Genomic DNA, 72,089 nt, shown 5'->3' with positions numbered 1-72,089 from the left:
AATAACGTTGTTGTTGGGTGCTAATGATCACTGATTATTATATTCTGATTTAAAGAGTAAGTTAACACTACATCCACCTTTTTAGTGTTTATTGCAGCTGAAGATATTTTTCTCTTCCCAGAGAAAATCAACAAGAACTTGGCACGGGAAGGTCGTCTTCTTAAGTCTCCATAAGAAGGACTGCTGGCACTCTGCAAAATTATCTATGTCCTCCATATGAAGTCTCATCGTTGTTTGAATATGATTGATAAAAGGTTTTTATCCAAATGCTCTGCAGCCTTTTCCAGAGGGTCAGAGGTCAAACGAGTCCAGTAGAGCGTTGTTCCTGATGCACTGAAGAGCTAAACAGACAAAGCAAATGTCCTTCTGGAGGAGGATTACCCCAGTGTGCCAGTGTATGTTCTAATTAACACCTCATAAAAACAGGATTTATTAAATACTCATTAAACCACAAATGGGGCTCATGTATTGTATGTCACCAGAAAATATACAGCTTACATTGAAAAAATAAAAATGACAACATAGGCTAAGTCAAAACATGTCTAATCTGCTCCTTGTGTTTCAGTATTTTATATGGTGTAAAACATTAACTTTGTTCAAGGTGCAGCACAGATAAACAGAATCAAACAGAAGAAAGACAATGCTGAGGAAAGGCTGCAGCTTTAAGCCGCAGCTACAGGTTTGCAGTAAAGAGGGGCAGATCGGCTGTCAGGAGGCCCAGGCCGGGCTGAGACTGAACAAAGCTGCCATTGATAGCAGCCAGGTCGCACCGAGCTCCCTGCTGCAGGACACAGGACACTGCTGATGCTTCAGGATAAAGCTCGGGCAGAATCCGCACAGCACCTTCACGTTTTAGTTCCTTCACGTCCGTTGACGTGCAGAAAGTGCGCAAATTAAGATGTTTTTATTTAATTATAGCCTACTCAATTTGAAACCAGTCTTAGCCTATAATGTAACATTTCCTTGATGTGTCTGTTCACGGCTGCGCTTATGAAACCTGGCAGACATCAGTCATTGTTCGTCTTCATGACTGAATCAGTACGTTGACTTTGTAAAGACTCAGCTGCACCTTTGTGTCTTGAGCCAATCACATAAAGACCAATCATCATCACCCAGCCCCCGATCGCGTTCCTTAATTAAATGCTGACTGGTCCTTGGATGCAAGCCAAACACCCCGTCTCACCATAACCCCGTGTAGGCTACGTAGAGTAAAACTGATTATTCTTTATCTGTCACGGCGTCCAAACGGCATAAAACTATTAACAGAATAGATTTGAATCTCAGTAATGGGCATGCAAACAAACGGATGTGAAACTTGGTCTCTTGCAGCCCGCATTCATTCATGCAGACTGAGAAAAAATGCTGCTTACTGGCAAACACGTGAATGGTAGACTTGGCTACATGTAGCCTAATAGTAGTTTTAACACATTACAGTCTGCTGATACATTCATTATATAAATAACACACCAAAGCAACATTTTAGAAAAATAAATATCTTAATTTATGATAGGTCTACATGTGATCGATTAACTAAATAAGAGGCTGAACAAAATTAAAAGTTATGACAATGCCGATTTTAGGGGTTCATTCTATCATGACGTTAAATGTTACACTCGGGATCTTACAACACGGTGCCTGGCAATACACACACGGAAACAACAAATTAGCAGTTTTCACATGGGAGTTTGGTTTGCACACAAATACGTTGAAGAAGTTTGAGTCACCGTGGGGGAAGGGAAGGGGCGTGCCCGCGGCGGGACAGGTGTTTAAATAGGGAAAGGTGAGAGTGGAGGTACAGCAGATCCCGGAGCTGCGGTCCACCTACATCCTCACCTGACCAAGTCGGAAACAGGTAAGATACTGGGCCTGTCACCACAGACATTTCAACTGCAGGGAAATCATTGTTTAGATATTTGACTTTTATTTCAATCAGCACATGATAACTACAGAAGTCTACAGTCTTTCAGTGTCAGGGCTGGAAAAAGTACTCAATTACTCAGTTGATTCGATTCAGGATAGTAGAAGCAACATTTGATGATTTAAAGTTATGTGTAGTTTTCATTTGCAAGAAACAAAGATGGGCAGACTAATAATCATTTAGCTGAAATATGAAACAAAATGGGAATGGTGAAGCATGAAGTTTTTCTATAATTTAGTTTAGTCACCCTCTGGTGGTTCTTCATATTCACATTGTATTTTAAAAATATCTCTCAGGTTACATTGCACTGATTAGAGTCAATCTTTACAGCCAATGATCTCCTTTCTTTTTTGTTCCTTTCCTGTATATAACCAGAAAGTCTAACTATACTATAATTTTCAAATAACTTTGAGCAACATAGAAATAACTTGTTGGCATAAATGCAGTTCCTGGTGTCCCAAAATGCAAATGGATGTAGTGCATACCAAATAACTGTAACGTCCACTGTTAGATTCCTGTGGCGCGTGTCGCTTGTTTCCTGTCTGTCAGTGAACATGTCAACAAAATAAACTCAAAATATGCCCAGCAGGTTCTTCTGTGCTCTGAACCACTAGAGGACGTAGATCAGAGCGTTTCCTTCTCAAAGGGAGGGGAAATGTGATGTAAATGTGACACTGCTCCTTCTTTGAACACGCAATCTGAACATTTCTACAAGGTAAAGCTTGGTCATTACTTTACTCCTGCCTTTGTCTGCCCCTGATGTTCCAGTAAACCTCTAAAGATGATCAAAGCAGTGTTGTCAGCTCTCTTGGTCCTGGTGGCCGTGTCCTCCACCTTTGGGAAATACATCCCGAAGACTGGCAAGAGGATCCCTCAGACTCTGTCCAGAGGTCTGTGAGCATCATCCGCATGACTGAGACTGTAGTATAGTGTGATAAATACTGAAGCAGACTGTCATTGATCTTTAATGGTGCCCATGTCTGTCCAGGTTGGGGTGATCAGCTGATCTGGGCTCAGACTTATGAGGAGGCTCTCTACTGGTCCAGGTCAAAGTAAGAAGTTGTTCTAATGCTGACATCAAAATGTTGCTTTAATTCTGACGTTGACTGAACTTAATGATTACATGTTGGCCTGAGTGAAGCTGATTTGTGTTTTAGAAACAAGCCTCTGATGGTCATCTTTCACCTTGAGAACTGCCCACACAGCCAGGGTGAGTCTAACTCCTGGAAAAAAAAACTTGCTTCTACTGTTTGAGTTATTAAGTTACTCATGTTCTGTTGAATTAAGAGCCCAGCCTGTTTGAAGAGTAAGCAGTCATTTGTTTGCTCATGTGTGACGTCACACATCCTGGTGCAGTTCTGTGCCAGACTCGTGTGCCGTAAACGCTGGACTGTGTGAATTTAAAAAAATTTTCTCCCACAGCACTGAAGAAGGTTTTGGCTGATGACAATGAAATCCAGAAAGTTCTCGATGAGGACTTCATCGTCCTCAATCTAGTGGTGAGTTATGGGACTTTTCAGATCTGACTACCTTGGTAAAAGTGTTTTAAAGCTGTGTACAGCTGAATCTGTAATCTGTTATCCATTCATTTTACTGTTCAGCATTAAATCCTCTGCAAATCTGTCTATAATATTAAATATTCATGACTAGACAAGTAACAATTTTAGTTAAAGTTTTGAAAAAAAAAAGTCATCATAAGCAAACACCCTCCAACTGTCACATTCACATTGTCATTCAGATGTTGCTAAACTGTGATTAGTGTGCCTAAATGTATGGCGACATCCTGGAGAATAGGCTTGTAGGGCCTTTAAAAACACCCGTGCTCTATGATGTTACGGTTCAGAATTTGATATGTTTGATGATAAAGTCTTCTTTCTCACCTGCAGTATGAAACAACAGACAAACATCTCTCTCCTGACGGACAGTATGTTCCCAGAATCATTTTTGTCGGTAAGAGCTATTGCTTGTAACACAACTTTTCCTGTAAACAGTTTCCTGTTTGTTTTATGCAAATAAAAGGCCTACTTTGTTTTGTTCGAGGGTGAAAGTTTCAGTTTTCACACAGTGCCTCTCAGTCGCAAATGTGAGCGTGGATGACATTTTGACCGTTGACCTTTTTAACGACATTATGAGTTCCGCTATGTGTTCACGTTCATACCAGAGATAATGTATCAACTGTGTCTACACTACTGCTACTATTTTATTTTCCTCCTGGGGATCAACAAAATGATATCTTAACTGTAAAGTATTTTATGGTGTGCTAATAGAGTATGACATTCAATAAACCTATGATGTTGGTTGTGAGATGCTTTAGACAATTATAGCATCCAGCAGAGGATTGAGTATTCAGACCAGTTACTTAAATCAAGATAGTAATACTGCAGTATTAAGTTACTACATTACAAGTAAAAGTCCTGCTTTGTAAAAAAAAAAAAAAAAAAGAAAAAAAAAGTACAAGTATTATTAGCAAAATGTACTTAAAGTATCAAAAGAAAACGTACATACAGCACAGAAAAACACTGCACCTTTGTGAGTGTTATACTACTACTATACTATGTGTAAGTGACATTTCCTTTTGTAGCTGGTCAAAGTGGAAGTAATTTTAACTGTACTGTTGGGTATGTTTATCATCATCACATATTTTGTATGATGATAATCATATATGTAGTGCAGTAAAAATGTTTCCCTCTGAATTGCAATGGATTAGAAGTAGCATGAAAATACTTAAGTAAGGGTACTTATTTAGCAAAGCAAATATTTGGCCAATCATACATATATATTATATGTACATGGCTTCATAAAATAACTAATTGTATCTAAATGTATCTAAAACAAGGATTGAAATATAAAACCTTTAGCAATAGGTACTTATAATTGCTACAATAGCTATAAGTAGCAACAAGAAAAGACGTTAAATTAACATTTTAAGAGGACAATTGTGTTATTTCTTCTTTCAAAACATACATTTTATCATTATTTAAAAAATACCTCTTGGCCCACAAATAGTGACGAATGGAATTTTAAAATTAATGTCTTTGCAGCTTTAAAAATAAAAATGTAAACATATACAACTGGAAATATTTGGCTACTTAAAATATCCAGAAACACTTGAACACACCATTTATAGGGAAGCTGATTGGTTGACACTGGTGCGAAGAAGATGCTTACAATTTAAGTTTGTCAACATGCACAACTCCTGTCTGCTCTAAGGTGGCACCTGAGTCTTTTACTCACACATTACCAATAATGTCTCTACAGACCCCACAATGACCGTGAGGGCCGATATCACAGGTCGCTATGCCAACCGCATGTATGCCTATGAACCAAGTGACATCAAACTCTGTAAGTACTGCAGTTAACACACTGTGAGGTTTCCCCAAATCTATGCTCTGTCAGCAGTGTGTTGGTCCGTGGAACAGACTAATGAAATGTAAATGTTTCCTGCCTGTCCCCCAGTGAAAACCAACATGCAGACGGCTAAGAAGCTCCTGAAGTCTGAGCTGTGAGCACGAGGACGAGACACACGCTTGACTTGTGACCCTCATCCAGAGTTTATTGTCACCACAGATGCCAATAACATGTTGTTACTACAGTTTACACATGGAAAACCAAGCACTGGAAAGTTTCTTCTCTTCACCTTCATTTGAAAGGCTTTCTCCTTGAATTCCCTTCCTGATTCTTATCTTATTATTATTGCTGTACATCCAAACTGTCTTTTGAATAAATATGGTACTGTTCATACATACAAGACAGATTGTCTGCCTTTTTATTTGCCAACAGATTGCACGGAAGTATAAACTCAATAGAAGACTGGAATATTTACATTTACTCATTAGCTGACGCTTTTGTCCAAAGCAACTTACAATTGCTATTATTTCTTCTAAATAATGAGAAATTGCTTTTACGATGTGCACAAGTGACGACATGATGTGAGGGTTGAACATGTAGTTTTGAGAATTTCAATTCTGATCTGAGAAATGTACTAAAACGACTACAACTGTAATACTAACTAGTAACTAGATGCTAGCCATTGCTTAAGGTGTAGTTCACTCATTGCTGCTGTTTCTTTCTATCTGAGGGGAGAGGAGCTGTCTAAGAGCGGGTTCCATATACTGTTAAAATCACCCAGATAAAAGGGATCCTTCTATATGCTTACATATTTCTGCACTTAACGGGTTATTTCAGTATTTTTAAACCTGGACCATATTTCTTTTTACATATTTCGGTGTCAAAATGACTAGTAGGTACATAAAGTTTTGGAATCCGTGCAGTAGATCTTTTTGCCACCAACAGGCTCAGATTACACCAGGTGTCTAACACAAGGATCCCTACGAGTAACACCCTGCAACACCCTTTTTAACAAGAAACAGAAGTCTGTTCAAGTCGAGTCAGTTCAAGTCTGTTCAAGCGCAAGAAATGCAGGTTTGCAGCAGTCCAAAACTTTCACGGCAAGCAGCTCTACATAGTCCCTGATGAACCTGTCATAAAAATTGGCAAAGCTGAGGAACATTTGTAGCTGTTTAAGGGAGGTAGGTCTTGGCTATTCCATCACAGCATTGTATCTCTTTCCAGGTTTGCCTTCACCTGCCTGCTCTGACATATAAGCCAGAAAAGAAACACAGTTAACATTAAATTCACACTTCTTGGCTTTGACAGTTTGTTGTCTAACAATCTCTGGAGAACCTGCCTAACATGGAGAACATGTTCCTCCACACTCTTGATAAAAATTAGGATATCAGCTACATACACAAACAGAACAAGTCAGAAAATCAGACCATGAAAATCAATACAATCTTTTGCAGGGCAAGCTCTCCCAACTGAGCTTGTCTTACACCACTTTCAGGTGGATCCCTCTGTTCCTGTTGGACTCCCTGTATACCAACAGCTGCACCTTCAGTCACCAGTCCATGAAGTTCCTGAAGTTTGCGGATGACACCACCCTCATTGGGCTCATCTCTGGTGGGGATGAGTCGGCCTACAGGTGGGAGATTGACCATCTGGGGCGGCTGTGGCCCAGGAGGTAGAGCGGGTGGGCCGTTAATCGGAAGGTCGGGGTTCAAATCCCTGGCTCCCCCTGGTTGCGTGTTGAAGTGTCCTTGGGCAAGATACTGAACCCCGATTTGCCCCTGGTGGCTGTTCCGCCAGTGTATGAATGAGTGTGAATGTTAGTTTCCATTTGAGCACTTAGGCTCAGTGTATGAATGTGTATGACTGGTGAATGCAGATGTACTGTAAAAGCGCTTTGAGTGGTCGAAAAGACTAGAAAGGCGCTATACAAGTGCGGAGCATTTACATTTACATCTGGTGAGCTACTGCAGCCAGAACAATCTGGAGTTCAACGCTCTGGAGACAGTAGCCCGCAAAATCACACAAATAGTAATTTATAGTTTGAATGGAAACGTTTCAATACAACAAAACTCAACACTGAAGTCCTTCCACTTCCTGGGCAGCATCATTTCCCAGGACCTCAAGTGGGAGGTGAATACCACCTCCATCACCAAAAACAGTCCAGCAGAGGTAGCTGAAGAAGTTCAGCTTGCCAAAGTCAATGATGGTGCACTTTTCCACTGCCATCACTGAGTCCATCCTCACCTCCTCCATCGCCATCTGGTAAGCTGCTGCCACCGCCAGGGACAAGGGAGCTGCTGCCACCGCCAGCTCATTCGCTCTACTGAGAAGGTGATTGGCTGCAATCTTCCATCAATTAAGGACCTGTGCGCCTCCAGGACTCAGGGGTGAGCAAAAAAGATTGTGTGGCTGTGGCCTCCTACCTTAGACACAAACGGACACAAACTGTTTCAGACAATCCCCTCATGTCCATCTGCCTCATGCCACAAGAACACTTTCTTTCTGTCCTTAATGCTACCAGCTTACCTCAGGCATGAGTGAAACCGCAAATACAAGAGCCATACTGGCTCGGACGTCGCCCGAGTCAACAAGGGAGGCGTCAGGTGTTAGGGAACCAGGGCAACCTGATGACAAATGGGCTACTGGAACAAGACATTCAAGGACTAGAGCAGAAAATATGGATCTGATGCAAAGCTACTATATAAGCAATCCCGTTGAGAGAGGTTATATGCAGAGACTGTGGGATATATGGATGCTTCAAAACCCATCATCAACACTGACAAAGAAGCAACTCCTAGCTAAGTGTTTTAACATCCGCAAACGGCAACTGCTATCACAACTAGGTATTGACAAAGTACAACAAATATGCTACGGCAAGGGGGAGCCAGGACGACAGGTCAGCGGGGAGATGTCATCATCATCCCCACAGTCAGAGATTGGGTCCCAAGCCCCAATAACAACAAGCCCTTACGGCACAGAATCACTCAACATAAGTACGACTGACCTACCATTGAAGCTGGACCCCCAAGTGACAAGGTACCCTCTGGAAAGTCTGCTAGAAGATGTGAATGCAGCACTATATACTATACTAAAGCCATAACCGAAACCAATGAGCTGATGTACGCCACAGCGATCCTAGAGATGCTTGGCTATAAGATGCACAACACACCACAAGCCACAAAGAGCATTCCCCCCATGGAGGAGAAGGCTAGAGGCCAAGATCAAGGCAACACGGAGAGAGGTTAGTCAGCTCTCAGAGCTACAGAAAGGTGCAAGGAAAGCTGTCGATACCAGAGGCTCTGGAGACTGCCAAACAAAGACTTACCGCTCTGGCTACCCGCCTAAAGAGATACAATGGAGAAGCAGAAGCCTGGAGAATAAATCGGATGTTTTCCATCAAACCATCCAAAGTGTACTCTCAGTGGCAGGGTAATAACACAAGATCAGATCCACCCAGGGCTGAGACTGAACAGTACAGGAAGAACATATGGGATAAAGAGGCATCCCACAACACCAATGCTCAGTGGCTAGTGAATCTAAGAACAGATCACAGCAATCTCCCTGAACCAGATCCAGTAACCATTAGCTGGACAGCACCAAGCCCTGACATGATCCACACCTACTGGCTGAAGAAACTAACTGCGCTCCATGAACGCCTGGCAGCACAAATGAACCAACTGCTGATGGATGGGACCCACCCAGAATGGTTAACGGACAGTCCTGATCATGAAGGGTCCCCAGAAGGGAACAATCCCATCCAACTACCGGCCACTAACCTGCCTCTGCACAACATGGAATCTCCTGTCAGGCATCATAGCGGCTAAGATGAGTAGGCACATGGCTCAATACATGGACAGGGCTCAGAAGAGGATGGGTAGTAATACCAGGGGAGCAAAGCACCAGCTACTGGTTGATAGAGCAGTCACTTGAGACTGCAAGAGCAGGCATACCAATCTGTGCACCACCTGTATTAACTACAAGAAAGCCTATGACTCACATGGATATTGGAATTCTTGTGTAACAAGACATGGGTGTGATTCTGTATTTAAATTGCCAACAACGCCACCTGGGGAATTTCACCCCAGGAAATATTATTAAAAAATATGTCACACAGGGACACCTGAAATAAGGCCAGGGCAGAGAGAGTGTTTCACATTTAAACAAATTATTTTATTGATTAACAAAATACTAATTGAAGACAAACAGACCTAAATTAATTTGACTAAAATAACAAATACTATGTATCCAATTTAATTAAAAGGCATGCCATTACTGAATAAATAGAAGTATGGGTGTAATAATTTATTGGGGCGGCTGTGGCTCAGGAGGTAGAGCGGGTTGGCCGTTAATCGATCCCTGGCTCCCCCTGGTTGCGTGTCGAAGTGTCCTTGGGCAAGATACTGAACCCTGATTTGCCCCTGGCGGCTGTTCCGCCAGTGTATGAGTGAGTGTGAATGTTAGTTTCCGTTTGAGCACTTAGGCTCAGTGTATGAATGTGTGTGAATGGTGAATGCAGATGTAGTGTAAAAGCGCTTTGAGTGGTCGAAAAGACTAGAAAGGCGCTATACAAGTACGGAGCATTTACATTTACATTTACATTTACAATAATTTAAAGTACAATATACTATATAAAATACACAGTGGCAAAATGGATAAATCAAAACACACCAAAATGAATAAAAACATGCAAATCAAATAACTCAGACCAAACAAACTGAAAACAGACGATTGAAAATAACACACAGACCCAAAACAAAATGCCAACTGTATGAACTAAATGTAATATATTTAGACCCAATAACAAAGAAATACTAAAACCGGCAAGCCTGCTTAGAGCCAAGACAGAGCCGGAAATGGGCCAACCAGGCAGAGGGCAATCCCACAGGGACGGACCAAGCCGCCGTTCAACCTCCCGCCGAGGCAGCAGTGCAGCAGATCACTGGAGGGAGGGGGAATTTAGCACCATTAATGTTTAGCATGGTATATATTCAATTAAATGGCCTGCAGTACGAGAGAAATGCGTACATACCTCCACGGTTCCACAGTGCACACACATAGTCAGCCCACAGGCAAGAGCGAGACAGCCAGCACGGCAAACGGTTCGCTCCAAAACAATCAAGGAAGCAGTGTGTTTAACCGCGATGCACTGAGCGCACACAGCAGACAGTTAAATTGGTATGCAAGCAGACAGCACACTTATAGCTCTCAGTAGTTACGACTTCATGAGCTCCTTTAATGATAAAATTCTAACTATTAGAAACAGAATTCACCAAGACCTGCCCTCAACTGGCACCGACTTATCTCTAAACTCAGGAACCTTAGAAACAGCTGTAGAACCAGATATATGTTTAATTCAATTCAATTCAATTCAATTTTATTTATGTAGCGCCAAATCACAACAACAGTTATCTCACAGCGCAGGTCTAGACCGTACTCTGTGATGCTATTTACAGAAGTCCATGATATGATTTGAGATAATTGTTGTTCTGATATGGCGCTATATAAATAATGGAAAATAGTGGAATTTGAATTGAATTGAATTGAACTTACCGCAAGGACTGAGAGCAATGTCGCATGCACATACACAACGCTGACCAGGCGACTCCACAGATTTAGGGCCGCTACCACCTGCTAAACTGTTCAGCTACAGGCCACGACAGCCATGACAGCCATGACAGCCATGACAGCGTTCGCGAACAGCACTCAACAACACCGGACCACCGTCGTCAATTGTCGAGACTCCCAACCAAGGTGAGAGAGAGACAGACATCATCACCTGTACTTATAGGCCATGGCAGCGGCATCAGGTTGTCAGGGTGCCAGGGCAGTGCGTATAGTGGCGGGAGGGTGAAAAACCCTCAACCTGCCACACTTGTAAATGTACATTATCAACAGGACACTAATAGCTTTCATCAAGAACTTAATGTGGCTGTGGAAAACAAGTCTGGAAGCCAACTCAAAGCTAATTCCACAAGTCACCATCAAGTGCGGCATATACCAAGGCGATGCACTATCCCCGCTGCTGTTCTGCATAGGCCTGAACCCCCTCAGCCAAATCATCACAAAGACTGGCTACGGGTACCGGTTCTGAAGTGGAACAACCATCAGTCACCTCCTCTACATGGATGACATCAAGGTGTATGCAAGAAATAAGCGAGACATCGACTCACTGATCCACAGTACCAGGATCTACAGCAATGACATTGGAATGCCGTTTGGACTGGACTATTATGGTCGCATGGTATCAAAAAGAGGGAAGATAATCAGAACCGAGGGGACTGAACTACCAGAAGGCCACATTGCAGATGTTCAGGACAGCTACAAATACCTTGGGGTGCCACAGGCTAACGGAAACCATGAGGAGGCAGCAAGGAAGTCCGCCACAGCTAAATACCTACAGAGAGTAAGGCAGGTCCTGACAAGTCAGCTGAATGGGAAAAACAAGAGCCATCAACACATACGCCCTGCCAGTCATCAGATTTCCCGCTGGTATAATAAACTGGCCAAAGGAGGAGATAGAGGCCACTGACATCAAGACGAGAAAGCTTCTTACAATGCATGGAGGGTTTCACCCCAAATCCAGCACCCTGAGACTGTACACCAAGCGTAGCGAGTGAGGCCGAGGGCTAGTGAGTGTCAAGACCACTGTCCGGGATGAAACGACAAAGATCCAAGAGTACATCAGGAAGATGGCCCCCAAAGATGGGCTTGGTGAATACCTCAGGCAGCATAAACCCAAGGGTGAGGACAAGGAAGATGAAGAACCTTCATGGAGAGACAAACCGCTGCACGGCATGTACCACAGACAAATAGAAGAAGTGGCTGATATCAAGAAATCCTACCAGTGGCTGGAAAAGCTGGACTGGAGGACAGCACAGAAGAACTAATCATGGCGGCACAAGAACAGGCACTCAGTACAAGATCAATAGAGGCTGGGGTCTACCACACCAGCCAGGACCCCAGGTGCAGACTGTGCAAGGATGCCCCTGAGACAGTACAGCAGGGTGTAAGATGCAGGCAGGCACTGCGTACATGGAAAAGAATAACCAGGTAGCTGGCATAGTATGGGCTGGAAGTCCCAAGGTCAAAATGGAAGACACCTCCTAAGGTAGTTGAGAATGACCGAGCTAAGATCCTTTGGGACTTCAAGATCCAGACTGACAAACTGGTGATGGCTAACCAACCAGACATCGTGCTGATCGACAAACAGCAGAAGAAGGCTGCAGTGATGTGGCAATCCCAAGCGACAGCAACATCAAGAAGAAGGAACACGAGAAGCTTGAGAAATACCAAGGGCTGAAAGAGGAGCTAGAAAAGATGCGGAAAGTAAGAGCAACAGTGGTTCCAGTGGTAATCGGAGCACTGGGGGCTGTGACCCCCAAACTGGGAGAGTGGCTACAGCAGATACTAGGTAAAACATCAGAGGTCTCTGTACAGAAGAGTGCAGTCCTAGTAACAGCTAAGATACTGCGCAGAACCCTCAAACTCCCAGGCCTCTGGTAGAGGACCCGAGCTTGAGGATGACACATACCACCCTGCAAGGGGTGAGAGGGGGATTTTTTAAATTTGTTTTTTTATAATTTTTATATAATTTTAGAAAACATTTGTGTACATAAACACATTTATTTATGGCACTGACCTTAACCTTTCAGTCACTGTTTGTTAGAATATAAATGATGCCAGGGAAAAACAGCAGAGTGAAAGGTGTGCCAACCAACACCTTCCTTACAAAAATTAACTATAATATTAGTATAATAAAAAAACAACAACTATAATGTAGTACCCGCAACCCTGTACGCAGGATAAGTGGTTGACGATGGATGGATAGATATAATGTAGTGTCCTTTACTAAGAACTGGTTTACAGGACACTAATTGATTCTATAATCCCCTTTGATATTTTACACTCACAAACACATAGCAAAACTCTCTATCTATCTAAAGTGTACACCTGGTCATAATCAGGAAAGACCTCTCTCCACCAATCCTTCCAGTCCCACTGGTCTGGAAAAACATCTACTATCATCTATTTAATATGTTTTTTAATGTGTTTTTTTTTCAAATGTGTTTTTAAATGTGATTTTTTTGTTGTTGTTGAACATTGTCAAAGTAAAATGTCTGTTATGGTGTTACATAGAATAGAGTGTTCTTATCTTCCCTGACTAAAGAGAGCAGTTAATAAATTCTAATACCTCAGGCGCAAAGCAGTTCAAAACAGTTTTTAAAAATGTGGTAGAGAGGGGGTCCAAGCAGCAGGTCATGTTATGCTGTTTTGTCTTGCTCAGGTCTGGAGGGTCAAAGTGAAGCATGACACCAGGATAATTCATGGAGATCTGGAAGGTAGATTTATTCCTGGACCTTGAGGCACTAACGATTCAAATCAGCCATTTTTTACTCAACAGTCGATGTTTTCGAACAATGTCCTTCAGCATGATATTACCAAATGAGAAGACATTTCCTGTTGCTGTGGTTTATCACCAACACTGGTGATGGTAACATACATAGTTTTTCTGGATTAAATTACCACATTCCACTCTACTTATGTTCTGCCTGCTGACACTCTCTCTTTCAGCTTTCCACATCCATTTCTCCAGAGAGAGAGCTTTTGTTTTTCTCTGTTTTTAAGGTAAAAGGTGTAATTCTTGGCCACATGCTCCAAATAAACAGGGGGCGTAATAAACCTTGCAATGTCCTCAAAAATCTATAGACAACATTCCAAGCTTCTAATCAAACCTCAACTCATAAAAGTGATGCCAAGTAGTTACAATTCAGTGAATGATTCACATTTGATGAGTCGGTATACTACTGGGTCCATACAATCTCATCAGATATAAAAAAAAAAAGACTAAACTATTACTTACTAACAACAGAGCAAGAATATGCACAATTCAACCAAACTGCTGAAACTCTGAAAGCCGGTCAGAATAACGCTGCTTTCTTCAAATCTGCACTTGTGGCATCATCTTTAGTTTCAGTCATAGCCCAGCTCCAGTTTAGCAAGACCACAGTAGCAAGAAAACAGCCACATCAAACCATATATGGCCTATATAGTACGTCTTTTGGAATGTTTTTTTCGGTGCAGTTTGTGTTGTCATTAATTACAATAAAATGCGTTTCTCTAAATAGATGTTACTCACCAGTCTAAAATAGAAGAAGCGACATAAAAAGAAGCAAAACAAGATTATTCAATACAATGTTCATTTTTCTTTTAGCTCTCATTTGTTTGGAAGTAAGTGTGCAAGGGAAAAGCAGAAGGCAGAAACCCGACAGACCTTAAAGAGGGCACACAAGGTCTCTTGAGCATGCTTTGCATTCTGGGAAGTACGCCAAACAGCAAAAACAATATGTTTTTTGTTCATTGGTGATATGATCAGTTTAGTAAATGCTTGACAGGAATGAATTGTCACAAGTTTCTTCAAAATTATATGGACCAAGCTGTGTGAAGTAGTGAAAATGAGTTTCATTTAAATGGGCTGGTGAGGAATCTATTCATGGAGCACATTGTGGGATCAGTACTGTGTGTGTGCGCGTGTGTGTTTAACATCCTGGATGGGCGGGTTCACGCTGCGAGCACTGACAGCTTTTTCCTGTTGCTGGGTTACTGAGGCTCAACTCTTGTCCTGTGTAATAAGCTCCTTGAAGCAACAACAGCGTGGTGAAAGTTATTGGTCAGGACTTTATCAGCCTTATCCATGTGGGAATCAAATGAGACTGTAGAGATGTACAAAATGCAGAAATTAATTTTGCTTTCATTATGTCAGAGGGGAAGGAAACTGGTGCCAGGTCAGCTTTTCTTTGTAGTATGTAGCTGTAGTTTACACCTTTTCAGGAAACACATTTAAGTTTGGTGTATTAGTAAGGAGGTGGAAATTGTGAATCACTTTGTTCAGTTCAGTTCAAAGACTTACAGTCACGATGTCCTTCGCTCACTTTATTCCTAAGCTAAGCACACAGTCGCATCACAGTTCAGCTGAACTTCAGTATGTACAAATCTAAGTGAGCTTGTTCAATGACTGAGTTAGCAGATTAGTTTCTGTGGCATTCATGATCTTTCATTGTGCTTTCTACAAGGTACCGTACTGTGACTCACAGCTGAGCTCTCAGTCACCAATGACGAGCTCCACTGCTAAACGCTACTGATTCCATCAGTGACAATAGTTTTTCAGTGTAGTCAGTTAAGTTCAGTTCAGTTTAAAGATCATACATGTGCGGAACACCTCTAAACAGTTGGTAGACCACATGACTCTCCATACGTTCCCTCATACATTAAATCAGGGGGCCCCTTCGATCTGATAATGCCGTGCACCACTTGGTCATAGTTTCCAGTTTGAACTTAATCAATGATCTATGAGTAAATAGTAACAATAATATTGTAATGTGATAGTGTAATGGTACTAAGTTTATTTACTGAAGAACTTTTACTTGGATTCTGAATGCAGGACTCGTTCTTGTAGTGGAGTATGTTTAAATACACACACACAAGGTACTGGCCTGACCATCAGGAGCAATATGGGGTTCAGTGTCTTGCCCAAAGACACTTCAGCATAAACACTGTAGGAGATAGGGATCAAACCGCTAACCCTCTGCACATCTGAAGTCTCTAATTTTATCCACGGTTCCTACGCTTGCTTCCTCCCCCTGGGGTTGCACAGAGAGACACAAGTAAACCATGCAAGGAGAGAAGAAAGGAGGAAATAGGTTTTTAGAGAAACAAGACGTCCTTTCTTCTGACTTTAACTGTCTCCATAATAAACATTAATGAAGGAGAATAACAGATCATGAGAATAAAAACATTTCTAAGAAATAAATTTTTCTTGATTTTAATATTGCTAAAATTTGTTTTCTTTTGTCAACATACTGAAGCTCAACATCAGGAATCTTATGAAGCAGGCTGATTTGTATCAGAAAGAGGAAGTTGATGTAATCTAAAAGAAACAAGAATAAAAGACATGAAAGCCAAAAAAACAGAGGACAGATTTCTGTTTTTTCTTATTAGTGTTTTATTGTGGTTTACAGTACAAAGGCTCAGACAGGTGCTTTACAGAATCATCACTGCAGGTCTCAATCTGTAGCTTATATTTGCAGTAGAGTCATGCAAAAGGCCAAATACACAGCACGCAGCCAGGAGCAAGACTAGTGACACACACACACACACACACACATATATATACATAGATCCTCATCACACAATATTCATACTTTCACACATGGTGAAAATATCTGAGTCCTATCAATATGCAGACTAGTGGCTGACATTATTGCATTCAGTGGGACCCACAGTTTTATAGAACAAACAAGCAACAAAAGGAAAATCAGTGTTCAGGGTCAACATCAGGCAGGCTGCATACATACTTTTGGAATATACAGCAGACTGCTGTAGACAATATTACCTCTTCACCCACAAGTGCTCAGAGTACTGGCTGCATATGTCCAGTGTGTTCAGTGTCACGCTGGAGGCAACATGTGCGCTGTTCCTTCACACACAACTTGTTTTCAGACCACATTTCATTCTTGAAAACCAAACACATCACATTATAACAGCATCTCTGCAGCCATCAGTGGAAACACACAGGTCAGTGTTGTATTTACAGTGAAAGCCCAGAAGAGGTCCATAGAGGTGGCGAGGTGACGGTGCAAGGGGCTGAAGCTGCTGAAAGCACCATCACAGGAAAGCACTGGGGTTTGCTCGGGGATCCTTCTGGTTCCTGTAGCGATACGTGAGCCACACTCCCAGAATCTGATACAAGGACACAGACAGTCAGATACTGAGAGCACAGACAGCAGTAACATCTGATTATCCATGGTTTTCTTTTAGTCAGAAATCCTCTAAGAGATTCTGTCTAATCTAAATAGTCCTGTATTTATGACTTCAAGGTTCAGTTTGTAACTCGTCTAATGCTCCTTTTTGAGTATCTATTATCTGTGGAAAACCGTCCTAATTCTGCCCTACACGCTTTGAAGGACATTTCCTTTGAATGTGTAGGATGTTTCAGCAGATTCTGCATGTGTTTCTGTTGTAGTTCTGATGACTGAGTAAATGCAAATGTAAATGCTCTGTATTTGTATAGAATCAGAATCAGAATCAGAATCAGAAGGAGCTTTATTGCCAAGTAGTGTTTTACACATACGAGGAATTTGCTGTGGTGATAAGGTGCTACACGCAGACAAACATACAGTCAACATAAATAAATGTAGAAATATATAAATATGGAATGGAAGAGCACCATTGCAGATATATACATGTGCATTATTCTGGGTCTGTTCCGTGCAGAAGTAACGCAACGTAAGAGAATATTGTGTACATATAAATATATAAACTGATAACATAAAAATATACAAGATCAACAATAAACAAATATGTGCAACGTGCCAGGTCTGAGCCCGACATGAGATGAAACAGTATTTACATGTGCAGAGACATTTGTGTCATTTGCAAGGGGGGAGTGTCAGTAGGGGACCCGGGCCTTGTTAATGAGGCTAGCTGCAGACGGGAAGAAGCTGTTTTTGTGGCGAGAGGTTTTGGTCCTGATGGACGGCAGCCTCCTGCCAGAGGGGAGAGTCTGAAACAATTTGTGTCCGGGGTGGGAGGGGTCAGCTGCAATCTTTCCTGCTCGCCTCAGAGTCCTCGAGGAGTATAGGTCCAGAAGAGAAGGAAGATTGCAGCCAATCACCTTCTCTAGCGCCTTTCTAGTCTCAAAGCACTTTTACACAACATCACATTTACCCATTCACACACATTCATCCATTGAGCCTACGTGCTCAAACAGAAACTAACATTTACACACATCCAAACACATCCATGGAACACTATCAGGGGCAATTCGGGCACTTTTCAAAAACAAGTTACAAAGTGCTTTAACAAGTGTAAAGACAATAAAACCCAAAAGACAATAATACAAAAACAATACAAGATAAAAGCATGAAAACATTGAAAAGACTAAAATACACGTTTAAGATAAATATAAAATTAGTAAAATAGAATAAAATAAAAGGGGTAAAATAAAGTCAAATAAGATCGGGAAAGGCTCTCCTATAAAAGTATGTTTTAAGAAGGGACTTAAAAGAGTTCACTGACTCAGCTGACCTGATTTCCTCGGGCAGGCTGTTCCAGAGCCTCAGGGCCCTGACAGCAAACGCTCTGTCCCCTTTAGTTTTCAGTCGAGACTCTGGAACAGACAGCAGACCTCTGCCCGAGGATCTCAAGGTACGTGCTGGTGTGTATGGGACTAAAAGGTCAGAAATATAACAAGGCGAGAGGCCATGAAGAGCTTTAAAAGTGATCAATAGAATTTTAAAGTCAATTCTAAAACATACTGGGAGCCAGTGTAATGAAGCTAAAATAGGAGTAATGTGATCATATTTCTTTGTTCTGGTTAAAAGCCTGGCAGCTGAGTTCTGGACAGTCTGGAGTCGATCAATAGATTTTTGGGTTAAACAGGTGAAAAGGCTGTTGCAATAATCCAGGCGTGATGAGATGAAGGCGTGTAAAATGGTCTCGGTGTCCTTAAAAGTTAACATAGATCGAATTTTATATTTCTAAGTTGATAAAAACATGATTGAACAAGCTTTGTGGTGTGCTGCTCGAAATTTAAATTACTATCAAACCAAACATCAAGGTTCTTTGCCACAGGCTTAATGTGATTTACTAGGAAACCAGCATATGGCAGTATTTGTTTTACCATCTGCTGGGACCCAATGACCAGGATTTCTGTTTTGTCTGAGTTCAGCTGGAGGAAATTATTTGACATCCATTTTTTAACTTCACAAAGGCAGTCGGTAAGTGAACTCAGCATTCCAGGGTCTGTGGATCTGACGGGCAAGTATATTTGTGTGTCATCAGCATAAATATGAAGGAAGAAATACCATGTTTATGGATAATATGTCCAAGGGGAAGCAGATACAAGGAAAACAAAATGGGTCCTAAGACCGACCCCTGAGGCACACCATATTTAACTGGACAGAACGAAGAGACATAGTTGTTTACAGACACGCAAAACTTCCTATTTGACCGGTAGGATGAAAACCATCCTAGGGCAGTACCAGAGATCCCCACCCAGTGCCTCAGTGTGTCTAACATGATGTTGTGATCAATGGTGTCAAAAGCAGCACTAAGGTCCAGGAGTACCAGGACTGAGCACATGCCTTCATCAGCAGACATTAAAAGGTCATTGGTGACTTTAAGCAGGGCAGTCTCAGTGCTGTGGTACTTCCTAAAACCAGACTGAAACTTTTCAAATAATTTGTTATTTTCCAGTACAATGAGCAGCTGTTTGGACACAATTCTTTCTAGAATCTTTGCAATAAAAGGCAGTTTTGAAATTGGTCAAAAATTATGTGGTAGGGAGGGATCTAAACCAGGTTTCTTTAAAAGTGGGTTCACGCAAGCCGTTTTAAAATAATCAGGGACACAACCAGTAGATAGGGAGCTGTTGAAAACAGAGATCAAATGGGGCCCAACAGAATCCATTACTTTCAGTAAAAACTTTGTAGGTATTACATCAAGTGGGCTGGAGGACACTCTCATTTGTGATACTGTTAAAAGCTCGATGTGATAAAACTGGTTAAAACTCTCTTGTTGCTGGTGAGGAACCTCTGAGTAAGAGGCCGCGGGGGTAATAGAGGCTCTGATTGACACCACCTTATTGGTAAAATAAGATAAAAACAGTTCACAGTCATCATTACTTCCAGCTGAGGCACAAGGAGGAGTTGGGTTTACCAGCTGATCCACAGTCTTAAACAGATACCTGGGATTGTGTTTATGTGTAGTAATGAGTTATGAGAAAATTGTGTGTTCTCGCATCCTTAACCATGTTATTGTAGTTAATTAATAAATCCTTCAGACTGAGGTAATGGATTTTTTCCATCTGCGCTCTGCTTTCCTGCATTCCCTTTTTAGGCTGTGAATGCTGTCATTTATTCAGGGTTGCTTACTAGCTTTAGACGTAGGCCTAACCTTTAGAGGAGCAGTAATATTTAGTGACAACAAGCAGATATGATTGAAGTGATCGACCAGATTGTTGGTGTTGGAATCAGACAGGTGTTGGCTTTGGCTCTGAAAGAATGCGCAAAACTTTGAAACACCTTGTTCATTAAAGAAGCGAGAACACACGGAGCTTAGTGAGGCGGCATGAGTAACAGGCGAATCGCAGCTAAAAACAATACATCTGTGGTCAGATATGGTCATGTCCACTAATTCCACAGAGGAAATGCTGACACCCAGGGTAAAAACCAAGTCCAGTGTATGACCACGGTTATGGGTTTGCCCTTTGACATGTTGTTTGAAGTTAAAAGAAGTGGCCATATTTAAAAAGTCAGTTGCATTAACATTGGTGGGGTCATCAACATCAATATTAAAATCGCAAAAAAGAACAATTCTGTCATAATTTAAAACCAGAGTAAATAGAAATTCAGGAAGTTCTGATAAAAATCCTACATAAATCCTCCTTTTGGGGTGATAGCAGCACCAGGTCATCAGCATATAACAGAGACTTGACTACTCCATTTTGGAGCTGGAGTCCTGGCGCTGTACATTGGTCCAACTGTACTGCTAACTGGTTTATGGAGATGTTAAGTGGGACTCAAATTACAGCCTTGGCGAACGCCTCTCCACTGGGTAAAAAATTGGTGTGTTTGTCACTGATTTTAATGCTGCACTTGCTGCTATAGGCCTAGACTACCAGGGGACTTCCCATGATGCACTGAGCTCCTCTCTCCTCTACTTTCTCTCCCTCTGTATGCAACCTCATCCCATTATTGCATGTTACTAACACAACTTCTCCCCTTTCTGGTAGTCTTGTGCTTTCTCGTCTCTCTCCTCTCTCCTCCTATCACTTCCTGCAGGTGTTTCTGGCTCTGGAGCTGTGGAGTCTGGATCTGTGGTTGCCTCTGCGACAGCAACTATTGTTACTAGTCCTATTATTATTATTATTATTATTATTATTGTTATTATAATCATTAACATTACGACTGTTACCATTAACACTACTATAAATATCGGTACCATTTAGTCATTTAGTCTATAGCAACATCACCCTTACTGTCTGTACCTCTGTGTGTATATTGTTTAGGCTGCCTCCCTCCCCTCTCTCTCTCCTTCCATCCCCCTCCCTCTTTCTCTCTGTTCCTCTCTCTCTCTCTCTCACTCTCTCCTTCACCCCCTACCGGTGGAGGCAGATGGCTGCCCACCCTGAGCCATGGTTCTGCTCGAGGTTTCTGCCTCTTAAAAGGAAGTTGCCTCTGTCGCCTAGTGCTTGCTCTTGGTGGGAACTGTTGGACTTCTGTAAATATCATCACAGAGTACAGTCTAGACCTGCTCTTTTATGAAAAGCGCTCAGAGATAACTGTTGTTGTGATTTAGAGCTATATAAATAAAACTGAATTGAATTGAACTTGTTTTCCGTGTTCATGGATTTGATCGATCGTATACCTTTCCTCCTATACCACTTTGGAGGATTCTACAATAGAGTCCATCTGGCCAAATAGAATCAAATGCCTTTTTAAAGTCAACAAAACAGGCAACTATTTTTCCATTTTTTGTTTGATGTACACGTTTGGGTGAAAACTGTGGTAGGCAGTGCGATGCTTTGGAAGGAAGCTGATTTGGTTTTTACTCAAGATGCTGGGTTCATTTAGGAAGTTTAATATTCTGATGTTAAAATGCAACAGAATAACCTCCCCAGCTTACTGCTCACACAGATCCTTCTGTATAAGTGTCAGGAAAAAAGCCAGATATTAAAACAGTGTTAAATAATTTGTGCTCTACCATCTGCAGTTCAGGAGTGCTGTTTTTAATAATTTCATTTGAAATGTTGTCAGCACCACATGCAGATTTTATTTTCAAGATTAATTCTTCACTTGAGATTGGAAAATCGAGTGAGTTTTGGTTTTCTTTAATAGTGGTTTCCAATATGGTGGGTTTTTCTCTGATCAGCTTGTGATTTTAATTTGTTTGGATGGGGGCTGCATGTGGTTTGCTTGTGCTTAATATGTTCCACATGTACCAGAATTGATTTTCGTCAATGGAGTTTCCAAAATCTTTGTTTTGTAAGTGTAGTTTTGTTTTTTACTTCTGAAAGTGTTTTTGTATTGTTTGAGGGTTTCACAATATCTCATATGCAAACCTGGGTCCTCAGGTTGACCATGTTTCAGATTGGACATCGTTCTGAGTTCCTTTCGATGGTTTTGCACTCAAGGTCAAACCATTTCTCATTTTGTTTCTGTTTCTTTGGTTTTCTATTATTATTATTATTATCATTTTTAGGTCAGCCTCAAAAGCTGCATAAAGGATGAGGTTCACATCTCTCACAGCCTTATCCACACCTTCTTTATTGGTGTCGTCTTGGTTTTGGATAAAGGTTGTTATTTTATTGACCAGTTTTGTTGAATTTAGAGCTTTCAAAATTTGTCATCAATATTTGGGGCCCATCTGTACACCTCACTGAGTTTGTACAGCTTAGAGGGCTCTGTTGGTTTGTTCTTCTAGGGTTTTCAGGAATTTTCAGAAACACATTTATTTGGTTGTGGTCTGAGAGTGGGGTTTGCTGCCTGACAGTGACTGCTTTGAAAGCGGAGGAGTCAGTCTCCACTGTGAGATGTACAACGGGGTCTGGCCAAACATGTGATTATTACCTTGTGGGTCTTCAATATCGTGTTCAGTACCGGTTCTTTCATTTAGGTCTCCATGTAGTAACACATTTCCCTGGGCTTGAAAGTGGGTGATTTCTGTGAGGAGAATGCTAAATATTTCCTCATAATAGTATGGAGATTCTACAGGTGGAATATAAATTGCACAAAGATAAATGTCTTTTTCCATGCTGATACTTGAATTTAGTTTTAGCCAGATGTGTGACTTCCCTTGTTTGACTGTGGAGGCGTCCCCTTTGACCCACACCATGATTCCCCCGTTTCTACTCCGGCCAACAGTTTTCACTGTCAATGTAGGCACTAAAATTGGGTTGTATCCTGAGAGACAGTGAGAAATCTTGTACAAGTAATACCATGTTTTTCTCCCTCTCTCTCTCTCTTGCTGTACTTCTACCACCACCACCACCAACAACAACATCTACATTTACTGTGGCTGCCATACCTGTCACCACTCTTCTTACTATTATTACTGCAATTACAGCTACTACTATTACTAATACTTTTACAAATAATGTGACTACCAATACTACTAATGCTAATACTTGTGCATAGCATCTGACCATCCTCAGCAGTGTTGTGGTTGTGATGGCTCACCTCAGTGAAGCTGAAAAAGAGGCCGATCCCTCCTACAAAGCGGAGAGCCTCGCCAGCATTTTCCTGGATCTTCTCTGCACAGGGCAAACACGAGTGGTTGGGGAAACACGCCTGCAGGAGAACAACAGACACAACAGAAAAATCATGCAAATGCTTCTGACAGCAGGGTTAGAGGCTTTTATGATTTAAAAATGAATTATTCTCCAAATGATTCAATCCCAACAACTGACAATCCATCGGTTTATTTTAACATACTTAAATGTAATGGGGGGCAGGAAACATTTTGTGATGCAAACTCACAGCTTCACAGGTGAGGTTGGGGTCCACCTGTTTGAAGCCACAGCAGTTGAGGCTTTTCTCCACATCCCTCTGAGTGCTCTGAGAGTTATTCCAACCCACTTCCAGCAGGTGGTCCTGCAGCACACAGACCAGAGCAACATGAAGCATTACTGAATCAGTTACTGCATTTTGAGGTGTTTATTTCACAATGTCTTACTGTAAGTGTTTAAATAACAATAACACTGTTTTCTTGCCAAAACGTTAGGGAAAAAGCAGAATCTGAGTTGTGTCGGTCATGCAGCCCTGTGCAAAGTGTTCAATTGCTATTTTCAACCGTTGACTTTCAACTATAAAACCTAAATGTACCTTCCAGTAGCAGAGGGGGTCAGTATCAAGTTTATGTCTATTTGTCATTCCATCTGTACAAAATAGATTGAGAGGACAAAACATTTGCAAAGTGTATGGATGCATTAAAACCTGAGCCCAATCAAAGCTGTAACAGTCCTTACTGAGCAACACATTTTTGGTCTTACTTTTAGAACTTTTTTAACTGAAATGACTCCTATCTGTGCTGATACCTATAGGGCTCATATTTCTGAGGAAGCACTTGCACATCATTTCACATTACTGGTCCATGGTTTGCGATTCTAGCTCATTCCAGCTCACGGCAGTTTGAGCTGTGGCATAAGACAAATAATAACAATAATTTTAATAATGAACCTGCACAAACCCAACAGGATTCTACCCCTTAGGGATTTAAACCCAAATAAATCAAACTTTTGATTGCTCTTGCAGCAGCTGCACACGACTTGAGGGTCTTTTATTTGTTCTCCTGTATATATTAGAAAGAGTACGGTTGTATTTGAAAGGTGAATTGTTCAGTGGAAGAAAAGATTCCATTTTCTTAATGGTATGGTGCTGCACATCCCACAGAGGGTTTGAAACATCGTCACGGTGGATCGTATACCGCGGTGACTCCTATGTTCACGTAGGAACTTAACTTTCAGTGAGATGAGTGAGGCCTTTCTGCTGTTTCTGCTAATCCCAGATGTGACTGCAGAGCGCTCTCTCAGCTCTGAGAATGAACGAGCAGAGAAGTTTAACCTAGAGCAGACTGAGGAGGACTTCGCAATGACAAACTCACTGTGACGGTGGTAACTCTCTCCAGAAGACAACGTCAATGTTGCTAGGCAACGTGTGCAGCTCTCTTTTTGCTGTATATGTGTGTTTGTGGAGTCATTCTTGTTTATACATTTCTGTGTTGGTTGCTTTGGTGATGCTGCTGTCAAAGTGGCAGGCTATTTGTTTCTGTAGACTATAATGCTTGTTGCACCTGTTGCAGAGTTTAAACCTCTTTTTACTTATTGTTGGTCATTTCTGAGTTGTGTCCTCTTCTCTGGTGAATTCCAGAGATGCTACACTGAGGAAGGCTGCTGTATAATTGATAATCAGTTGTATCCACAGGCTGCAAAGTGCTGTCTATAGAAAAATTTAATATTGTTTACTCAGAGCACATTTTACAGTACATTTTTACCCAAGTAATTTAATTTTATCTTTAACTGAATTAAATCTTAAATGTAACGCTACTTTTACTAAAGTAAAGTATTCTAGTATACTTTACAACCCTATACAGTAGGTTTGATGTCATTATTTGCTTATCATCAGTGGCATCAGAAAGGTGTTTTATCCTGGTTGCAAAAGCATCAGAGTTTAAACAGTGCTCACTAATCACTTCCACTTCATTACTGATACCACAAACACAAACACAAGCCACTTCCTGAGAAGGGAAGATGAGCTGTGCTGAATTAGTGGTGATGGCTGATGTTCCCTGAGGATGCTGAGGTTTTTGTTGAACTATTCACATTCATTTCTTCATTCAAATGGTGACTCATCACTGTTCCTCTGAGACAGGAATCAAAAGGAGAGGGAAAATGTTCCCTTGGCTGCTCGTACTGCATTAAATATCTTAAATAAATAAAATATCTAACTATAGTCTGGGATGTTTAATATTTACAGGATTTGGTGGCTGAGGACCACCTAAACTGAATTATTTGGCAAATACGATGTGGTCACATGACACTCTCTGAATTCTTTGAAGTTGAGGTGGGTTGTTTAAATGCTCCAATAAACAACAATAAACTTCTACAAAGAACACACTGGTTATTTAAATTAAGGCAAATAAATGACACATTTTAGACTTTAGAATGGAATGAAGCTGCTCAAGTTCACCCTGATTTATTTTTCTGTGGGAGGCAAGTAAATTGCCTCCTCAAAGCACTGTGGGATAGCAGGTGATGATGGACTGACACAAAACAGGGAGTAGACAAAAGGTTGAAAATGTACAATTCTGTATAAAAAGAGGGCGTAATTCTTCTATAAGCTTTGTAGTTATTTACAAAACAGCTGATAAATAAAAATAGATGTGTCATTAAGTTTATTCTCCAACTGTGGAGAAATATAATAAATTATTTTTCTTTCATTTTCTGGGGTTTCTTTTGTATGCCCCACACTTCCAAAATTTCAGATACATACGAAAATGTTTTACTATGCTCAAAGTCCCGTAAACCATTGCAGAAACTTGTGAGTCTCTCATTTACACAATGTTCGTTAACAGGCAAGCTTCTTGTTAGCTTGCAAGTGTTGCTACGTCTCCAGTGACAACAAGATTCCCTGCAAATGTGTGTTAATAATAAACATAAAGCAAGAGGTGGCACGGCTGCAAATGAAGTCAAAGAATGGTGACAAATTTGCCCTGGGTGGCACAAATTGAGATGAAAAGGTTGAAAATGTTTCAACCTGAGTAAGAAATGAACACCTATCCTGAGGCACGACTCTGAGACCACTCAGAGGCTGAGGCCGAGCTGTCAGCACACACAAACATACACGGTTGGTGTGAAGGTATGTCACGCCGTGTTGCATGTTGGGATTGGGGCATCACCTTGTGAGGTACGCGCTCTATGAGACTGGTTGCTATGGTGATTACCTAATTACCTTTTCTCATTTGTTTGGCCAAAAAGTTGCTTAGATCAGTAAAATCTGAAAGAAGGAAATGGTAAATGGCTTGTACCGCCTCTCTAGTCTTCTGAGCACTCAAAGTGCTTTACACTATAATAATAATAATAATAATAATAATAACAGCTTTATTTGTATAGCTCTTTCAATACAGGTAACAATGTGCTTTACAGCATTAAGGTAAAAGTCAAATAAAAATCTGTATGACACACAGTGATGTGCAACGCAGGATATATGTGAAATTTTAAACCAGTCAAGATAAAGGAGAAGTTAATTACCCGTCACACAGTGGTTTATAATCAATAAATACGACATAAACAAGTCGTTGTACAAATAATGGAGAAATAATTTACGCATCACACAATGAAAGTGTTTTTGTAAGTAAGATGAAACCAGGAACAGATTCTGAGCCTGATCCTCTCTGGTAGACAGTCCCAGAGTGTGGGGGCCCTGACAGCAAAGGCCCTTTCTCCTTTGGTTTTTAGCCCAGACCGAATCGCTAGCAAGGCCCTACCAGCGGGAATACACGTCACATTCACACACTGACGGCAGAGGTGCCAACTGCTTATCAGAAACAAATAGTACTTCATACACACTCACACACTTATGGCACAGTCTTCAGGAGCAATTTGGGGTTCAGCATATTGCCCAAGGACAAACTAATAACCATGTAGATCCATATGACTTGGCAGACCAAGACAGGATTACAGACCCAGATGCACTACTGCCATTCACATACCTGGGCACTGTCATTACGTCGTTTTGGGACGAACTTTGTGTGAATTCAAAAGTTATAAATCACGAGAAGCTGATGAACAGTTTGCAGTGGCTGGGTGCGACACCTGCTCATTCACAAGCCCAAGCACAGTCCTACTGGCAAAGGTAAGATGGTACTCCTCTTTTTGGCCCAATTATTAAACCAAAGAAAAACATCCAGCTATGTCATTTTATTTAGTCACAGGCAGCTGCCACACCACCAGACTGCAGAGCAGCTTTTTCCCCAAACTATCAGACTCTTGTACTCTAATTCATCCTCAGCCCTGCTATTATTATTATTATTATATATATATTATATATTATATATATATTATAGTTTATTTCTGTTTACCATTTTTATAATTTCTTCTATATTGTGTATGTAATGTATATTGTCTGCTATGTAGCAGAAGGGAGTTCCAAACTCAGATTCACTTAACAATCTGCTAAACTGTGACGAAATCAATCTAGCTACCTAACTAATGTTTGCAGCTGAAAGTATTAAATAATGTGAGGTGAACATTCACTTCAGTCTAAACCCACCTTTACAGCTGCATTACAGTGTGGTCTGTTAAAGCTACTGCAGATATAGACATTTGTATTTCTTTTTCCTGGTACAAAACAGATCTAGTTCTAGTTTGCCATTTATCATTACACATACATAAACACACATTATCAAACAAGATAATAGACCCAGGATGACTGCCAGTCCTTGTTTTTAACAGTGGTAAAGGTAAAGGATGGATTATGCAACTGAAAGCTGCTTTAATGGAGAAAGTGAAGCTTGTCCTCTTACCTGTTGCTCTCTGTTGATGGCCAAACAGGCGCTGGAAACAGAGAACTGCACAACAAACACCATGAACAGGACGATCATGTACTGAGCTTCACTGTCAAAGAACAACAAATACACACATCGTACAGAGTAATCCTGCTTACAGCCAGTGTTACTAAACCACTGCGTATAAAGTTGACACTGTGCATTAGCAGAATCAAAGAGCTGTATGCACCAGAGACAGTGCATACAGCTCTTTGACTTACAACTGCAGTATGAAATACGATGCTGCTCTGGATCGTATTGCACATGCATACATGAATGAAAAACAGACTTTCAAAAACATGAAGGTGAAGAGAGCAGTGGAGCTGTGGGTCACAAACATGACGTGCAAATTCATTCCCAAGTCCATCCATAATGCATAAGCAGTGTAAAGTGTTCATCTAAATATTCTACACTGAAAATCCTTTTCAGAATTTTAGTGTTTCTAACATTCTCCAAGTACTTAAATATTTTGATTCATATTTCACAACATCAAGCAGCAGCCACTATCAGAACATAATTCTGGGTTCAATAGTTAAAAATTGATTTTATTTCTATAGCACCAAATTATGAAGAAGTTATCTTATTGCACTTTTCACATAGTGTAAGTCTAGATCATACTCGTGGCAATATTGGTTGGATTAAGTTATCTTGGATTACAGAACAATTAAAGCAGAGAATTGAAACCATGATCAATACTCATGAATAAGCCTGCACTTTAACAGGTTTGGGCTTAAGAAACAGTCCATTCTTTCAGAAAGTGAGATGAAATGATCAGTATAATTTGCGTGTGTGTAATAAGTACAGAGTTGTAATCAGGATGTAGTTAGCCTAGCTTAGCTTTTTATCATTAGTCCTAGTGTTCCTGTGTGGATATTGTGTTGTGGGCTTATCCCTCTCCATCTCCCTCTGAGTTTTTCTTTGACTGTGTCGCCTAGTAACTGTTGCGTCTCTGTAAATAATATACAAAGAGTACAGTCTAGACCTGCTCTATATGAAAAGTGCAATGAGATGACTTTTGCTATGAATTAGTGCTATATAAATAAATCCACGAAAGTGTTACTTTAAGGGTTTTGTTGACCATAACTCCAGACGCATTTAAAGTCAACTTTGACAAACTGAACACTTGTGTTAAATTGTCAACAATCAAATCAAGCTAACTTATTTATCCAGAGAACAAAGTCCTGCCACACTCCAATCACTGATTTCACAGCAGGTGTTTTGTCATTTACAGCTGAAGTAAAACACCTGCTGGGACATTTAGTTTGTAACCAAAAAGGAACCTGCTTGTAAGCGTTAACCCATAGAAATCAAAACAGCAGAGTGATTACATGATAAATTCCTTTTTAAAATACTGATCCAGGTCAACCACATCACATTTTCCGGCTGGTAATCATGTCAAAATGAGTTGTTAAACGCATAACAGCCATAGAATGTCTAGTGGGAAGGATACGAAGAAGAGCAGGACCTGGTGATGCTTCATGGCCCCCATGAGGCCGGCCAGGGCCACAAAGAAGAGAAAGACGCCCACACCGATGATGCCTCCCACTACCTGGAAACTGGAGACCAGACCGAACCACTTCCCCCACGCTGCGATGCCGATCATCAGCAGGCTCACCATCTGCAGGACAGACACACAGACTGAGTCTCTGTGCTACAAGTTTGATTCCATTTTTTTGATCCTGTATTAGATAGTGACAGAGGCAGGAGGCCTTACATATTGTGGGATGTATGTAATCCTTGCAATCATTTTAAGATGTAAATATCAAATAAAAATATTAGCTGCAGGCAGCCTCAATTTAAAAAGAGAGGATAAAACCCTATCATTAAGACTAACAGCTGGATCAGCTTATTCTCCTATGTGAACTCTATATTATATAATATTACGATGTATTATAACACTGTGTGTGGACATTGACCAGCTAGTCAGAGTGAGTCAGGATCATGCAGCCAAGGCGCCTTCACCTGGAGCAGTGACACACAGCCAGCTGTTAAGTGCAAAACATAGTATTTATATTCTGGACAACAGATCTGTGTCCTTCAAAATCCCTCCAACCTATCCAATGTGCCAACATTAAATATCATTTATAGTGGAAGTAGCAGCCAGATCCTTTTCTAAATAAAACTAACAACACTACAAATGTAAGATTAAAGTGCAGAAGCAAAATATGCTTGAATATAAAGGGAAAAGTGCTCATTGATCATGTGGTTGTGAACCTGAAGCACTTCACTGGCTGAATTTTGAAAGCTGGAGGCCAAACATTGTACGAGAGCCTGCAACATCGATGTGGGGACTGGGGGACTTAACTGTACTGTAATGTTGTTGTTTGGCACCTGAATATTTATATTACAATTATCATTTTCAAAGACAGCTCGGCTCCTGGCTGATTTGCTGTTTGGTAGGTTTTGTAGAATTTACATGCAAAAATAGTCACCATGATGCATAAAATGAAGCAGCCTATCTAATAAATATTCCAGGGAGAGGACCCCAAAGCCCCCCAAAATAATACTGGGCCCTGCTGTGTAAAGTATGGCTACTATTAAGAAAAAACCTAGATCTGCCCTGATTGAAGCAGCAGAGGCCAAGATATCAAAATAGTCTGTTGAAACAATATTAATTTGTAGTAATGATGATGACATCATTCTGACATCATCAGTTAATTTCTCAGATTGGACAAATCTCCTCCAGAGAACAGCTGTGTAGGGCCACTATGCAATAAAACCGTGTTGGAACCCGTAGGGGTCACACACACACACACACACACACACACACACACACACAGCTATCGTCCAGGTTGAGAAACGGGCGGTGATAAGCGCTATCAGAGCTGCAGGCAAAGCTCACACAGGACGGCCTCTGTACTGCCAGGACATGCAGCGGAGGGAAATAACAGTTAGACCTTTAAAAGCGGTTTCCTCCTTCTGTTTAAAATGTGTTATCTGATGGACAGAGTGAGCATCTGATCCTGCTAGGCTACACAGTGAATAATTGATTAGGTGGTGTCTGACCTCATCAGCTTGCTGTTCACCGCAGGACGTTTCTTACACTGAAGTTAACGTTACACGATCACATGATGGACAAACCCTGCGTCTACTGATAAAACCGGCAGCATAATAATCCATATGGTACATTCTGCTGTGGATACTCACAACATAGAGGATGTTGAGCGCGCACAGGGAGTGTTTGGAGCAGGTGAATCCAGCGCAGCCCATCTTGATCAATAAATAAACACAATAAACCCGTAATAGAAGTGTTTAAATATTTCGGCTCCAGAAAGAAAATCCAGACAAACAAAACCACGCTGAGGCAATAATTCCGCTTCCCAGCTGGAATAGGCTCAGCTGCGGTTCTAACCTGGACAGGACGGAGCTGGATGCGTCAGCGCCAAACAATAAAACAGGAGGATAGAGGAAGTTACAGACCAACCCTTCAAAATAAAAGCATGCATTGCAATTTTTTAATCATTTCCCAATATTTTCTGGAAATAACTATTTAAGGTGGTTAACACAACTAAATAAAATATGTCCAGTGGAACATACCGATGTATGTTTTTAAGAAAGGAATGGTTTCTCATTCACATCAAGTGCATTGCTGGTCCCAAGCCTGGATAAATGGGGAGTGTTGCATCAGGAGGGGCATCTGGCATAATCAAGTAAGAACATAATCTCCATGCTGGGTTGGGTGGGCTGGTTGGATGTTTCATTCCATGCTGCGGATACTCGATGAGATGGTGATATTCTGTTATTATTAAGTTCAGTTGATGGTAATGTCCTTTTTAAATGGGCTGTACAGAAATAGTTATCATGCTGGTTGCATGCTATTCCTGTCCAAGGTCACACCACCTTTAGTATAAAACCATGCAAATCTCAGTGACTGTCAACTGAAACAATAATAATTCTATATAGCTGGTTTGTTCATCTTTCACAGATTCTGAGCCAGTCTGCGCTGTGAGCAGTTTAAATCCACCTAACAGTAAGGAGTGTCCCTATTTATGAAAACACAGCCTTACATATTCTTATTATACAAGTGTATCAGCCGTTATCAGTTTTAGTTTCATTGATGTAAATGCTTCTGGCATGAATAATATTGAATGCTTGCAGTTTGATAAATTCATGTCACCTGGAACGCTTTGCTTTTATTTTGACAGCATAACTTTGAATTCCGGTGTTAGTGTGGTCACCTATTTTAACTTGACTCGGTGAGGGCCGGGCTCCGGAGCATCCAGGCCGCTGATTGGCCACAGAGACCTGTTATTTCCTCTGAAAATCTTCCAGAAAGAAATGTGGAGCAGCAGGGCCCCCCCTTCCTCCTCCCTTCCTCCTCTCGGCGTGATGTGGAGCTTGGCACCTTTAGAAACAGCACGGGGCGGATTATTTTTGGTGATACGCGTGATTCCTCCTGTCTCACCTTACTCTCACAGGTCATGTATGATTCATCGGCAACGGTGTTGGCGACACAACCGTTTCTGGGTCATATGTTCTCTCTCTCTCTCTCTCTCTCTCTCTCTCACACACACACACAGGACAGGAATTTGAGCTTAATTCATTTTGTTTTCTTATTTTTACTATTTCTGTTTTTGGTTTTTCTATGACACTACCTACTACATTTTTAAATGTGTTTAATGTACATGTTCATCTCCATGTTGGTGACTTAAACGCTGCCTGTCACATCCTCTCTGTGAATGGAGCTTTATTAAATTCATAGAGAAAAACAGGAGTGTACACATATAAAACCAGTTTATTCATAGAATGATAAGAGCATTGCCAAGTTCCATACACTGTGTGCTTTGTAAAACTGGTGTGTGTGTGTGTCTAAAACAAGTGTAAACCTACTGCAGAGGTCATGTTACTGTTCCTGGACAGTGTAATAGATGGAGTCTGAGCTGAGGTGGTTGGACGTCTGGAAGGCCATGTCCATGTGTGGGACTGACTCCATACCCAGTGCTCAGACGGGTGCTCGGCTGCCTTAGGAGGAGAGTGGGTTTGTGGTTGGTGTGGTTGGACTGCCTCCACCTCAGCCCAGATGGACTTTAAACATGTTAGCTGCTGTACTGTCATTCAGGCCACAGGATGCAGACTACAGGAACTCCTGCTGCTCTACCTCTAGCCCTCCTCTCCCTCTGACTCCGATTCTGTGGGCAGGAAGAGAAGAAAGCATGAGAGGCCTGTCCTGTCTGCTGGTTACACTGACAATTACAACATATTTAGGTGCAACACTAACTCTGAAGGCTCTCCCAAAGCTCTCCTGGAGTACTCCTGGCCCTGCATGTTTCAGACCTGTCCCTGATTCAAGGAGAGTATCTTGTTGTAAGTCAAAATTATGTCATTAATTTATAACAATGATACTGTATTCATTGTTTATAACTTTTTTAAATTGGTATAAATGATGACATAACATTTACCATAATTATTTCTTTGTAAGTGTAATTACACTTAATAATAATCAGAAATGTGATCCTGTAAGTAATCATTAGGAGATACTATCATAACTGTGATTATAATTGGTTGGAAAAACTGAAACATTTATTTGATAATAGTTTTATTAATTTTTTTTTTTGCCCTCATTCATCATGAGTGAACTCAAAGATCTAAGACTCTATGTACACAAAATACCTATTTCTCTCAAATATTGTTCACAAATCTGTCAAAATCTGTGTTAGTGAGCACTTCTCCTTTGCTGAGATAATCCATCAGGTGTGGCATATCAAGATGCTGATCAGACAGCATGGGTATTGCACAGGTGTGCCTTAGGCTGGCCACAATAAAAGGCCACTTGAAAATATGCAGTTTCATCACACAGTACAATACCACAGATGTCGCAAGTTTTGAGGGAGCAGGCAATTGGCATGCTGACTGCATGCTGCGTTTCAGAGAATTTTGCAGTACATCCAACCAGTCTCAGAACTGCAGACCACCTGTAACCACACCAGCCCAGGACCTCCACATCCATCATCTTCACGTCCAACATTGTCTGAGACCAGCCACCCGGACAGCTGCTGCAACAATTGGTTTGCATAACCAAAGAATTTCTGCACAAAGCATCTCAGGGAAGCTCATCTGCATGCTCGTCGTCCTCATCGGGGTCTCGACCTGACTGCAACTTCTCACAGCCATTGAAGAGGAGTGGACCAACATTCCACAGGCCACATTCAACAACCAAATCAACTCTATGTGAAGGAGATGTGTTGCACTGCGTGAGGCAAATGGTGGTCACACCAGATACTGACTGGTTTCTGGACCCCGCCGAACCCCCCCGAACCCCCCCAATACAGTGAAACTGCTCATTTTCAAGTGGCCTTTTATTGTGGCCAGCCTAAGGCACACCTGTGCAATACCCATGCTGTCTGATCAGCTTCTTGATATGCCAGACCTGTGAGGTGGATGGATTATCTCGGCAAAGGAGAAGAGAAATGGACCTTTTGTGTACACAGAGAAGTCTTAGTACTTTGAATTCAGCCAATGATGAATGGGGGAAAAACAAAAGGGTTGCATTTATAATTTTGTTCAGTGTAATTATAAGATGCTTAGTCTTGTTCTGTTCTATCTATCTTCTACTAAGTTATACAGTAGTTACGAAATACATGAGGATAGCAGAGTCTGCTACTGTACATGAGTTTGATAAAAAGTCAATTCACAGAACAAAATATCCCCATTTAGAGTTTTGGAGTCATGAAATACATTCAAATTTGCATTTCTCCTTTAATGAATAAAGACAGTTAAACATTTCTTTCCAGATCCCCTTAAAAAACATGTTTGCAGTGATGATCAATTTACTATAAAAACTATGCAAATCCCATGATGCAGTTTTTGAGAAAATGTGTTCCATGAGAATGCACGCTTGGTTGCACTGATAACAAGTACTCCGGAGTCTGGAGGGTATAAAAAAAGGGAAGTAATATTGTTATTGCCTTCTTCAGCGTTCTGGAGCCACTCGACAAACTTCTTCATCTGTTCCAAGAAGACACTCTTCCCTTTGGCAGCATGGCCATCTTTGTACCACTTCAGGATGGCCTCCTCACTCAGGACATCCGCTGAGTTAAGACAGAAAAAACACATCTGGAAGGTCTAGAAGAGGATACAACTGACAGACTCGATACAGTATGAATGTGTGAGACACTGACCTTTGTAGAAGAGCACCACTATCTTAGAGAAGGACTTCATGAAGTGGATGTTGTCGTAGCAGTACTCCTGGATCTTCAGTAGCAACACCAGCTCAGACTGACCCTGAGTGCTGAACACTGCCAGCAGAGGAGCGTAGTGCTGAGAAAGAGCACACACACTGTTACATAGTGAACACCTGACGCTGAAGAAGTATTGCTAATACTACCAAGATTCATGTTCGGAATCAGAATCAGAATCAGAATCAGGTATGTTTTCACATCCAAAAAATTTGCCTTGGTATGTATTGTTGATCAACAGTACACATGAACATAAATATAGAAATATAAATACAGTAAAGAAAAGTAAAAAGTAAAGAGATCAAGTATACATGTATACAAAATAATACAATTATACTATAATCCTTATACAAAACATGCCAAAAATATACAGGATAATTAATTAATGTGCAAAGACTCACAATATGAGCAAAAGAGAATTAGTGCAATGTTAATCCCAACTTTAATATTGAGGCTAATATACTAAAAATACTACTAATGCCAAAACCAGTGCAAACATTAACACAATTCTAATACTAGCAATAAAGACGAGCTACTAACACCAAGACTAATTTCTATTACTATCATACTAATATCAAATATCAAATACCAACATACGATTGCTAAATAGCTGAAGTACCATTGCTAAATAGCTAAATGAAGCAACACTAATAGCTTAGCTATAGTACAATTCCCTGTAGCACTCAGGTAGCATCAATCTAGTAAGCTACTTTTTCAAAAAACCCCATAAAGAGCATGTTAAAAATAATAGATTACCGCCCGGCGGTTGTATGCCTCCATCAACCAGTCAGGTTGCACTTTCTATCCATGTCTGTGCAGACTCCTATACTGTATGTAGTGAACTGAATAAAAAGTTATAAAGTGCATTGTTTGGCTAAATGGTAGTTATCACTAAATGAATGACATGATTGCAGAGTGAAAACACATTGAACTGATTAATGAAGCATTATCATAGATAAACACATGCAGCTGATTGCTATGTAAAGATGGATTTTTATAGAGTCTAGCTACACAACACGTGGTGCTTTTGTTTTCTCCACTCTATGAGCTGTAGGTGAAACTCAGGATCTCTGATACGCTGTTTGCAGTGATGCGAAATTCAGAGCGATGCAAGAAGTGTCCGGCAGAATGGATGAAATGAAGGAAAACCTGTACTGTGGTGGTTATTGTTTACTCTGTGCGTCATACCAGGCAACATGTTTTTGACATCTAATTTGAGGTCACACTGACCTCTGACCTTTGAGTCAAAAGTGTCTCCTATCCAGTGTCCGCACAGCCATGAAATAAGCCAGCAGGGAGGCATAAAAATGAGCTTTGGATATTACACCTTTAAAATACGCATTGTAAAGAGGTGTTTAACAGTTCAGCTCTCAGGGGTGTGTGAGCTGATGAGGGACATGGTGTTGTTGTTGTTGTGCAGTGTAGTGATCAGTTGTGAACAACCTACTTTGAGGTGTTTGAGCGCCTGCTCTGTGACCAGCTCCTCCTTCTTGTTCCACTCCACAGCGTTCATCAGGCACATCCACAACAAGCCAATCACAGCCTGCTCCTGTAGCTTGTTCCTCTTCATCTCCTCCTTCACATACACCACCATCTGAACACACACACACACACACACACACACAGAGACTGGTGTGATCTGATTACACTGAAAGTACTGACTGGATGGTCTCCACACTGGGGGCCCCCAGCTGTCTGTACCTCTCTGATGGAGCACTGCTGGGACAGGCGCTCCTGCAGTTCTTTCTGCAGCTCTTTGCGGGTTCCCAGACTCTGCTGCACACGCAGGAAGTCAGACAGCTCCTTGAGCCCGGCTTCAGTGAAGTACTTAGAGAAATGCTCCACATTCTGCTTGTTAGCAGGAAACAGCTCCTGAAGTCAACATGGGTGGAAAACAACAACTGTTTGACAACGAAGAGCAAAATAATATCCATGGCTTTAGAAGTAATAAACCCTCTTAACAGCTCATCCTCTCAAATAAAGGTTAAACAGAACAAATTCACTGCCTGTTGACTAAATAAAGTGAAAATATTCTTTGCGGATTTAACCACACTAACCACTAGGTGTCTGCTGGGTCTTTTATTTGAAAAATCCTGTGGCTCACAGGAAGAGCAGATATAAATACACATAAGAACTTGCTTGTTATCATTTATGGTGATAGCCATAAGGTCAAACTTCAACAACAGAAAATAGATCTCTGTAAGAAGACATTACACTACTGAAGAAGCCGACTGTGACCCCAGTGTAGGAGTACTCAGAACCCACGGCAGAAATGGACATCAAGCAAATGACAAATAATCTGCATTACTATATTACAGTAGAGAGAAAGTAGGGATTTGGTGGACATAGAAAAGTTCTACTCTGGCTGCCTGAGGTTTGTTTTCACTCATATGGAGACGAGGTCACTTCTGCAGGCTTCTTATCTGGTATCCAGAGCTGCACCTCGACCTGTGCAGGGAAGGGCTCACAGTCAGAGCTCCTGATCTGGGTTGTCTCAGCTTTTAAGCTTTAACATGTAGACCTCCTACTGCTAATTGCACCCAGTTCTGCTACCCTTCATGGTTACTCTCTGATGCTATTTCTAAAGAAATAGACGAGGTATGTCATACCACACAGAGCCTTGTTTTTTTCTTACCAGAAGTCTTTTATCCAGGTTTGCCTTCCTCAAAGATGAGGTTACTGAATTGGCATCTTTCTCTGTGATCCATGCTTTGAACATCTTCACAGCAAACAACGCAGAGAGCCCTGAAAAATGTCAATTTGGAAAAACACTAGTTTAACATAAATATTGAGGACGTGCTCTTCTGCACAATTCCACACACATCTTAATCAATATCTTTACGTGAAGTATATTTTCGTTTCGTTTTGTTTTTTGATGTTAGTGACGCTCAACAGTTCCTGCAGAGGCTTGACAATAAAAAGCCTACCAGGAAAGGGATTTATAATGCCAGTCGAGCTTCTTCAATGTGGAATAATTCTACAGGAAGTGGCAGCATAACAGTGATTGAAAAATAAAGAAACTGACTCTGCTGTTGGACTGATGGAATTATATGGTCATTATACTGACTTTATCGAGATAACATGTAGTAAACATCAGCATATTTGATTGAGATTAAAAACACTTTTGAACGACAGGAAGAGATCAATTCTGAAGAGGCTTTTTAAAAAAAACTATTAGGCAGTTATGTAGAACTTCTCCTTTAGAAAACAGTAGGGTTGTTTCCCCTCACCTTCTTTGACCACGCTGTCAGTGAAGAGGCTGGTGATGATTGGAGGTGGTAATGTGCTGTTGGCCAGCAGGATGCCTGTCAGCATGGCTAGCTTGGTTTGCTCCGACTCACTGAAGGCCTTCAGGAACAGCAGCAGCTACACAACAACAGACAGCACACAGTCACAGTCTGATGTTATTACTGGAGCAAAACAACACCATTTGAACAAATGTGTTCCTTTATGCTATTTGGCCCCTCAAAGACCCCATCTTTATACAAATCATATGAATTAGCGACTAGGGAAGAAACTAATGTTACTCTTAATGTTGCAGCTTTTATTTTATGAATTAATGCATTTCATCAAGCCATAAAAAGAGACCGATTAAAAAAAACAGTTTGGTGTACCAAAAGCAATGAAGTGTTCCTCCAAAGGAAGGCACCCAGGAGGCATCCTTATCAGATGCCCGAATCTCAGTTAGCTCCTTTCGATGCGAAGGAGCAGCGGCTCTGAGGTGGACACTTAAGATCCTAAGACAGGCACTAATGACCTTCTTACACCAGCCGGTGTAAAGAGACTGAAGCAGGAGGGATGTGATCACATTTCTTTGTTCTGGTTTAAAGCCTGGCAGCTGAGTTCTGTAAAGTCTCGAGTTGATCATTACATTTTTGGTTCAGACAAATGTTGCAGTAATTCAGGCGTGATGAGATGAAGGCGTGTAAAATGGTCTCAGTCTCTTTAAAAGATAAGATTGGGTTCAGCAATTATAATCCAAAACCGTGATCGTATTTTTGATATATTTCAACAATAAAAACACAATTTCACAAGCTCTGTGGTGTGCTGCTCCAAACTTCAATTACTGTCAAACTGTAAAATAAAACTATTCAAATTTGACTATTAATTTATTAATGAAATAAGTTCAACAGAGTCAAGATTCAGTCACTGTTTTGGTAATTCTGTGTAGCAGACTTTCTAGTATGTTGTTGTCCGTCATACAGGATTCAGGTCATGTTCAATGTATGATGGTAGTTGGCGCTTGTTTAGTAATGAACACTTGATTAGTGCTTTAAATAGTGAACTGTATAGAGTGCAATCATTTTGGATGCAGCTGTGTCATGCATTACTACATATTATGAAGGCTTCACCTTTTTGATTTCCTCCTCAAAGGCCTTCTCCAGATATTTATATCTCCTGATGAGCTTATTGAAAACCTGCAATTACAAAGTAGACAGTGACACAATTAGCCAAGTATCATTGTGTTTCTATAATGCTAACAGAACCCCATCCTCTTTCCTGTTGCTTGGGGACGGGGAATGTACGCGTACCTGAGCATATAGCCGTAGAGCAGCATGGCTTTCCTCAGTGGTGAACACGCAGTATGCTGTCACCTTGGTCTTGTCACCGTCATCTATACGAGTCCCTCCAGGAGCTGAGGAAGGGACCAGGAGGTTTAAGTTAGAGCTTTTGAACCTCTTATTGAGAGCATAACCTGTCCCGAGCTAGACAGGCAAGTAGGACCCTCTCATAAAACACATTTGAGCACCTTACTGTAAAGTGAACACTGGTCTCTTGGTCAGCGATCATCTATGTTTCATATTCAGGTGCCAGATGATGTGGCTCCAACCCAAAACAGGGCAGGTGGCACTGCTGATGACACTTAGGCTTGCACGGTGTTAAGGCGTACACGATTACATTACTTGCCCACCGTAGTTTTGCTGTTTTAATAATCCGGTTGAAATTCATATTTTTAAGCAATTGAAGATGTAATCATCACCAAAGCATGTGTCATGCAAGAGGGCTAAGTTAATATATTTATTGTCCACCAGGGGAGGCCATTTGTCTTCAGTTGTAGTTCAGGTCAATGTCTGTGGCTTATGTCCCATCACTCACTTTGTAGTTTTCCACAGTTTCAACATGGTAACCATCAGCTGAAGCTGGCTCTGTTTTCAGATCTTGTTTTACACAGTTAACTCATTCTTTTCTCTTGGCTATTTCTAGCGAGCTAGTGCGACACCACAGGTACATCCCAAATTCTCTTATTTGACATTTCCTCACTCCTAGCTTGAACAGTTGTTGAAGTTGTTCTGGTCGGCCATCTTGGAGGCCGTCGCAAAGCAAACTTTATGGAAGTCTCTAACTGGCCAACACATCCCCTTATTGGATTTAAGTTATTAACTGGACTCTGCAGCTGATCGGCCTGATCTGATATGTCACAACGCCACTGGAGTTTCATACAGATAACAGATTAAAACCCTATCTAGTTAAAAATCTGTGTTCATTGTGGGTCCAAGCATTGGCTTGAGTTACATCATTTCACAAAACATTTAGCCTAATAAATAATTTCCAATGTTCAAAAGACACCATTTCTCTAAAAACGTATTTCCTCGTGTTTTCTCTCCTTGCATGGTTTTCCCAGAAAAGATGCAAGGATAAAAAGCCTAACCTAACCATAACCTCAGACCTAACCTAAGACCTAACCCTGTTGAGATCAACGAGCCTTTTCAGAAAAATGTGTCTTCATTGAGTAAAAGCTTAGCTAAAATCCACAAATAAAACTCTGGCAAAGTAATTTGGTGATTAGACTCCATGGTGATAACGAAGTACATAAAATGGAGGAGGAACTGCAGATGTATAGAAATCCCCCCATGGAGTCTTGACACTGGTGGTGGTGAGGATGCAGAAGATGTTGGGGGACTGGATGGGAAGTGGTAAAGGTTCTGCTAGCCTGGATGTGGTGAGCCGGAGGTGTTGCGGTGCAGCAGGGCCGTAGTGATTCGAACTGAAATGACAGCAGTCAGCAGAGGAGAGAACAGAAATGTGACAGTGACTCCATGATTGACCGAGCTGATCGTGGTGACCTGACTGGAAGACGCCCATAGTCAGCTGTTTGGGGCAGGGAGAGAAAGAGTGAATGAGAAAAAGTGACTTGTGAATGAGGACTTACGCTAACCACAGTCTTTAAGAAGACAGACTTTTAGAGCGTCTGGGCCAGTGGTCCTGTTCAGCATCATTTTAAGAAGACTTGCAGCAACATCGTCCTCATTGATAACTAGTGATTATTACATTCTGTTCTGATTCAACCACCAGGATTTATTACTGGGGAAAATGTTCACAGTTTTAGTTTCAGACACAGTGTCTTCACAGAATTTAGTATATACGACGTGATAGTGTTATGCAAGTTCATTAGCATCCTGCCAGGACTGAATGAAAATGTTCCAGTTAGTCTCCTTGAAGCAGTCTCATATTTGCTTGCCATTCATTGTGGTTGCTTTCACCACAGTGAAAAGATAATTTACACTGTGGTCAGATTTCCCAAGGTGAGATCTGCATACCGCTTTATAAGCATCAGGGATATTCCCAATAGTCTCAGTCTGCTCTTTTTGTAGTATAACCTGTTAGCCTGGATGATCTTTAAGCCAAGTTTGTGTAAAGCAAACAACTGACCTCACAGTCAATGACAGCTCTTAGCATGACTTCATCTAGTTTGTTGTTCACAGAGCGCACGTTTGACAAGTTGATGACAGGCAATGAAAATCTGTTCCAGCATCTTCAGTCAATGTCTCACACCTCCTCTTGAGCCCCGCTTTTCCTCTTTTTCTTTGGCCTCTCCAGGCATCTTTCAGGCCGCCGGATTTCATAACAGTCCGTAGACAAGTTTACAGATGAGGACCAGGTCACTACGCACACCAGTTGCTCTCGCATGTAGGTGTAGGTGTAGGCCCGTCCACTAATTGTTCCCAGGTGCAACGGCCATAAGGCAAAAATCTATCCATAACATAAGGTGTGTTGATTCATAATGTCAACTCAGACATTGAGTAGCATGCAAAAACACTCCACCCCAAAATTCATTCTTCTGATGGTTTCTTTATTTGTGATCTGTTTCAGCAAAGAAACAGTAGTCTGTCCAACACAATGCCTGCAGGAAATAAAAGCTTGCATAGCTATGTTATCAGAGTAGTCTATCAGATAAGCCTGAATTCTGAATGCACTTCAACTTTTCCCCAGAATGGATGTTACGAATGTGGCTTCATTTGCTCGTAAGTAAATTAAATAATTGAAAACTAACTAATTAATCGTGTTCATTCAGTGCCATGCTAATTACAACTCACTACATCCATGATATTCAACATGATGAAGCTATTCATGAAATCAGTTTCAAATTTAATAGTGTGGTCAGTTATAGTTGACTAATGTACTGTAGCAGACCTAAAATTTAGTTATGCATTTTAATAAATTTATGAGAATTAATACCCAGTTATGAATTTTATTATTCATAAAATCAAACCAGATTCCTCGTTTCAGGGCACCACCGGAGTTGTTATAATCCTAGAGTCTCCGGACCTCTAGGTAGTTTTAATAATTATACAATTATTACTATTGATTAGTTAATTAATAATCGCTCAATTATCTTAAATCAGTCAGTCAGTCTCATATCTAAAGGGTCAATTCTCTTGGCAGGGACCTAGAAATAGGCAACACACACAGCTCTTGATTATATTACAGTGAATTTATTCTCTAACTAATGTGATAAGAAGATGGTTGGATACAGGGAAAATAGCTGCCTGATCCTGGCTTTTTGCTAGGGATTCTCCGGGGTTCTCCGTGTCTGATTGAAAACGCCTCCTCCGTCTGGCAATTCGGCTGTTTTCAGGTTTCCTTCGTTGTAGCTGGCGAGACCACGTGGCTTGGTCTGACCTCGGTGAAGTTAGCTCGACGAAAAAGGCAAAAAATGGAACTTGGTTGTTCCTGAATTAGTCCAGTGTAACTTAACGGACTGATAACTTTAACAAACAAAAGCAATAAAGAAAATAAAACAAACTGAAGGCAGATCGATGTCGCGGCACTTCACGTGTGTAGCTTCAGGCGAACAAAAGGCCCGTCTCGCTGGCCGAGTCTGGGCGTTGCCTGGCGAGGCCGAAGCGTCCAGCGAGCCGAGCAGAGAGGAAGAGAGAAGAGCGAAGAGAATGAGCGACGTCGCATGTCGCTCTTTTGTTGCCTGGGGCGTGGTTCCCCAGGGGGCGTCTCAGGTTTCCCAAGGGACTGCCTTTCCAAACTTAATGTCTAAAAGAAATCTATTTGCACGTATTATAATCAAACATTTTCCACAATCGAACCTCAATGGTTGAACGGTTGTACTGTTCTAAGTTAAGCATTTGCTAACAGGAAACAATTGTCACATTATTGGTCAGGATATTTATACATTTAACGGCATTTCCGATGAGGGCATGTAATACTTATTTCGTCCACTTGGGGGAGCTCAGGTTACATGAGGAAAGCTTAGATTAAATCAAAGATCACCTCTCTTTAGGAACTGGGAATATTGTTGATTCATCCTTATTAAACATTCCTTTGTCATCATTTCTAAAGAAATTTTGTAGGAAAATATTATGAACAAGCATTGATTACATTGGATGAAGGAGTGTCTTGCTGAATGCTAATGGCTGGTTTGTGTCCCTTTGTCAGTTTAACAGTCAGGCACCACGTTATCAGTTTCGGAATCAAAAGGGTGCCAGCTTTATGGTCGGGCTAGCTCTTAGAGAAAACAACTTTGACCCCTCCCCTTCTTCTCTGGGGAGGAGAAAGGAATTTAGAGTAGCTCCAAATTTATTCAATATAAAATGCACAAATCCACACAGTTGTTCACAACAGTACGTAAAATAAAACAGCAGGACCAGTGGTTAAATAACCTTCGATACAAGCCACTAATTAACCTTGCACATGCACACATCAGCAAAACCACCCTGTGAAAGGTTGGGTGTGCTGCCAATTGCGCAGTAGAGCAAGGCTCAAGCCTTGGTGTGCAGGACCCTGGCTCCCAAAACTAGTTCTAAGGCAGGAAAGAGTGAAGGAGTTACGGTAAGTAGTACTGATCCCCGTAATATAAGTTACTGATCAGCTATCATGTGCTTGCACTATTACACATTAAACAAAACGTCTGGATAACCAGCTAACTGATGAATATTATGATTAACTCTGTGAACCTGCTTTAGGGTTGAGATTGAACATTTTAAGTTTAGTTTAACAGAAAGGGCGTAATGTAAGGCATTCTAGAGTGACTCGTATCCACTGCATTGTATACATTTATCCAGCGCAGTTGAAAAAGCTTATTAGGAGTCAGCTGTAAATTTTCCCGGTAAGTACGTTTTGTTTATAACCCGTTTTTAGCTAGTGAAAATAAGCATTCCGGTTAAAATCACAGCTGACATGAATTACAGATACTAACCAAACTTAGCTAACCAAACTTGCTAGCACCGTCGTCTGGTTCAAATATGGCCACGTCTGGTGGTTGCAAGAAATCTACGTGGCGGCGGCCAAACTAAACTTGAGGCTTCAAAACGGCAGTCCACAAACCAACGGGTGACATCACAATGTCCACTTGTTTTGATCTTGGAGACATTCAAGTTTGCATTTGATAACACTGAAGACATGTGGAAGTTTTGTGAAGAAAGTCAAGACAGCCAGGGACGTTAGGCATACTATGAATGCTGACTCGACTGGACGACAACTAATGACTTGGAATAGTAGCAGTGTATACTAATTTGTGATATATGCTGTTTGCTGAATAAAGGGCAACAGAACGGCAAACGGCTGTAAAGTTGGCTCTGCCAAATCAATCATTGCTGGTTGGCACAAATCACTTCAGGTTAACCAGCAACATTGCCAGAGACACCAGATTTAAAAACTCTGGTATACTGCGAGCACAGATAGCTTTACTTGGCAGTCCCACACTCAGGCTTTAATGAAGCACTTTGATTTTACCATGAAGAACACAGCTAGCTAGCTAATGTTAACAATCTGCCTCTGTACCAAAAGTCTTCAGAAATGTCTTCTTCTCTCACCCAAAGAGGATTAGCAAATATTAGCTATATGTATGAGCTACTTATGTATACACGGTTTGTTTCAGGGCACTAATTCAGTTGCTTTCCAGGTATTTGCCACCTAGCTAGGTGTGCAAGCACCTCATTTAGCAAACATACTAGGGTGACCAGATGTCGCCGTTTTCTGGGGACAGTCCCCAGTTTTGGTGGCCTGTCCCCATCTGGAGCTGTCCCTGAATGTCCCCGTTTTTAACTGTTTGTTAATCATAGATTGTATAAGGTGTTAACAGACCTGAAATTAGATTTTAAGTGACCAGAAAGACTGGACAGCAGAGCATACAGGTGTTGTGCCGTGATCGTTCGCCAAAAACTGATCGCTGTTCGTGCAGCATGTTAAAGCTGTATCGTCCAGTCAATTTTTCACAAATGCTTTTCAGCTGTAGAGGGCAGAGGTAATAATTCTTCTGGCAGTTGCAATGAACACTCTCCATCTAATTTATGAACTTCCTTTGGTGCTAAGTTACTCTGGCCTGATGTGCCATATAAAGAATGACAATATGATGGCAATTTATCCACTACAGTGGTGTTTCAGCAAAGAACATGAACTACTTTTTGAGAAATGTAGGGAGTTCACTGGTGCTTAGTGAGGAGATGTCTTTGATTAGTGAGAATCACTGTGTTAATCTGACATAGCCCCCTGTGATCTCTTTGTCTGTGTGAATAACTCAGCCTTGGACTGAATTTATGTGTTTCTGCCAGGATACCACAATACTGACCACTTTAATGTTGTATGGAAGAATACTGATGGTCAATACAAAACACCAACTCAATGTCTTCATTTTCCATAGGAACAGCAGGGTTTTCTATTAGCCGACAATGATATTATTTTATAGCAATTGCTGCGCGCTGATAATATTTAATTATCATGAAACCATTTTTATAATAATTAAAAGATAACATTATCAGCATGTCTTTCAAATTAAACATTCACAGTCACAGTGACACTCACCCAGCATGCTTCCTGCGATGAGGATGTCAAAGAGAGTGTCTGCATAGCGTCTGTAGTCCAGTCGCGACCCTGTGACATCTAGAAACTTGGCTACAGCATCCAGGTCGTCGCCTGCTTCACTGAGGCCTGTAACAATTGTGTCTCGAAAAACTGTTGGCTCAAACTTCTCCTTTTCATCTAGGAGAGAGGATCACATGATCAGTGCTAAAAAGATAGAAAGTGTCATCTGACAAGGCAAGTTTAATTGTATAGCATGTCAACAAGACAATTCAAAGCGCTTTGCATAAAACATAAAGCAACATAGGGCAACATAAAAAGACATTTAGAATTAAATACAATTACAAAAATGTTTAAAAAGAAAATAGCATACATAAGAGTTACAGTGCATCCGGAAAGGTCTGGGACAGGTCTACTTTTTGTCCCCAGAGTCAAAACTATACATGAAGAAGCAGAGTTCAGTTTGCTCCATATATCTGGAACAAACTCCCAGAAACCTGCTGGTCTGCTGAAACTGTCAGTTTCTCTTTAATCAAGGCTGAGGCCTTTTTTTTCCCTTCTGCTGGCTTTTATTAAATCTAATCTGAGGCTTCTGGTTAATATCCTACACTGCACTGTTTACAGTGCATCCAGAAAGTATTCACAGCGCTTCACTTTATCCACATTTTTATCATGTTACAGCCTTATTCCAAAATGGATGAAATTCATTATTTTCCTAAAAATTCTACAAACAATACCGCATAATGACAACGTGAAAGAAGTTTGTTTTAAATCTTTGCAAATTTATTCAAATAAAAAATGAAAATAGCACATGTACACAAGTATTTAGCTGACTTAGATGTTGATGAAACGGCCGCTTTCGTCAACAGTCCCCTGAAGGAAGATGGAGCAGGATGGTTTACAGTTCATGTAATCACCTCCTCTTACAGGTGGACCTCTGGAACCTCATGTGGCATCCGATGACCCCATTAGGGTCACAGAGTCAGTGGAAGGCAGCAGCAGAAACAGCCTTTTCTCATTTGGCCAGGAGATAAAGGTTGGAACCATGCCCGACATGATGGTCCACAATGATTCAGTGCACGGCCGACTGGGACACATCGAATTTGTCAGACATCTCCCTGAAGCTTCTTGGTAATAGGCACCAGTGTCTAACGCAAACACGCGCTATCAAACGCTGTCAAGATGCCAAACCACCAAGCAGCGATATGACCCTAACCGTAAAGCCATGTTGGCCAATCAGAGCATAATAAAATCATAAACAAAGCAGGCAGTGGCGCACAATCTGACATCAAACACAGTAGATAACGACACGCCGGTTTTACTGTCTACATCACAACGCTGCAACCGGCGTTTCTTAAAATCTTCCTCAAAGAGAACAACCTGAGATTTACAGAAGATCTAACTGGCAAAGCTCTGCGGGAGAAACTTTGGCCACTGATCGAGGCTGCCAAAAAACAAGGAAAGAAAGCTCACTTCACTGGGACTCGCGTGATAATAGAAGGGAAGGAGATAAGCCCACCGCTGTCTCTACTGCAAGCACAACCGACACCGGCCCTGATGAACACTGCAAGATCTCCCTGATGGACGTCTGTAGTCACGATTCACAATTTGCATAAACACTGTTTATAGTTAGGCCTACAATTCCGTTTAAAGCTGTTGGGCCTGTGAGTATAAGGTTATGTCATTCCTGGTATGTTTAATCCAAAATCCTTAGGCTTAGCTTTCTTAAGGGATGAAAACACTGTCTTTATCGGTTGTTTCTCTCAATGCCAGGGGACTAGGAGAGAACATTAAGCGTAAAGCAAAACAGCAAAAACTTTTTTTCCCCCCAGGAATCACATTCAGTGATAATGATGCTACTTTTGGAAAACTCAGTGGGAAAATGACATATGGTTGTCACACGGTTCAGAAAGATCTGCAGGGGTTGCTATCTTAAAGAATAACCTTGATGGAGATGTCTTGCACTCAGAAAGTGAACCCAATGGCCGTTACATGTTATTAAATCTTAATATTGATAACAACAGTCTCCATAACCATAACACCAGACTCGAATGACTTTTTGCTTGATGTTTTAGAATCCCGTTTTTTACATTGGTTATCTATAATACCCAAATTTACTGCTTCTTGTGGTGACTTCAACATTGCTTTAAATAGTTCCTTAGACAGATGGCCTCCAAATTCAATAAATTCCTCATCGGTCGATTTGTTGATATTTAAGCAAAAATTCAACATGATATATGGAGGGGAAAAATCCTAATGTTAAACTTTATACATGGAGTAATAAGGCTTGCACAATGTCACGTATTGATTAGAGCTGTGTCACTCCAAGTCTCTCTTAGATCTAAAGCTAGTCAATCATTAAGAGGCTCTTATTGGAAACTTAATAACTCCACTTTAAAACATGATCTAATAATTAAGAAGATCCAAACATTGATTAATTGTTTCTGGAACAAGTCTCTTAAATTTGAGGTGTCAAAATTCTTAAGATAGTACGGGTCCTTTTTGTCCAAATCAAACAATAATAATTACCAGAATAACTGCTCTCTTTCAGATTATGCCTGAAAATCTATCAGAAAATGACAAGCAGGATTTAATTTTATAGCAAAATCGCTTGAATGAAATATACCGAGCCAAAGCAGAGGGAGCCTTTGTGGGGTCAAGGTGTAAATGGTTGGAGGAAGGAGAGCAAAACACTGCGTATTTCTTCCAATTAGAACAATCCCACAATAAATCCAACTCTATTCAAAAACTCTGCATTAATGGTGTTATTACTGATGATCCCCAAAAGATAGCTAATTACTGCTCCACTTTTTATGAAAATTTGTCAGCATAATGAGGTAACACTTTTTTAGGATACCTCACTAAAACAAAGTCAATCTTGAATGGCCAAAAAGATTTTTGTGAAAGCCCAATAATTGCAGATGAAGTCTTGTCTGCCATTCGTCATCTAAAACTCAACAAATCTCTAGGTGTTGATGGCTTAACCTCTTATATTGCTATCGCAGAACAACTTGCCCCCTTCCTTCACCGCATGTACACAGAAGGCATTGAAAACTAAACTCTCCCACCCACTCTCTCTCAAGGACTTATAAGTCTAATTCCAAAGCATAGGAAAGATCCGCTGTGCATTGACACCTGGCGGTCAATTTGCCTTTTTAATAATGATTACAAAATCCTAGCACTAGTTTTTGCCAAATTCTTTTAAAAGCTGTTTTGGACCAAATTTTTGATGAAAACCAAGCCGGCTTTTCGAGGCATAGACATATATCCAATAACATCAGGCTTGTGCTGGACCTCATTGATTATGCTGATCTTAGTGATGATGATGGCTATATACTGTTTCTTGATTTCTGTAAGGCTTTTGACATAGTCAAACACAACTTTCTCTTACGGGCCTTGGATAAATTTGGCTTTGGCGCTTACTTTTGTGCAGCCATTAAAACCATGCAAATTGTTCAATTAAACTGTATGGAGGCACCTCACCTAGATTTGACCTAAAGCACTCATCTTTCTCTGGTTAAACAGCTCCTCAATTCTAGTGGTGAATTAATGTCAAACTCTGAACTCTGAACTCTGAACTGAGGGAATATGCCTTAGTTTTTGATGCAATCCCTTGTGGTGCTCTAATGCATCTTAGAAATTATAATAACACAATATCCGAGCTACACGTACTGTTTCAAAAAGAAATAGTCTCTGTTACAAATGTGGTTCCTTATTGGAATAACCTTACTCCAAATTTGGACTGTAACAAAATTTGGTGCTTATCTTCCAAATATCTCATTTTAAATAAGGTAAAAGAAGCGTCTTTAAAAATGTTGCATCGCTATTATCCCTCCAAGGTATTTCTACGAAGATATATAAGAAAGACATTGATGTGGACTGCTCATTTTGTCAAATGGCTCAAGAAGACGTGCATCATTTATTTTGGACCTTTCCCCACACTTGTCCACACTTTTTCTCCCAATATATTGACTCTGAAATCTCACTTTCTTATGAAAATAGATTGTTATTTCTAAGACAAATAATTTGGATGAAAGCTATCAAGACCTTGCATCTATTTACCCTGTTTAACATCTTTCAGTGGTGATTTGTGATCCTTTTTTGTAAATGTTTTTTTTTCTGTCAGCCCAATGCTGCCCTGGTATTGTCTGCTTTTGTGTATTATATGTTCACCATGTTTGTCAATGAAAGCATCAATTAAAAAACAAACAAACAACTGACTGAGTCGCACCAAACAGTCCACAGTCCAGAGCGTAAAGCTAAACACTGATGTAACAGTAACATCAACAGTACTGCCGTATAACATCCAAGTCGCACCAAACAGACTACATTGTAAAGTCACACACACAAAAAATATTTATTTATGATGTTTATTTAATGCTACGAAAGGACAAGAAAAAAATTAACACCTTCGTAAATGAAATGTAATACTTTTAAGACCTTATATTTAGAATATTAAATTTAAGCCTTTTTTAATAGTTTTAAGACCCCGCGGGTACCCTGAAATCTCTGGAACTGTGGTCAATATCAATATGTTATATCAATATATATATAATATCAATATGGTCTGTTTTTACACAGTCGAATGGATTAGAGGAGTCTTGTACAAGCACCGTGGACCCTGATGAGCTTCGAATTAAAGTGTGTAGCTATATTACATTCTGTGAGGAGAGTGTTATACACTTACATAACAGGTGAGCTGTATCCAAATAAAAAAATCAGAGAAAAAAAAGGTTCCTAGGTCATGGAAACAGTCAAGTATCGTTCCAGTGGCTGAGAACAAGTCTCCTAAGGCATTTGAGATCGTAGACTTGTGGCTCTGACTTCACTGGTTAGGTGAGCTTTTTAACAGGAAGTTAGTTGGGGCGGTGGGGCATTCACTGGATCTTCTGCAGTTTGCATGTAGGAACAAAATAGAGGTGGATGATGTTGTTCCTACCCTTCTTAACTTCATTTTTAAACACCTTGAAGGCTCAGGTACACATACACGCTTATTGTTTTTAAATTTCTAACACAATTTAGCCCCACATTTTAGACAGTAAACTGCTGAGGCCTGGCATCGTTCAGTGTTTACCGTTTCAGATTTTCTGGATCCCAGGGTGTTGGGTTAATGGCACTATGTCTGACATGTTGTTCTCCTCCACTGGATTGCCACAGGGCTGTTTCCTGTAACTTATTTTATACATACTGTACAATGACGACTGCACAAGTTCCCTTCCTGGTAAAGCTAAAGTTCACTGAGCCTCCTGCAGGGGAGTGGTTCTGCCCAGTGGTTGATGACTTTGTTCAGTGGTATGATAAATGTTTTAAAAACTAAATGTAAATTTCAGAAAGCCCTACATGCTCGGATCACTGAACAGGTTCAGTGGCTCGACATATTTTACAGTTCCCTCAGGCCACCAAACTGTTAAGTTCCCATGAGGAATCAGCTGATGATTAGTTTCCCATTTAACTACTGGAGGCTGATGATGTTTTTGGCCATGCATACTCAGGTTTCTTGTTGTCACTTGACGTATTGATGTGTTCAGCTACCGCTTTGGTAAGAATAAAAACTTGTCAATCAATGCAATGTCTTAGATTATTTTCTCTCTGTGCAGAAGCTCATACAGACAGTGGAACACCACCTATGTGAATGTGACGCTTCATGAGGACATGAATGTCTACTGGGCCTTGTGTGTGTGTGTGTGTGTGTGTGTGAGTGAAGAGCAGATCTCAGAGGGCTTGTGTAATAGCTAGTCATTGAATACAAGGTTCATATGAAGCCAGTATACAAATACCTAAAAGCTCTATTTGGTACTCACCCCTTTTCCTGGTCTTAAACCTCTGGCCTGTGAGCACGGGCTTCTGCGGCTTACTGGTATTCATACAAGTCCTAAAAATAGACACAAACAAACGCACCGTTTTGAAGCCTCAAATTTGGCCGATAGGGCGCATCCATGTTGAGTTTTTGCATCCAGCAGCACCGGACGTGACCATATTTGGACGAGACGGCGGAGCTAAAGCCGTGTGTGGAGCTAGCTAGCTTGCTTAGCTAGGTGCATCTGTAATTCACGTACCTGTCATTTTAACAGGGTTGAGAAAGAGAACAACCAACTCCTAATAAGCTTTTTCAGTGGTGCTGGTTAAATTTACACAGTGCCATGGGTACGAGTAACTCTAGCCTGATTGACACGTTGCCATGGTAACGACTTGTCAATCATAGATAGTCCCGCCCTGAAGCATACTCTGCTTTCTGGTCTATTTTCCTCTAAATGGGACCATAATTTACTAAATGCTGTGTTGAAGAAGACTTGAAACTAGCAATTGAGACCATAAACTCATCAGGAAAGTGGTAATAAATAGGGTAATGAAGTAGGGTCATTTCACCATTATTTCTAATGTAGCCGGACTTCTTTTTGCAATGAGAAGAGTCGCCCCCTGCTGGCTGTTCAATAAAATGCAGGTTTAAGGGACTTCCACGTTTGCAGCAGTTCGCTGACCGGAAGCTTCCCGCTTCGTGGGAACCATAGACTGTATATAAAAAGGTGGGAACACATTTTGACAAATAAACGCAGGTCTCCATTAAACGCCTGGTCTGGTTTTTATAGAAGTTCTATGGGTGTATATGACCGCTTTAGCTGCTTCTCAGCTGCTTAAATCGTGCATACAAATATCAATGTTTAAACTTATGATCAATATGTCAGTATTAGGTTGGTTCAGGGGCGTAGGAGCGACTTTGAACCTGGGGGGGACGCTGAAATGCTCGGGGGTTTGTTTTCAGGTTTGTTTGTTTTTTTAAATAAAGCACTTAAATAACTGATAGATTAATAGTCTGCAAATAGTTGTATTATTTTTCTCTATTCTTTTTAATATTATTATATAACTGGCATTGTCTTTTCCATATTTATATATTTCTACATTTATTTATGTCAGCTGTATATTTGTCTGCGTGTAGCACCTTATCACCAAAACAAATTCCTCATATGTGTTAAACATTACTTGGCAATAAACCTCCTTCTGATTCCAATTACATGCTCATTTCTAATGACTTTTGAAAACAGAATGTACTTATTAGTGTGGCTGAAAGAGGGTCTTTGCAGTGACAGAAGATGGAGAATAGACTGGAGAGGGGAGATTATGAAAACTCGAAGAGGGAGAGGGTCAGAGAGAGGGAGTATAATATAACTAGAACAAAACTGACTACATACCATAAAAACCATGGAACAGCTGCTAGTTAATGTAGCCACAGTACAAATGTATTCAGTTATCCTAATGTTACACTTGATGTAGCTGTCTGATATTGCCTGTGTCTCACTTGGCCCTGACTCTCCCTGCAACAAATGTTTGTGAACACAGAGCTGTCTTCAAAGCAAACTGATGACATGCCGTTCGAATAACAAAGTCTTTTTACTACGTGAGTTTTAGAATTTACTACGTCTACTAGCTATCCATACAACTTACAAGCTCGTCCTCCTCAGTTTCTTATACTCCTGCTTCTGTGACCTCTGACCTCTTCTTCTTAAAATACTGCAGGATGTATGTCTCTGTGAGAACATTTTGACTACTTTCAAATTGTTTATGGACACGTAGCAGAGACACATGCACACGTCCTGGCACATGTTTTTAAAGCCAAAGATGGTCACAGACAGACGCAAAAAAGTGGCCCAGGAGTTTGTCTCTGGTCAACCCACTCTCCAGACAAAGCATGTGTTGGGGCCTCTGGGTCTTTAGAGACCTTTATTCATGCATTCTTGAGAATTTTATGCAAGTAGAGTACATAACTGAATGAGCCTTTAAAATACATCATAACTAGAAACACCCCTCTAACACTCCTAAGTAAAGTAATCACTTCAGCTGAGCCCTTGAGTCACGCCTAAAGCTCAACAGGACTGTTTTATCCACCATGTTTTCTCTCTCTGTGCATCTCAAAAATTTTTGTTTTCTGAATAAATAACAGCTGGTCGCTGCTGAGTGAAGCCAAGATTAGTTTCACCGGTGACATTCTGTTCACAGAATCACACATCTAACACATCTATTAAACAGTAACCAATGTAAAAAAACAACAACAACAAAAAAACAAACAAACAGGCTAATATCCATCGAAAGAATGCGATGTTCTTTTCAACAACAGGAAACAGTTAATATATCAGAATCATTCTAGTGATCATCAGACCTAGATGTTACGTTTGTTCTGCAGAGACTAAAGACGTTTTCAATGCGCCGTTAATAGAAATTGAAAATGTATCACTTCTCGTCTTGTTAAAGAGTGACGCAGGCTGCTTACCAACAAGCCACCAGTGCCATGGTGTGCGCTCACTGGATTTCAGTTGTTTCAGTAGAACAATAAAGCCTTAAACTGAAAATGTATTTGCCTGATTTTCTACATGTTTATATCTACCCAGCTCATTCATATCTATGATAAGCGCCCGTCTCTGTACCATAAAGGAGACCTGGCGTTCTTCTGCGTAACTGCGCGCACAGCCTGGCTGACAGCTCATTCGGTTAACGAAGCCTATAGCAGATTACAGACTGGTGAAGTTATTAAATAGATTACTGGCCCACAGAAAATACTGGAATAAAGAGTAAAAGTAGGCTACAGTTTTGAAAAAGGAACGTGAAAAGGTGCCAATTACTTTTTTATTTTATTTATTTATTTTGCAAAATTACGTTACTTGTAACAAGTCACTACCCCCCCTGCAGCAGGCCTCCCCACTGCTGTCTTCAGGTTCAAAAAGAACAGCACAAAATAAAGGTAATATTGAGGCACTTTGCTGCACTCTTTTTTTTTCTCCCTTAACTTTTCAGCACCACATTTGCCTTCTGTCACGTTTTCTATAGGCCTACGTGATTTTTGTCTGCGTTTCAACCGTTTAATCATGTCTGATGCGGAGTGTGTCATTGATTGATTAACTAGTCACTCAAACCGCCTCGGCTATGAGCCATCTCCAAAATCGTCGAAAAATGTGAGGGAGACAAAACATAGATTTTGAAATGTGGGGGGGACATGTCCCCCTCATGTATAATGGCTCCTACGCGTATGGGTTGGTTAGATTCTCCACAATTCAATCGTTCAGTTCATTTAAGGGAAACAAAAAGCCCCAAAGTCTAAAAATAATTCATATAGATTTACCGGTGTAACCTGTACGGTACAAGAGATAAAAAGAAAAGAAAAACGTGCAGACTCCCGTTACCTTTGGAGCGCTTGTTAAGTCTGAATGTGTCCGTTCCTTGATTATTTATATTATATGAAGTTGAGAATATTTCGCGTCACCACAAAGTATGTAGGCCTGCTTGCTCTGGACCTTGCTCTGCATGAAACATGAGAGCACAGACAGTTCGTACGTGGGTTCATGAGATTTTGCGGGAGAGGAAACACCTCCGCGAGTATGCACATCGCTTCGTCCAAGATCGGATGTGCTCGGTGCGGTGTTTGTCCCGCCCCTCCTGCACTGTGATTGGACAGCTGGGTAAAAAGTGACAGTGACGAGCGCAGCTTTTTTCCCAAAGTTGAACATTTTTCAACTCTCGGAACCGGAAAAAAACGCTCAGCGCTCAGCACCCGGCGCGGAAAAGACGCTCAGCGCCTCGTCACGCTCCTGCTGTTTTTACCAGCTAGTAAAATCGCGGCGCTCCCATTGCAATGAATTGAAAATAGACGCTGGAGTCAGAAAAAAACGCTTTGGTGGACACGGGCCCTAAGCGTTGCGCGCCCTGGGCGCATCGCGTTTTGGCCGCCTGCTGTGCCTTGCGTTTTTGAATGAGTGCTCTGAGCTCACTAAATTGAAAAAAATTCAGCTCGTGCCCGACGTCATTCGTGTTTTTGTCCAATCTAATGAATGGAGAGAGGAACCCTCAGTTGTAGCCTACTGACGGAAGTTTACAGTTGCTTGGATTGTCAGGAGACTGCAACAGTCTGTCTCCAGCTCATCCTAAAATAAGCCTTAAACCGACCATCATTAAGACGAAGCCCCTGGACCAGCTCGTAGTCTACTTACTACCAGCGGTGTCTCCTCTTTCTGAGGGTCTCATGTGCCCACACAGATCTCCCTTTCCCTGTCCCCTGCGTGTTTGTAGGCTACACCTCCCACACTCAAACTTTGCCAGAGCAGGCGTTTTCCGTTTGTCTATTTTTTTTTAAAGCAGATGTTTTTAGCAACAAAAGACACAGACCTGTGAGTTGTGATCAAGTTTCTGCTAATATCCGAATGCCAGTTATTAGGGCAAACCAAAGATTACAGATTGCTGGCGCTATAATCTTTGATTAGACCGACAGGACAGCTGATTCGGTGGTTACCTAGCAACATAAAAAACCGCAGCGCCTTGCTCTTTTCTAAATTCAAATTGCTGCTGTGCGCCTCGCGTTTTAGAACCTGCAAAGCGCTTTCTGTCTGATAGGGGCCTGATTCTTCTCGTTTTATAGCGGTTGGCATCACTGCCACCTACTGGATTAAACAGTGCAAAATATTTACAGTGTCCACCCAAAGTGATTCCATTCAGAACTGTAGTCCGTCTAGTTATATAACCTATTATAGTATATATATATTTTTTACACAAGTAATATTCATACTGTTTGAAATAAATAAACTGTTTTCATAGTAGTTTCAGTGTTGTGCCAAAGGAGTTAAAGGCCTGTTCCATACAGACGCCTGTCCCAAATATAGTCAGGGTCAATTCAGTGATTTTAGCAAATAAAAGCCCGGGCTATTAATCGACGTTTTACAGTATTCCAGAGGATCAGATTCACAATTTTTATACGATAAGCTTAAAATGATGACATGATCTGCTTAAAAGTTAATTGGAAAATGATAACCACTGTTGGCCATTTACACTCAATACTGAGCTACCTGCTAGTGTGCTAGACGACACACCACACTGTTGAACAGCAAAGTGGCACAGAAGACACAGCCCTCTTAGTAGTTCCTCAGTATCATAAAAATAAAATTGAAAGTTGTGAGCAGCAACATGCAGCCTGAAGAAGTATGTCCCAGCCTTAAGACTTGCCTCCTACAGTTAGTAAGTTAAAATAGTAACTAAAAATTCCCTAAAGTAGCAAGAGCACAAGACTAAGCAGCGTATAGCAAATAGCTTATTCATTGAGCTTAAGTACTGTTATTTGGCACTCCCCACCAATATTTAACTCGCTTAAAGAATTTATTCCTGCTCCTCTGGAGCAGCTCTTTATCTGGGAATTATTTTAATAGAAATTATTTTATTAAAAATAAGTGGCAAGTTAAAAATGCTTACCAGCAATGAGTGCCTTGTGCTGCCTGTAAGTGAGCTGCACAGCGTTGACTGTGTGTTTCTGCCTACTAACCTTGTGCTCTGCTCTATATATAGTGGACTCATCCTTGCAGTGTAAACCTGCCTCTTACTTTTAGGCTCAGGACACGTGTCAGGTTACTCAGCGTGTGCCTAGCTTATTCTCTCACCTCGGTCTGAAGAAGGGCCACTGTGCTCTGGCACACAGGGTGCAGTGCTACCGGCTGGGTCACGGATTACAAGACTTTCTAATCCATAACATCAATCCCTGTTGTCTGGGTCTCAGTCAGCTCAGGACAGACTGTGTGTCTGTTCACTGCTATCACTCACCTAAGTGTGAAACCAGTGCAAGACTGCTTTGAACTGCATTAACTGTGTAGAAGTACATGGTAAAGGTCTGTCTATATTAATTCCTCCATGTTTAAGCTATATTTATTAGTTTATAAGTTTTCACTAAGAACAAAGCTCTCTTTACCTGCTTCCACTCACACCGTTCCATACATTCACATCCTGAAGTTGACCAGCTACAGTCTGGTAGTCTGGATCAAGAGCATCTCACTTTCTCGCTGAGGGTTATCCTGCTGGTCTGAGGACTGAACCTCACCTGCAGTACTTTCTACTAACTAAACATTTACCCATTAGGCCTCTTTCACAGCAGACATTTTGACTTACCAGGTATATGTAAAGTATGTGTTTCAGATTCAGGAACAGGAGCATGGTATTAGGCATGTATTCTTATGGATGCTGAAAGTAACAAAGTCATTATTAACATTAATAAAGTATCTTTAAGTGTTCCATAGAGATATGTGGGTCAGTGATAAAAAAGGGCATAAAAGTGAGGACATAACTAAAAGTAAGTTATAAATTAAAATAAAAGTATTTTAACTTTCATTAGAATGATATTTATAAATTTACTGTATAAGGGTACCCCCAGGAAGTAAAATTTAAGACTTAAAGACCTTTTTATAATGGAAGATAAGTATGAATTTTATGGCTGAGAAAATAATTGATCAAGTTACCTGAATTTATTAAAACTAGTGCTGGGCAACGATTAAAATTTTTATGCGCATTTTTATGCGCAAAATTGAATAATGAATTCTAAAGTAGTGTATTACGCACTATTAATTTAAATGTACTGCTATATACACATAAGTGCAATAACGTGGTTTGCAAACACTTTAAACAAATAAGGTGCTTTTTACCAGCACAGTAGCGATAAAATATTTCTTGTAAATCTCAACTTAAACATTAAGGTCAATCAAATCAAATATTAAACCAAAGCTATTTGCCACTGCCACGGCATAACCTTTTATCTAGCTTGTTAAAGCAAGTTACCATCAGAATCCAGTTTTCTTGGGGTTTTTTTCTGAACAGGTATCAGCAGAAACATTTTTCTTTTATCCGGGAGCAGCAGAAACAGTGAGTCTATGTTCAGTATCAAGTTCCCCTTCGAGGGAACTCGAACTGCGTCGGTGACGACACTATGGGAACGCCTCTGGGCGTGGCAGGGCTGAACTATGAATGAAACTACTCCAATCCTATTGGTGTTACTAGAACGTTAGTGTGTGACGGCGTAACCGGAGGGGGTATATAAGCACGCTGGCACATAGGACACATTAGCTTCTTTCTATTCAGCAGGCACTCTGGCTATGTTTGGAAGCTCCATCATCCTAACGACGAAGCAGATCATGTCGAAGCGATTCCGACAGTGTGTCTTTCCATGTGAGCGTTTCATCACCGAAGGTGATACCGATGGGATGTGCGTCTCATGCCTGGGGATGTCGCACGCTCAGGCAGCTCTCCAGGGGGGCTGCCTGCGACCATTGCGAGGCCCTGCCCCTGAGGGTGCTGAGATCTCGAGACATTTCTAGAGGATGGTCGGATGCGCTCCCCCCGTGGCACAGGCCCCGCAGTCGCTGACGCGTCGCGGCGGCTCCAATCCTGGGGATCGCAACGTGAGATCGCCGAGGGTGCCGGAATGGCTGAGGCCTTTTTCCGGTCCTCGTCCGCGGAATCCTCCTCCCCTCGTCCCTGATCGGGAGCCCGTTTCTCGGTTTCTCCCACTTGAGGGGTGAGTCCGGAGAGGCTTGCACGATCTGGCTCTGAGGAGCTAGATGTGCTTAGCATGGAGAATGACTTCAGTCTTGGCGGGCCCGGGGGAAGAGGTCCTGAGACTTCGAGTAGGGGGACCCATCACCACCCCCCACCCCCCGAGGGGCTGGTCCCCTTGGCGAATTTCGCGGAAGCTTGGTGAAGCCTCGTGAACATTTCCCCGTGGGTCCTGCGCACAGTAGTAGATGGCTACAGGCTGCAGTTCCGGGTTCGCCCCCCCAGATTCTGCGGGATGGTCGGGACTGCAGTACACGCAGAACAGAGCCAGGTGTTGGGACAGGAAGTCTGCTCTCTGCTAAAGAAAGGGGTCATAGATCTCATTTCCCCGCCTGTAGAAACTTGCAGTTGTGGAAGCTGGAATATGTATAGAGCTTCTGCATTGGCACACCAGTTAAAGTATGAGGACCAGAAATGAGAGCCGTTCAACAGTTTATTGTCCTTAGTTTCCCACTTCAACATTTGACTGTTTGACAGCTAAAAGGCAAATGAAAACAACAGAAGTTACTCTAGCGGGTCATAATCAAATTAAAGCACTTATTAGCTGTTAAACAAGGAAACAATAACGATAGCAGATATACAGAACTTACTCAAGTAATGCATCCAGTCAACTGGGAAGGATTAGCGAGGCTTCATGTTAACCCACATGCTGCAGCAAACAAATGGAAAGGACTGAGCAGGGCCTCATCAGGCCTTTCATCAGTTCAGGTGTGGCCTGACAGGGTTGTGGCTAATCCCCGCCCCCCTGGAACTTGTCAGGAAGGAGGATTTTCTACACCGCCGGTCAGAGAAGCCGACTTCTACAGCCGATACTTCCTGGTTCCCAAGAAGGACGGAGGATTGCGTCCGATTTTGGATCTGCGGTCCCTGAACTAATCTCTGAGGAGATTCAGGTCCCCGCCATCATCAGTCACATCCAATCTGAGGATTGGTTTGTCACGATAGATCTGCAAGACGCTTATTTCCACATCTCCATCCGTCCCTCTCACAGGAAGTTCCTGAGGTTCGCCTTCAGGGGCACGGCTTACCAGTATCGGATGGATGCATGGATGCAGCTCTGGCTCCGTTGAGGCTCCAGGGCATCCGCATACTGAACTACATCGACGACTGGCTCGTCCTGGCCCAGTCTCGAGAGTTAGCGGTTCGGCATCGAGATGTCGTCCTCGCCCACCTTCAGCGTTTGGGGCTGCGGCTCAATGTGAAGAAGAACGTGCTGACGCCTGCCCAACGGGCGGCAGCAGCGTGAAATACCTTCCGGACTACTGCAGATGAGAGCCCTGCAGTGGTGGCTAAAATCCAAGGGATTCTCCCCGAGGGGAAATCCGCTCCGTGTGATATAGGTTATGAGCGGGTGCCATCGTTTCCTGTCTGTATGGAGGAAATCTTGGTTCCTGTCCCAAGGTCCCGTGTTGGGAGCGATCTGTCGCCGAACAATTATTTCAACAGACGCCTCACTCATGGGATGGGGCGCGGTCATGGACGGCTGCTTCGTGAGAGGCTCCTGGGAGGAGCATCATTTCTCTTGGCACATAATTGCCTAGAAATGTTGGCGGTTTTCAGAGCTCTGAGGAGTTTTCTGCCCGCCCTCCGCGGTCGCCACATCCTTAATACAGTAGTGGTGGCCTATTTGAATCACCAGGGGTGAGACCTGCTGTCGAGACAGGGGCTGAGGCCCGGGGAATGGAGACTCCACCCCGAGGTGGTGGAGTTATTATGCGAAGAGTTCGGCCCCGTAGACGTGGAGGTCTGGATGCCATGGTGCAGACGTTTCCGAGGCTGCGTCTGTATGCGTTTCCCCCAGTCGCTCTACTCCCGGGAGTTCTGGAGCGGATCCGCCAGGACGGCGTCATCATACTACTAGTAGCCCCGTTTTGGCCGGCACGAATGTGGTTCTCAGATTTAATATCGCTCCTCGAGGGCCCGCCCTGGCAGGTCCCTCTGAGGAGAGACCTGCTGTCCCAGGCAGAGGGCCGGATCTTTCACCCGCACCCCGCCCTGTGGCAGCTATGGGTCTGGCCCCTGAGGGGGCGCAGTTCCTAGAGGCGGGCCTGACGACAGGAGCAGTCGAGACGCTGCTCAGCTCCAGAGCCCCGTCCACGAGAAGGATGTATGGCCTAAAGTGGAATGTGTTCACCACCTGGTGCAGAGAATGGGCGGTGGACCCAGTTACCTGCTTGGTAATTGTGATAATGGAGTTCCTCCAGCACCGGTTCTCCGCTGGCCTCTCCCCGTCCACGCTCAAAGTGTATGTGGCTGCCATTGCAGCATTCCACGCCCCTCTGAGTGATGGGCCCTTGGGGAGGCTTCTACTGGTAGTGCGCTTCCTCCGTGGAGCCCGGAGGATGAGACCCGTGACTCGTTCCAGGGTTGCCACCTGGGACCTGGCAGTGGTTCTCGAAGCTCTGGCTGAGGCCCCCTTCGAAACCCTGGAGTCGGCTGAGGCCAAGCACCTGACCCTTAAGATGACCTTTCTCTCTATCACCTCTCTGAGAAGGGTGGGGGATCTCCAGGCACTTTCGGTTTCTCCCCGATGCCTGGAGTTTGCCCCGGGGAGGGTCAGGGCCATCCTGCACCCTGGTCCAGGTTATGTCCCTAAGGTTCCGGCCAGGCTGGCAGGGCACCCGGCACCTGTGCGCTCTCCTCCTAGTCGTGCCTTCAGGTTCTGCATGCTGGGGGCAGGCGGGGTTTTGGTGCGGCCTAAGTGGGTATCTCGTTCCCATAGTGTCGTCACCGACGCAGTTCGAGTTCCCTCGAAGGGGAACGTCTCGGGTTACGTATGTAACCCTTGTTCCCCGAGAAGGGGAACGAGACACTGCGTCGGTCCGCCACACCTCACCACGTCACGGAGTGCCTTGCTTCATAGAAAGGGCTAATGTGTCCTATGTGCCGGCGTGCTTATATACCCCCTCCGGTTACGTCGTCACACACTACCGTTCTAGTAACACCAATAGGATTGGAGTAGTTTCATACATAGTTCAGCCCTGCTGAACTCATTTTGACTTGGGATTGAGGGTGAACTGAGGACCACTGACATATACAGCCACGTCACTAGTGAGGCAAAATAAACATGTTCATTTGCCCTAATGCAGGATTGTCATAGTACAGAACTTGTAAAAGTCAAGATCTAAACCAGTCCCTCTTTTGAAGCTTTCAGACACCTGTGGCAGCACTCCAAGTCAGTGAAAGACAAAGATGTCCGGCCCCATGTTTGTAGAGTGTAATGGAAGTTACCATATATAATATATGTTGCAATAAACAGTCCTTTAGACTTAGAGCCACATGTCATTAATTTACATATTATATAAATCAGAAAGGCGCAACCTTTCAGAATTGAAAGATTATAGGATTGCAATCACTGAACAGTAAGAAAGAAAAACACAGCGCAGTTATCTGCTAGTGGCATTTATTACCATTGTCAACAAAGACAGCAACAAACAATATATTAAACAAGCCATGCATCTCGTGATAAGGGTCAGGATCAGTACAAGCAGTTTGTTACAGCAATGCGTAACGTCAACTACTGACATAACTACGTGTGACATAGCCTGCTATATTCGCTCCAAACCAGCATATGGAAACACACCCTTGTTTGTTTTGTTTTTTTTGCTGACATCTCAGGGGGCTTTCACACCTACCTCGTTTGGTCCGGACTTTCCAGTTTGGTCTGAACCAAAAATATAGGTGTGAAACCTCCCCCCAGACCACAGTCCGGACCAAACGGATGAAATTTGGTCAGTCGAAAAGAGGTAGTCTCGGTCCGGATCAAACTAAACCATGGTTCGGTTCATTTCTGGTGTGAAAGCATTTTTTGGATGGTTCAGACTTTCAGACCATTTACAGGAAGTTCGGCGTTTGCAGTATAAACCAGAAACAAACAAATGCACGGAGAAATGAGGACACAATTATTAATCTCCCGTGACAGATCATCTTTTCAAACAGAGGGCCATTGTAGAAGCACACTGCCACCCATCCCTTTAGTCTCTCCTCAAACGGAGGAGCAGAAGGATTGCTTGCTGTCTTCTTCTCCTGTCCTGTCGGCGACATTATAATGTTCGCACAACAAGGACTTTAATTGCGACTAGCCTTCAGTATAGTTGGTGCTGCAGTTAGTAATGCCATAATAATAACAATATAGTGGTGGCAAATATGCATATGTTAATTTTTTCTTCATTCATTCTTGTCAAAGATACCCACTGAACTGTTTAATAAACCAATCAATGTCAAGTAACCTATAGGGAGACGCAGCCCACATAGATGATGATGACAGGATGCAAGTGTGTCATGTAAAGTCCTTTAATGCGGTCGCAGAATTGCAGTGTGAAACCAAACCAAAACTACACGAATGTATCAAAATGTATCAAAACATGAACTTTGGTTTGGACCTTGGTGCGAACTTTCAGGTGTGAAAGCCCCCTCAAAGGTCATTTTGTAGGGCTCTGGCAGTGTTCCTCATTCTACAAAGGGGCAGATACCTGTCCGGATGCTGGGTTCTAGGGCCCTGGCTCTCCTTATGTAACGGCATGTGTCCTCCATGCTCTTGAGACTGTGTGTGAACTTTCTTGCGATGGCATTCATCAATTTTCCATCCTGGAGCTGGACTACCAGTTAATGTGCTGCAGGTACCTCCTCATGCTACCTTGAGCGCAAGCAGCCGGGGGATCCGGTGGGACAGGCAGGGGGCTAGCAGTGGTAGCAGGCCGGGAACCAGACCATTGGGGGTTAGCAGGTTGGGAAACAGGCTGGGGACTAGCTAGCAGGCCGGGGAGCAGGCAGAGGGCTAGCAGGGCTAGCCGAGCAGGGTGTGGAGCAAACATGAACGGCAAACAGGCTGAGAACACGGAGCAGTTAACAGTGCTCTCTTGAGGAGGTCAAACTCTAAAACCAATGTAGCCTGGAACTTTAAGCAAATGTGGCCTCCTGTCCAGAGTGTCCTCAAAAGAGACTATTGCCTCTAGTCTGTTTCTGGAGTTCAAAGTAAATCCACAGACAATTTATTCATGACCATTCTCACCTCTAACATCTCCTCCATAGACAAAGAAGAGTGTACTGGGCACATGTTCATGGTTGCGACGTCCTGTGTCTGCTGGGCTCGTGTGCGGTCCGGTCATTCTGTCAGGGTTCTGATGAGTGCAAACAGGAGAGAGCTCAAACTAAGGGGCAGACGTCAAGTTCAAGTAATACAGGTTGCGGAGACAGGTAATTCCAAAACGATTAGACCGGTAGTTCCAACAACAGGCAGAAGACACATCACACTAGACATGACAGGCAGTGCTAAACAACTTAATTAACTAACAGCGGTAGGTACCAGATGTGCTCGGGTGGTTGGATCTGCTCGGGGGCCTGCGCCTGTCGATAACGTCACATAACGTGATGAGAGACAGACACCCTAGCCACATTATCAACACTGATTTTTGATTGATTTTGTTACTATTTAAAATGGGTAAAATCGTATTTGATCGCAGAGTTCCGCGCAGCGCATATATTCTCTCAGCATCTCCTCTCACCCCGTTGCACTCTCCCTCTCTCTCTCTCGGCACAGTTACACTGTCATTCTGTGGGAAACACTGTATTTACATGCAATTGGGATTCATGTTGATAAATAGGCCTATAGGTGGGCAGGAAGGTGAGTGTGAGCAAGCATTCTCAATGTGACAACCCTGTCCATTAGTGACTGGTACCCTATCTGCCTTTTTGCTATCTTTGTTATGAAGTAATATTTTCCACCATGCTGTCCACGTTTAGATGGCCTGCATTACAACAACATGGGGCGCAGTGTCAAAGATGCGCTTGTAGTCCATCTTCAGAACATTGTAATTTTATTACGGCAGGCCACGTCAGTAACATCCGCTGTTGCATAATTATGTTGCCTAGAAAAGAGCAGTCGGATTCTCTGAGCACCGCGGTCCCCTTTTCCGAAGTCCTTATGAATTCTCCTTCACATCTTTCCTTGACCTCATTTCCAGTGAGGTCAAGGAAAGGTGGTTAGGAAAGGAGATTTTTTTGACTTTTGATGCAGCCTAAATAACAGAAAAAGAACAGACTAAAATAACAAAACTGAGTGAGAACTAACTAAACAGGGCAGACAGGCACACAGTATGACATGCATTAGTCTTAGGATTTTCTCCCTGGAGTTTGACTGGATTTTTACATCTTGGATCCAGCAGTGTGGACAGGGCCAATATCCAGAATGATTCTGGAGTGCAGGCCATCCTTCAGGTACAAGCCTAATATACACAACAGGAGCAAATCATGGCATATTAATTATATTAACATAATGACATTTTTGAAAGCATTTGCAGACACTGCAGACTACTAATTGGACAGCTTGCTCTCGTATTGCATGTTTTAATCTTCACTGAGTTTGTGCTCTACATCCAGTATCAATTTTGTTGCCAACACATTGTTCCTCTGACATTTCTGTTGTTGCAAGCTTGAAAGGTGTTAAGCATTCATCGTTCATCTTGTATTCTAGACTCGTTAGAGGAACAATGTCACTGTTGAGGTTGGCATGCAGAACACCCACTGGCTCACGTTGCTCATACAGGCGTTGCAGCATGTTAAATGTGCTGTTCCAACTAGTCTCCGCAACTCACCTGTGTTGGTCTGCCCATCAATCACAAGTTTGTCCTTAGCTTTGCAGCTGGATTAGAATAATCCAACTACTTTCTGTGACTTCTTGTGGATTTCATGAAGCACTACACAACTGGTGCTTCTCAAGTCTCTTAATTGCATCCATGTTTCCCTCACTTGCATCTTTTTCTTGCGTCTTAGTCCCGAACTGGGCCGTACAGAGACCTTTGGAAGGGCAGGTGCTCAAAGCATAAAAGGGGCACATGGAACAAGGATTTAAATAGGGCTGTTCTCAAAATATCCATACAGAAATATATTGTTATGCATTCCTCGATTATATGCGTATACAGATGCTTCTGTATCGATACATCAACAAATGCTGTGACAGTTTTGAAAAAGAAACACAGGGAATACCCAGATCTAGCTTTAAAACATGGTGGGCTGACTTAACTAACTTACAGGGAACAGTTGCTGTTGAGGGGTTGCTGGTGATGCTGCTGCTGCTGCTGATACTACTGGAGGTGATCTGTGACTAGAGATATTATAACAAACATAGGAGATATATAAGCTGATGAAACAAATATGTGATCATGACAAGATGCAAAGATTGCTGACAGTATTTGGGACTGGCTCACTATGACTGACCTGCTGTAGTGCTGCAGCTGCTGCCAAGGCTGACTGCTATGAGAAAATAAGAGGGAGATGCTCACAGAGACTGCTGCACACCGAGAGCTGCAGGTAGAGGAAATAAGATACCAGGTTCAAGTGTGGCCTAGATCAGCCAAGGCAGGGGTAAGAGTGAGACAAATCTATAGACAGTTGTGTGTCTGTGTGTGTGTGTGTGTGTGTGTGTGTGTGTAGGCAATATTGTGATAATGATTTTATATATTGCATTGTGAATCTGAGATATATTTGGATTTTGATTGACTATATGTCTAATCATAAATCTAAAAAGATGTGTGTGTGTTCTTTCTGTTGGCCCATAATAACCATGACAGAGCAGCTATATAGGGCCATTTCTTCTTCACTCTTTACTTTGATGTCAGGAATATTATTTATTTTATATTGACACTGACATTATTACATGTATTTCCAGTTATTTAGATCATATAATAGGTTTGCTATTAAATCTGTTCAAATACTGTTCTGATTTAAGTGATCATTTTAAAAAGGGCTGATAAGTAGGCTATAATTCACAGGAATAAGTAATAAACCTGTTTTACCAATGTGATAATTATTTTAAGGTACAGTACGTTTTTTATTAAGCTACTGTAATAATCCTAGTTCAAGTGAAAGGTTTTTAGTCAAATTACATAAAAAATACAATACCTCGCGTCGCCCGTGAAACTTTTCTCCCTCAAACAGCAAGAACGAAGTGAACAGAGCACCTTTTGTTTATCTGTGTGCAGAAGCAACGTTAGCTGTGGGCACAGTGTTAGTCGGCAGCTAAAGTTACTTCTACTGGCGACACACAGCAATATGCAACTACTGTGCTGCTCTCTTTGCGTCTTTCTTATAAAATACATCCAACAACCCACAACAAGCACGTTGAGGCAAACCCCTCTTACCGGCGGGATCGCAGGTGTCCTGCAGGCAGAGCTGCTGAATCACTAATGGTGTGTAAACGGGAGGGCTCGTCACGGATGAGGTCATCAGGTGAAAGGTCATCATGTGGGTCATTTTATTTACTGCGAAATTATTATTAATTCATTTTAATAATAGTTTGATTCGGCAGGCCTTCAAAAAAGGACGTTTACAAATTTTAAAATGAATGAATTAATTAAATTTGTTATTGACAAAAGGGCACTTGGGCATCAAAGGGCAGGTGCTCAAGCACCCATTGCACCTCCCTCTGCACGTGCATGGTCCCGCACACTGGGGATGCATGGAGAGACGCAAGGAAACCAAGCGAGGAGAGAAGGAACAAGGAAATATGTATGTTTTTTTTTTTTTTTTGGAGACATGAGACATCCTTTCCTCCAAAGCGTCACGTGAAGCGACGTCAGTTTCTGATGACGGTGACAGCTGATCACAGCTGGATCAGCTGTCAGTTGGCTCTATAACAGCTGTAGACTTGCGCATGTGCACTGTGTTGGTACTAATAAATCTCAGTTATCACTGCAGAGCAGCATGACTTCTGTCCGTAGCTGTTACCTGTTTAAAAACACATGCACATGAATAATTATATGTTACTGTATGTCCTGCTCAGCGGCACAGGATCATTTCTACTGGAACAATGTTTATATTGATTCTGATTGTAAATTCGTTATTGAATAACCCAGAAAGATCATGGTGTCTTGGGATTTATTAGGCTAAATGTTTCAGGGAAATTTAAATGATGTACCTCATATCAAAGTTGACGCTCAGTTTAGGCTTTCTATTTATTTCCTCATCTGATATCCTTTAACACTACTGCATACATTTTATTTGAAAGTGACTCGTCGCCGATCGATCACTGCATATCAATCTAACCTTTTTTATGCGCAGCGCTTTCATTCATATTTTTTTATCAGCTGGTTTTACTCGCCGAGCTGCCAGCTGCTTTCATCAGATGCAGTAACTGAGATGGCTGGATGTTAAGGCCTTTTTCCCCCTTTGCTTGCTTCATTAGAGACTTTAGTGCAGTTTAGTGACTTGTCGAACTCATTAGTGTGTTTTTTATGTTTTATTGTTGTCAATTCGGACTAAACACAGGAATGACCAGCCTCACATGTGACTGAATAGAAATTACTATAAATTTTGTAAAATGTTTCTTGCTGACAGACTCTCCAACTTTAATTTACTCCATAATAAAAGTTTATGGGAGAAATAAAAGAAAAAAATCTTTCTAATGAAGAAAGTTGTGTGTGGGGCTTTTGTTGTTCAGACCTACAATGAACTTTTAACTAGACAGTGAATCATAAAACAAATCAAATATAGCCATAGCCAAATAAAGACTTTGCCGTTGTATCAGATCAATCAGCTGCAGAGTCAATATAAGGGCTACTCAAGAAGGGGGCGTGTCTGTCAGTGAAAGACTTTTGCAAAGGATGCACTGGTGTATCCTCGCTCATAGCTGCTCAGAGATTGCTCCTCGGGGCACAAATAATACCTTTGCAAATGTCTGCAAGATGGTGGGGTGGAACTTATGGTTGAAGCGAGGAAACGACAAATAAGACAATTTGAGAAGCACCCAATGAGATTTAGGGTGTGGGCAAAACACAGAACAAGGCATAGGTTTGGTAGCTGGGCACTTTCTACCATGTTTTCTGCATTATCTGTCACAAGGCATTGACCCTTTTGAGGTTATTTCTTACTTGGCTATGAGCACACTTTGACGGGACACAGACTAAAGGAAAAAACAAATATTTATACACCAGGGCCCTGTTTCAGAAAACAGGTTTAACAAACTGAGCTTATTCCTGAGCTCTTAGTTGACTGAGCCTGAGATAGGAAAGTCAGAGTTTTCTGTTCCAGAACAGCTGATAAGAATTAGTTCAATCAACTCTGAGTACGTTGACTCTGATGGAAGCACGTGTGTGGGGATGAAAACAAGCCATCTTCAGTGGAGCACCGATACGATTCACCATGGCAATGAGTAAAGGCATTTCAGAGAGCCTCCATTTTTGTCGGGTGGAGCTAGAAATACACTGAACAAAATTATAAACCCAACACTTATTTTGCCCCCATTTATCACGAACTATACTCAAAGATCTAAGACATTCTATGTACACAAAAGGCCTATTTCTCTCAAATATTGTTCACAAATCTGTCAAAATCTGTGTTAGTGAGCACCTCTCCCTTGCCACCTCACAGGTGTGGCATGTAAATGTAAAATGCTCCGTACTTGTATAGCGCCTTTCTAGTCTTTTCGACCACTCAAAGTGCTTTTTACACTACATCTGCATTCACCAGTCATACACATTCATACACTGAGCCTAAGTGCTCAAACGGAAACTAACATTCACACTCACTCATACAAAAAATGTAAATGCTCCGTACTTGTATAGCGCCTTTCTAGTCTTTTCGACCACTCAAAGTGCTTTTTACACTACATCTGCATTCACCAGTCATACACATTCATACACTGAGCCTAAGTGCTCGAACAGCATATCATGATGCTGATCAGATAGCAAAGGCCACTCGAAAATGTGCAGTTCCATCACACAGCACAATGCCACAGATGTTGCACATTTTGAGGGAGCGAGTAATTGGAATACTGACTGCAGGAATGTCCACCAGAGCTGTTGCCCGTGAATTGAATGTTCTTTTACCATAAGCAGTCTCCAAAGGCATTTCAGAGAATTTTGCAGTACATCCAACCGGCCTCACAACTGCAGACCACGTGTAACCACACCACATCCTCCACATCTAGCATCTTCACCTCCAAGATTGTCTGAGACCAGCCACCTGGACAACAATCAGTTTGCATAACCATAAAATTTCTACACAAACTGTCAGGAACCGTCTAAGGGAAGCTCATCTGCATGCTTGTCGTCCTCATCGGGGTCTCAACCTGACTGCAACTTCGCACAGCCATTGAACAGGAGTGGACCAACATTCCACAGACCAAAATCAACAACCTGGTTAACTCTATGCGAAGGAGATGTGTTGAATTAAAAAAAAATAAAAAATTATAAAAGGATTCTGAAATCTGATCAAATCACCTAATCCAATCCTGGTTGTGACAGAAAATCAGCATTATGCTGATCTCAAAAGAAGGGTGGATTTTAGGAACAAAATGTTGTAATCTTTAAGTAGTGCTACCAGCAGAGTTTCAGGAGCGGGAACACACATCAATGACGTCACTCCTGGCATTTCCATAAATACCCACACAACACACTTCCTCTTCTTTGCTCTTGCATTCCGCACACGAACCAAGACCAAGCAACATCGTGTCGAGCATGCTACGTTAACATGCTAAAACGCGAATTATTACAAGCTACTTCCATCAACTTACCTCTTGTGTCGGCACATTGCTATCCTCATCGGACACTAAATTATTTGGACGGATTCGCGACATCTCCTACAATGAAGGTTAAAGTCAAGGGCAACTGGTTGAAGAAGTTAGTGTTCCTGGTTGTTGTAACGACGTTATGGTCATTAGGACTACCCGAGGCCAAGACTTAACGACCATTGTTGGCATCTTCACCTGAGGGCAGGAGTTTCCTGGGAAGTGATGAAAGGACAGCATTGTAAGTGGGGGATAAGTGGTGGGGTAGACCCCCTCCTCTGTTCAGTGATGGTTTCTCAACCCTGGTGTAGATGGCTTCCTTGACACCTCTTTCAAACCATCCATCTTCTCTGTCTAAAATGTGCACCTGGTCCTCAAACGAGTGTCATTCAGATGTAAGTAGACTGCAGAGTCTTGACCTGAGGAGTTGGCCCTTCTGTGTTGAGCCATGCGTTTGTGTAATGGTTGTTTAGTCTCCCCAATATACAGGTCTGTGCATTCTTCACTGCATTGGACCGCATACACTAGATTGCTTTTCTTGTGTTTTGGTGTGTGGTCTTTGGGGTGGACCAGCATCTGTCTTAGTGTGTTCTTGGGTTTAAAAAACACAGGGATGTTGTGTTTGTTGAAAATCCTCCTGAGTTTCTCTGATACTCCAGACACGTAT

The 72,089-nt window shown here is 41.9% G+C and overlaps 3 protein-coding genes across 4 annotated transcripts; 1 reads left to right on the top strand and 2 right to left on the bottom strand.

Annotated features, from left to right (window-relative positions):
• The first annotated feature begins 1,775 nt into the window (after nt 1–1,775).
• Nucleotides 1,776–5,666, top strand: agr2 (anterior gradient 2). Its single transcript, XM_038725911.1, has 8 exons — nt 1,776–1,852; nt 2,687–2,808; nt 2,907–2,970; nt 3,076–3,128; nt 3,341–3,417; nt 3,805–3,868; nt 5,177–5,260; nt 5,375–5,666. The coding sequence occupies exons 2-8, from the start codon at nt 2,700–2,702 to the stop codon at nt 5,422–5,424; spliced, it is 501 nt and encodes a 166-aa protein (XP_038581839.1). The 5' UTR covers nt 1,776–1,852; nt 2,687–2,699; the 3' UTR covers nt 5,425–5,666.
• Nucleotides 5,667–16,244: 10,578 nt separating this feature from the next.
• tspan13b (tetraspanin 13b) lies at nt 16,245–31,741 on the bottom strand. The gene is made up of 6 exons (XM_038725430.1): nt 31,514–31,741; nt 29,817–29,984; nt 28,346–28,426; nt 23,803–23,916; nt 23,503–23,613; nt 16,245–17,002 (listed from the first exon to the last, which is right to left on the bottom strand). Exons 1-6 carry the CDS (start codon nt 31,574–31,576, stop codon nt 16,928–16,930), a joined length of 612 nt encoding a protein of 203 aa, XP_038581358.1. The 5' UTR covers nt 31,577–31,741; the 3' UTR covers nt 16,245–16,927.
• A 1,297-nt stretch (nt 31,742–33,038) lies between these two features.
• On the bottom strand, nt 33,039–57,872 carry bzw2 (basic leucine zipper and W2 domains 2). Of its 2 annotated transcripts, none has more exons than XM_038725428.1 (12): nt 57,796–57,872; nt 52,374–52,444; nt 46,576–46,752; nt 40,074–40,177; nt 39,894–39,959; nt 38,772–38,907; nt 38,177–38,286; nt 37,243–37,413; nt 36,989–37,135; nt 35,485–35,623; nt 35,272–35,394; nt 33,039–33,495 (listed from the first exon to the last, which is right to left on the bottom strand). In XM_038725428.1, exons 2-12 carry the CDS (start codon nt 52,435–52,437, stop codon nt 33,467–33,469), a joined length of 1,266 nt encoding a protein of 421 aa, XP_038581356.1. In that variant the 5' UTR covers nt 52,438–52,444; nt 57,796–57,872; the 3' UTR covers nt 33,039–33,466. The 2 variants fall into 2 exon arrangements, with proteins under 2 accessions (XP_038581356.1, XP_038581357.1); XM_038725429.1 differs by lacking the exon at nt 57,796–57,872 and adding an exon at nt 55,743–55,888.
• Between the last annotated feature and the right edge of the window lie 14,217 nt (nt 57,873–72,089).

The sequence above is a fragment of the Micropterus salmoides genome, unplaced genomic scaffold (genome assembly GCF_014851395.1).
Source record: "Micropterus salmoides isolate LMB-PRFRI ecotype aquatic unplaced genomic scaffold, ASM1485139v1 Ms_hic_scaffold_17, whole genome shotgun sequence".
Taxonomy (NCBI): Eukaryota; Metazoa; Chordata; class Actinopteri; order Centrarchiformes; family Centrarchidae; genus Micropterus; species Micropterus salmoides.
Note: the sequence above shows the minus strand (reverse complement) of the source record. Positions and strands in the feature narration are given on the sequence as shown.

Coding starts and splice junctions, on each gene's coding strand:
- agr2 (XM_038725911.1), top strand. CDS start 2,700: ATGATCAAAGCAGTGTTGTCAGCTCTCTTGGTCCTGGTGGCCGTGTCC. Junction 3,129..3,340: donor GAACTGCCCACACAGCCAGG/GTGAGTCTAACT, acceptor TTTCTCCCACAG/CACTGAAGAAGGTTTTGGCT. Junction 3,418..3,804: donor TCATCGTCCTCAATCTAGTG/GTGAGTTATGGG, acceptor TCTCACCTGCAG/TATGAAACAACAGACAAACA.
- tspan13b (XM_038725430.1), bottom strand. CDS start 31,576: ATGGGCTGCGCTGGATTCACCTGCTCCAAACACTCCCTGTGCGCGCTC. Junction 29,985..31,513: donor CGCTCAACATCCTCTATGTT/GTGAGTATCCAC, acceptor TCTGTCCTGCAG/ATGGTGAGCCTGCTGATGAT. Junction 17,003..23,502: donor TCTTTTTCAGCTTCACTGAG/GTGAGCCATCAC, acceptor TCCTTGTATCAG/ATTCTGGGAGTGTGGCTCAC.
- bzw2 (XM_038725428.1), bottom strand. CDS start 52,437: ATGAATACCAGTAAGCCGCAGAAGCCCGTGCTCACAGGCCAGAGGTTT. Junction 46,753..52,373: donor GTTTAAGACCAGGAAAAGGG/GTGAGTACCAAA, acceptor CCTCTCTCCTAG/ATGAAAAGGAGAAGTTTGAG. Junction 37,414..38,176: donor ACCTGGATAAAAGACTTCTG/GTAAGAAAAAAA, acceptor TGTTGACTTCAG/GAGCTGTTTCCTGCTAACAA.